The 72,089-nt window shown below is 31.2% G+C and overlaps 4 protein-coding genes across 4 annotated transcripts in view; 3 read left to right on the top strand and 1 right to left on the bottom strand.

Moving 5' to 3' along the window:
• LOC122507611 overlaps positions 1 to 2,160 on the top strand; it is a 2,670-nt gene extending 510 nt beyond the window's left edge. Inside the window, exon 2 of the mRNA XM_043620414.1 lies at positions 1 to 2,160. This exon is cut by the window's left edge and continues 74 nt beyond it. Coding sequence (XP_043476349.1) covers positions 1 to 2,160 — 2,160 coding nt within the window.
• Positions 2,161 to 2,494: 334 nt separating this feature from the next.
• Positions 2,495 to 3,466, top strand: LOC122507610. Its single transcript, XM_043620413.1, has one exon. The coding sequence runs from the start codon at positions 2,495 to 2,497 to the stop codon at positions 3,464 to 3,466; it is 972 nt and encodes a 323-aa protein (XP_043476348.1).
• A 10,829-nt stretch (positions 3,467 to 14,295) lies between these two features.
• Positions 14,296 to 16,344, top strand: LOC122507609. The gene has a single exon (XM_043620412.1). The coding sequence runs from the start codon at positions 14,296 to 14,298 to the stop codon at positions 16,342 to 16,344; it is 2,049 nt and encodes a 682-aa protein (XP_043476347.1).
• A 44,329-nt stretch (positions 16,345 to 60,673) lies between these two features.
• LOC122507608 lies at positions 60,674 to 63,329 on the bottom strand. Its single transcript, XM_043620411.1, has 5 exons — positions 62,777 to 63,329; positions 62,532 to 62,684; positions 61,911 to 62,075; positions 61,670 to 61,826; positions 60,674 to 61,440 (listed from the first exon to the last, which is right to left on the bottom strand). The coding sequence occupies exons 1-5, from the start codon at positions 63,218 to 63,220 to the stop codon at positions 60,674 to 60,676; spliced, it is 1,686 nt and encodes a 561-aa protein (XP_043476346.1). The 5' UTR covers positions 63,221 to 63,329.
• Positions 63,330 to 72,089: the final 8,760 nt, after the last annotated feature.

Raw genomic sequence — 72,089 nt, 5'->3', positions numbered from 1 at the left:
TCTGGTAAATTGAGTATCAAGGGACATTCTGCTGTTTTACAAAACACGACACTAGGTTGGATATTAGCAGGTAGAATTTTCGACGTCAAACAAAGACACAATACAAATTCACAAGCGTCAATTTGCAACTTTTTACACAATACAAGTTTACCTCTCTTGTGGGAGCTTGATCAAGTTCAACCCACCTGTACGCGTTCCAAAGAAGAAGAAGAGTGCGAGACACATTACAAAGAAAACACATTTCGCGATGATTCGGGTTCTTACGTAGTTAAATTACCCTTTAATGAGAAGGTAAAAATGTTAGGCGAATCAAAAAGGATGGCCTTTCAAAGATTCTATTCACTTGAGAAAAGATTTGAAAGGGATCCATTGACTAAAAAATCATACTTAGAATGTGTGAACAATTATTTAGATGAGGGACACATGAAAGAAGTAACTGATAAGGCATCTTTAGATAGTGGATACTACCTTCCTCACCACGCAGTCAAAAAAGAAGGTAGTCTTACGACTGAAACTCGAGTAGTATTTGACGGTTCCACCAAAACTGATACAGACCTCTCTTTAAATGACTGTCTTAAAGTCGGTCCCACAATTCAAAATGATATTTTTTCAATATTCACGAGATTCCGTTCTCACCCAGTCGCATTGACAGCTGACATCAAACAAATGTACAGACAAGTAAAAGTACACCCTTCCGATAGTATATATCAAAGAATTTTATGGAGAAACAATCCTAATGAGCCAATTAAAATCTATGAATTAAATAGGGTAACCTTTGGCACAGCATGCGCACCTTTTCTTGCAACTCGCACTCTGCTACAATTAGCAGAAGACGAGAGGGAGTCGTTTCCAGTAGCTTCACACACTCTTAAAAGGGACTTTTATGTTGATGATCTTGTCACTGGTGCTGAATCATATGAAAAAGCACTTTCACTCAGAAATAATTTAATGGAACTGTTAAAAAAGGGCGGTTTTAATCTTAGAAAATGGGGCTCAAACGATAGTAGATTAACACGTGACTTTCCGGGCAATCCAACAATCACACACATGTCATTAGATCCATCAGACACTATAAAAACATTAGGCGTTTATTGGGATTCAAAAACTGACTCAATTACGTACACAGTTAATATTCCTAAGGTCAATGAGAAAATAACAAAACGTTCAATTTTGTCACAAGTAGCAAAATTATTTGATCCCTTAGGATTATTAGGTCCGATTATAGTTAAAGCTAAAATTTTGATACAACTCCTGTGGAAAGCAAAACTTGAATGGGATGAACCCGTTCCTCACAAGTTACAAACTTCTTGGTTAGAATATAAAAATGAATTAGAACTCATCAATGATGTACGATTCGAGAGATTTATTGTTATTCCAAATGCAAAAGAAACACAAATCCATGGTTTTTGTGACGCAAGCACAAAGGCATATGGAGCTTGTGTGTACTTGCGCTCAACAGACGATCAGGGAAATATTCAATGCTCTCTTATAGCTGCAAAATCTCGCGTTGCGCCTTTAAAATGCGTAACATTGCCAAAATTAGAATTGTGTTCAGCTTTAGTATTGACAAAGTTGTATACATCAATCGCTCAATCGATTCCAATGTCCTTTAATAAAATATTTTTTTGGTCAGACTCGACCATTGCTCTTAATTGGATCAAGACACAGCCATACAATTTACCCACATTCGAAGCAAACAGAGTAGCAGAAATTCAAAAGGTCACTCCAGACCAATGGTTTCATGTTCCGACTGAATGCAATCCAGCAGATCTCATATCCAGAGGTCAAGGTCCAAGGGAGTTTGTACAAACAACCATTTGGCGAAATGGTCCAGTTTGGCTCTCTCAACCTCCCGAAAAATGGCCAAAATCAAGATGCATGGTTTCAGACCAAGCAAAAAAGGTGGTCACAGAACCTGTCACAACACTGACCTTGACTAACTTTGTTGAGGATCAAAGTTATGACCACTGTATAAACATCTACTCTAAACACAGTAATTTAAAGTCGTTAAAGAGAATCTTTGCTTATTGTCTCAGATTCATTCACAACATAAAGATAAAAAATGCTTCACAAAAGGTTAAGGGTCCTTTATCAATTCAAGAACTTGATGAAGCATTGTTAGGTTTAATCAAATTAACACAAGTTTTCGGCAGAAATTAAAACTCTCTCTCAGGGTAAATCACTCGATAACAAGAGTAAATTATTAAGCTTAAACCCATTCCTCGATAACGGACTAATTAGGGTGGGGGGTAGGCTTGAACTAGCAGATATACCATACAAAAAGAAACATCCGATTGTTTTACCGCGGAATAATTTTTTAACAAAACTCATCATTCGCGAAGAGCATGTTAACAAAAAACATGCCGGAGTTCAAGCAACCTTGTATGGCGTTAGAGAATCCTTTTGGCCTATTGACGGTCGCAATGTTACGCGACATGTATTACATCAATGCGTTAAATGTTTTCGAGCGAAACCCCGCGGAGTTGACCACATTATGGGCAATTTACCTGAAAAGCGCTTAAGTTTTGAACGATCCTTTCTCAATGTAGGTGTCGATTACTGTGGGCCTTTTTATGTAAAACAAAGGCGTCACAGAAATCGAGGCAAAGATAAGGTTCACATTGCAGTTTTTATTTGCTTCGCTACAAAAGCTGTTCACTTTGAAGTCGTTAGCGATGAAACTACAGATGCCTTTCTTGGCTGCTTGAAACGTTTTTTCTCACGCAGAGGAAAAGCAAAAACAATTCACTCTGACAATGGTCGAAATTTTGTTGGTGCTAATAATGAATTGAATAGACTTTATGAATTTGTAGAAACTGAAATTAAAAGCGATGCAGTACGACAATTCTTATTGGAAAACAAGGTTAAGTGGTTTTTTAATCCTCCCAGTTCACCTCACTTTGGCGGTTTGTGGGAGGCCTCAGTAAAATCTTTGAAATATCATTTAACTCGAACAATAGAGAACACACTGCTTACTTATGAGCAGTTAGAAACATGTGTTGTTGAAATAGAAGCAATTTTAAACTCTCGTCCTCTTACACCTATGTCCTCTGACCCAAATGATATACTTCCCTTGACTCCCGGTCATTTCTTAATTGGTGATTCTTTGACGAGCTTTCCTCAAAGGGATCATGAAGGAATCAACATCAATCGTCTGTCAGATTGGCAAAGGGTGGAGCAACTTCGACAACATTTCTGGTCCAGATGGTACAAGGAGTACCTAAATGAGATGCTATCTCGCAACAAATGGAAGGGGATGTCTAAGCAAGACAAAATCAAAATTGGTACAATGGTAATACTTTCAGAATCCAATGTACCTCCTATGTGCTGGAAATTGGGTCGCATCACGCAAATATTTCCTGGAAAGGATGGAGTTATTCGTGTAGTGTCAGTGCGCACCAAGTTCGGCGAATATACGCGCAGTGTCCACAAAGTGTATCCACTTCCAATCTACGAGCAAGAATGAATTGCAAAATAATGCATATCGAACTATATTGATTATATCAGTGAAAGACTATGAACTCTTTTTAATTTTGTATTCAAAATAAAATCACTCTTATTTTTTCTTATTGAACTCAATCGTTCAAAGTCGGCAGGATGTTACGTCGTAACAATTATTATATTTTTGTCAATTGTCTTTAATGAAGTATTTTGACAAGCGTCTAGTTGGGTTTTTCCGAGTAGTAAACTATGCTTGTTTATTTAGGACTATAATGGTTTAACAAATCGATGAAAAGATGTTTTTTGGAAATTCCTTAAATTGCTGTATGACGGTTGCAGGATTAAAATAACCATTCTCGACCTTATTTTATGGTTATAGCTTAAGGAATCATTACTGCTGTGTCCTTCTATAAAATTACCCTAATAAACTGTTTTCCCAAAAGGACTCTCTGTACCCCAAAAAAGGGTGTGTCAATGTTTCTCACCTCATCTGGAAGGAACCAATCACCTTAGGTTTAACTCCCACTATTTTTTGTAACAACCCCCAAAACTGAAAATTGCAATGTAAGGAAATTTGTTATTCAGACACAAATCCACCGCGAACACGAAAAGTTGTACTTGAAGTTTCGCAGCAGTTAAAATTACTTTATCTTTTTCACTTGACTCTTTCTTTCGAAGTGTATTGAATTGATTATTAAATATATATGTTAATGTAAAATGAGTTCCTTGTGTTTCATTTTTAAATGCAAACCCGATATTTATTTTAATTGATTCTTTACAAATTATTTATGTTCCCGCTAAACAACTGTGATTCACCCCATTCCCACTTTACGTCCTTCTTTGACAATTCCGATAGAGGTTTAGCTAATTTAGCGTAGTCCTTGATAAAACGGCGATAATATCCGGATAGCCCTAAGAAGCTTCTAATGTCTTTTTGCGTCTTAGGTTTAGGGAAATTTTTAATGGCTTCGATTTTGTTGGGGTTAGGTTTGACGCCATTCCCGCTAATAATGTGCCCAAGGTATGCCACTTCCGTTTTTAAAAACTCCCACTTGTCGGGTTGAAGTTTTAGATTTGCTTCCCGAAGCTTAGTGAAAGCCTCCGGGCTCTTACATCATGCTCTTCAAGTGTGTCCGAATAAATAATAATGTCGTCTAAATAGACAAATGCCTCAGTATCGAGCATGCTACTTAGTACACTATTAAGTAATCGTTGAAAAGTGGGAGGAGCGTTCTTTATGCCCATGGGCATCCTGTAATACTCATAGTGACCGTTTCTCGAAGAGAATGCCGTTTTGTGTCGGTCATTGGGGTGTGTCTCAACTTGGTGAAACCCGCTTGCTAAATCAAATACGGTAAAGAACCTGGCTTTTCCCAAGCGATCGAAAATTCCACTAATATTTGGCAGTGGAAATGCGTCTCTAATTACCTTCTCATTTAGGGCCCTATAATCGATTACAACCCTCAACTTCTTTTCTCCTGAAGCGTCGAGTTTTTTCGGCACAATTAGGAGTGGAGAATTATAATCGGAATTAGAGTGTCCTATTATCCCACTATCGAATTGCTTTAGGAGCTGCGCATCTATTTGATCCAAGGCCTCATTAGGGGACCTATATTGTTTTTTTCGGATCACTTGGTCGTCGATGGTCGGAATTCTATGCTGTACCAAGTGTGTACAGGTGAGCATTTCTCCATTAGGATGGAATATGTCAGAAAAGTCTTCCGCCCATCAATTTACCATTTCTTTACACTCCGGAGTCAAATGAGAGGTATGTAGGGACTCTTTGACTTTACGGACCCTATCAAAAATTCCCATGTCCGTATTCTTCTGCAATTTCTCGGAATCGAAATCAGAAAATTCTTCTCTGGGGAATTTACAAAAGTCAAATGGAATGAGCTTCTGTGGTTCTAATCGTAAGTCAATGTCATCCTCAGTAGTGTTAATGGCCATCGCATAACATACACCATCTTTACTCGAAACTAGGACTTCTCCCAAATAAACACCTTCTGAGGCCTGCACGCGCGGGAGATAGCCTTCTTTCAACTCCGGGTTAAGCACATCAATCGCTATTGGTTTTCTGGTTCGAGCTTTAATTCTTAGTATTCTTGAGAATGGTTTGATTTGAGGTCTCAACTTTTCTCTAGCTTCCAGTGATTCGCGGTCAACAAAGCTACTTTTTACAACTTGAAATTCGATCGGAACATTGAGGACTGTAACCTCGACAGTTCCCAATGTTTGGACCGAATGATTGGTAATACCCGTAATCTCAGTGCACTTGCTTCGATCAAGTGTGAGCTCGGGTTTCAAAATATTGGCTTTAATTAAATTCGTGTCAGAGCCGGGGTCAACTAGGAAGTTCATCTTTGTTTCTTTAAACTCAGGTGCATCTAATTGAACTACTCGGGAGTCCCCTCCCCTGGACTTTGCTCTACGGATCCAACTTGGTCCGCGGAAAAGTGGACGGACCTCTGACGCTGGGGAGTTGGACTCGGGGCCGCGTCGGAGCGTCAAGTCTGTTGGAAGTTTAAATCCGGTTTTTGGAAACTCGGATTTACTTGTGGGCCTGGCGAGGCTGAGCGAGGTGGGGTAGTACTCGGTCTATAGCCTTGTGTCGGTGCCCTGTATTGTTGGTACTGTTGTTGGGGCTGTACCGGCGTGTAAGGTGCAGCATACGTCGGGGGCTGCTGATACGGCATGGGCTGGATAGGTGGCGCAGAAGCCATTGGTTGAGCAAGCGGCGGCATCATCGATTTATAAAATGCTGCCAATTGCTCCGGAGTGAATTGCGTTACCCCGCTGGGTTAGCTTCGGCTAGGTCTAGGGCCTCTATTCTCACTATCACTATCACTTTTTCTTTTTTCTATTGACACTTGCCCTTCCACCTGACGACTGTACGGGCTAAGGGATCGAGCTCTATCGTCTGCTCGAGTAATGTCGTAGAAGGACGACCTAACTCTTTCATTATAGTTACGGCGTTCTTCCGCGTAAAGGGCATGTTCAAAAGCCTCATCAAGGTTTCTGGGATTGCGCGTGTCAACAATCGTGGACATTTCATCGGGCAGACCCCTAACAAAAGCACGGAATGCGTTCTCCACTACAGGTTGCATGATTATTTCGCTTTCGGATATTTCATGTCCGCGTTCGTTGACACCAACTTCGTTTCGAACAGCTTCGAAGTAAGTTTTATTGTACTTAAATTCTAACGCGTGTCTTGCACCGCTTATGTGTCCTCTTAATCTGTCATTTATGGTCTCAAAACGCCGGCCACGAACACTGTCTCGCGCTGAACCTCGTAGCTTGCTCAAAACGGCTTTGAGGAAACCAGGTTCCGAAACTTCAGGTATGAACGCGGCTCTGTTCTCTATTTCTTGTAAGAAGTCTTTGAGAGGGGGTTGGCGGCCATCGAACAAAGGAATGTTGTTGGAATTCGTTTGTACTGACATTTGCTCAATTACCGAGACAACATTGTTGGTGTGATCTAAATGTGGAGGGTGGAGTCCTACGTTTGGCAATTCTCCTTGTACATCTGTTTCGTTTCTCTAAGCGCTTAACCCTACACCGCAAGGAAAGATGGTGTACGAATAATTGTTGATAGTAGATCTCCAAATTTTCTAATTGCTCATTTAGTTCGGACCACTGATTTGGGGAGAAACCGGGCGCTACCAAAGCTAAACGAGGAAACATGAGACTGTTTCGTAGTCTCTATGCTACGGATTCTTAATTTATTTTTCGGTACTACTGAAACTATCCAGGCGGATCCAGATTTCCTCTATGGCTCTCCTTATTTTGACTACTTCTATGGGGATAACTCCCGGGGCGGAGGAATCTCGTCTTTAAAAACGGGATGTTGGAGCTCAAGCTTAGGGACTACGTCAGGGATTGATTTCTGGTCATACATTAGAGATCTTAGTCCAAAATCATAATGTCACTGTCATAATCTACAGTCGTGTCAGAATCGTATAGCTGTTCTAGGTGTTCGTTACTAGGTCCCGGTCGAATGTGGTTTTCCTGAGCATACGCTGTCTGTCTGAGTGCTAGGGATTCTTCAATATCAACGTCTATAACCTCATGCACAATTGGAATTACAGCAGGAGCAGGTAGGATAACATCCAGAATTATTCTAGGGGTGGGTTTAACTGAACACACTGGTCGGATTTTGATTATCGGGTGTGTGAGCTTATAAAAAATTTCAGAACCTGGTTTAATTCCCGATTTTTGGGAGTGCTTAAATCCGGCTTTCTTGCCTCTCTTTGGTTTCGATGGACCAGAAGACATTTTTATTTTGACATATTGAAAGAATTCAAAACAAAACAAAATTATCTGTACAAGGGAAGAAAATTTTGAAAAAGTAAGGTTTACAACCGCAGCCGAGGGGCTTTCCAAAACGGAAATCTTCCGGAAATCTTCCGGAAATTTATTTTTTTTTTACGGAAATCATCCGGAAATCTTCCGGAAATTTATTTTTTTTTTACGGAAATCTTCCGGAAATCTTCCGGAAATTTATTTTTTTTTTACGGAAATCATCCGGAAATCTTCCGGAATATTATTTTTGTTTAGAAATTATTCGGAAATTTTCCGGAAATTTATTTTTTTTTACGGAAATCTTCCGGAAAATTTCCGGAAATTTATTTTTTTGTACGGAAATCTTCCGGAAATCTTCCTGAAAATTTCCGGAAATTTATTTTTTTTGTACGGAAATCTTCCGGAAAACTTCCGGAAAACTTCCGGAAATTTATTTTTTTTTACGGAAATCTTCCGGAAAATTTCCGGAAATTTATTTTTTTTTTACGGAAATCTTCCGGAAATCTTCCGGAAAATTTCCGGAAATTTATTTTTTTTGTACGGAAATCTTCCGGAAAACTTCCGGAAATTTATTTTTTTTTACGGAAATCATCCGGAAATCTTCCGGAAAATTTCCGGAAATTTATTTTTTTTGTACGGAAATCTTCCGGAAAATTTCCGGAAATTTATTTTTTTTTTACGGAAATCTTCCGGAAAATTTCCGGAAATTAATTTTTTTTGTACGGAAATCTTCCGGAAGTTTTCCGGAAAACTTCCGGAAATTTTCCGGAAATTTTTTTTTGTTCAGAAATTATTCGGAAATTTTCCGGAAAGGACCCCGCACCAAATACATGGGAAAAAAGATCCCGGTGAAATTTTGTTATACTTTGCAATTTTGTAGTTTATGACCTCCTGATTAAGAAATGTAAATGCCAAAACTCAAAATAATGGACAGTTTTTTTGTTATACAACATTAAAGACATAAAAGGTACTGTACAAACTACAGCTTAAAAAGGGTAAAGCGCAAACATAGAAAATGAAAAACAAAATGAAATAAATATTCTGCAGCTCTCAAAAGCAAAGAACATTTATTTAAAAGCGTTTAAAGTTCATGTATGGTAAATATTACTGCAACCAACAACCATAAAACAACCATTGTTGATAAAAAGTCATGCACAATCATTTTTATTACATTAAAAGTCTTTCATATTCTTTTAAACATTTATACGCCTAGGAAGAGAATTTGTATGAGTTAAAAAATATTATTTTTACTACCAACAACCATACAACAACCATTGTTCATTAAAAGTCACACAAAATCATTTAAACTAACTGAAAAGACTCTTATTTTTTTCAAATATTGTACGCCTATAATGTGCAGTCGAATGTGTTAAAGCAATATTATAGTTGCTACAAACAACCATACAACAACCATTGTTGAATCAATGTCACTCAGAATTGATTAAAGTACGTAAAAAAGTCTACCTCATTTTTGGTTAACACTGGCAGGCCTAGATTCTGTAGCCGTATGTGTTAAAAAAATATTATAGTTGCTACCATACAACAACCATTCTTGATTCAAAGCCGCACACGATCATTATCTTTTTATGTGTTGAGAAAAAGTGCAACATATTTAAAAATTAAATATTCTCGACATTTTTAAATTGAAAACCGAATAAGAAATCAGCATTTTAGAAATAGGAGGAGTTTAATTTTTTTTATTGGCTAAAAGTCTTTATTTTTTTAGGGGTTGAGACTAAATGTTATATTTTTAAAAATGAAATACTCTCGCCATTTTTATATTAAAAAACGAATAAGAAAACAGCATTTTAGAAAAAGGAGGAGTTTAATATATTTTTATAGTACAAAAGTCTTTATTTTTTTAGAGGTTGAGACTAATTGTTGCATTTTTAAAAATTAAATATTCTCGCCATTTTTAAATTGAAAAACGAATAAGAAATCAGCATTTTAGAAAAAGGAGGAGTTTAATATTTTTTTATTGGCTAAAAGTCTTTATTATTTTAGGGGTTGAGACTAAATGTTATATTTTTAAAAATGAAATACTCTTGCCATTTTTAAATTGAAATACGAATAAGAAATCAGCATTTTAGAAAAAGGAGGAGTTTAATATTTTTTTATTGGCTAAAAGTCTTTATTTTTTTGGAGGTTGAGACTAAATGTTACATTTTTAAAAATGAAATACTCTCGCCATTTTTATATTGAAAAACAAATAAGAAAACAGCATTTTAGAAAAAGGAGGAGTTTAATATTTTTTTATTGGCTAAAAGTCATTATTTTTTTAGAGGTTGAGACTAAATGTTACATTTTTAAAAATGAAATACTCTCGCCATTTTTATATTGAAAAACGAATAAGAAAACAGCATTTTAGAAAAAGGAGGAGTTTAATATTTTTTTATTAGCTAAAAGTCATTATTTTTTTAGAGGTTGAGACTAAATGTTACATTTTTAAAAATGAAATACTCTCGCCATTTTTATATTGAAAAACGAATAAGAAAACAGCATTTTAGAAAAAGGAGGAGTTTAATATTTTTTTATTGGCTAAAAGTCTTTATTTTTTTAGAGGTTGAGACTAAATGTTATATTTTTAAAAATGAAATACTCTCGCCATTTTTATATTAAAAAACGAAAAAAAAACAGCATTTTAGAAAAAGGAGGAGTTTAATATTTTTTTATTGGCTAAAAGTCATTATTTTTTTAGAGGTTGAGACTAAATGTTACATTTTTAAAAATGAAATACTCTCGCAATTTTTATATTGAAAAACGAATAAGAAAACAGCATTTTAGAAAAAGGAGGAGTTTAATATTTTTTTATTGGCTAAAAGTCATTATTTTTTTAGAGGTTGAGACTAAATGTTACATTTTTAAAAATGAAATACTCTCGCCATTTTTATATTGAAATACGAATAAGAAATCAGCATTTTAGAAAAAGGAGGAGTTTAATATTTTTTTATTGGCTAAAAGTCATTATTTTTTTAGAGGTTGAGACTAAATGTTACATTTTTAAAAATGAAATACTCTCGCCATTTTTATATTGAAAAACGAATAAGAAAACAGCATTTTAGAAAAAGGAGGAGTTTAATATTTTTTTATTGGCTAAAAGTCTTTATTTTTTTAGAGGTTGAGACTAAATGTTATATTTTTAAAAATGAAATACTCTCGCCATTTTTATATTAAAAAACGAATAAGAAAACAGCATTTTAGAAAAAGGAGGAGTTTAATATATTTTTATTGTACAAAAGTCTTTATTTTTTTAGAGGTTGAGACTAATTGTTGCATTTTTAAAAATTAAATATTCTCGCCATTTTTAAATTGAAAAACGAATAAGAAATCAGCATTTTAGAAAAAGGAGGAGTTTAATATTTTTTTATTGGCTAAAAGTCTTTATTATTTTAGGGGTTGAGACTAAATGTTATATTTTTAAAAATGAAATACTCTTGCCATTTTTAAATTGAAATACGAATAAGAAATCAGCATTTTAGAAAAAGGAGGAGTTTAATTTTTTTTTATTGGCTAAAAGTCTTTATTTTTTTAGAGGTTGAGACTAAATGTTACATTTTTAAAAATGAAATACTCTCGCCATTTTTATATTGAAAAACAAATAAGAAAACAGCATTTTAGAAAAAGGAGGAGTTTAATATTTTTTTATTGGCTAAAAGTCATTATTTTTTTAGAGGTTGAGACTAAATGTTACATTTTTAAAAATGAAATACTCTCGCCATTTTTATATTGAAAAACGAATAAGAAAACAGCATTTTAGAAAAAGGAGGAGTTTAATATTTTTTTATTGGCTAAAAGTCTTTATTTTTTTAGAGGTTGAGACTAAATGTTATATTTTTAAAAATGAAATACTCTCGCCATTTTTATATTAAAAAACGAAAAAAAAACAGCATTTTAGAAAAAGGAGGAGTTTAATATTTTTTTATTGGCTAAAAGTCATTATTTTTTTAGAGGTTGAGACTAAATGTTACATTTTTAAAAATGAAATACTCTCGCAATTTTTATATTGAAAAACGAATAAGAAAACAGCATTTTAGAAAAAGGAGGAGTTTAATATTTTTTTATTGGCTAAAAGTCATTATTTTTTTAGAGGTTGAGACTAAATGTTACATTTTTAAAAATGAAATACTCTTGCCATTTTTAAATTGAAATACGAATAAGAAATCAGCATTTTAGAAAAAGGAGGAGTTTAATTTTTTTTTATTGGCTAAAAGTCTTTATTTTTTTAGAGGTTGAGACTAAATGTTACATTTTTAAAAATGAAATACTCTCGCCATTTTTATATTGAAAAACAAATAAGAAAACAGCATTTTAGAAAAAGGAGGAGTTTAATATTTTTTTATTGGCTAAAAGTCATTATTTTTTTAGAGGTTGAGACTAAATGTTACATTTTTAAAAATGAAATACTCTCGCCATTTTTATATTGAAAAACGAATAAGAAAACAGCATTTTAGAAAAAGGAGGAGTTTAATATTTTTTTATTGGCTAAAAGTCTTTATTTTTTTAGAGGTTGAGACTAAATGTTACATTTTTAAAAATGAAATACTCTCGCCATTTTTATATTGAAAAACGAATAAGAAAACAGCATTTTAGAAAAAGGAGGAGTTTAATATTTTTTTATTGGCTAAAAGTCTTTATTTTTTTAGAGGTTGAGACTAAATGTTACATTTTTAAAAATGAAATACTCTCGCCATTTTTATATTGAAAAACAAATAAGAAAACAGCATTTTAGAAAAAGGAGGAGTTGGACTTTGATCTTTTTAAAGTTTTTATTCTTTTAAGATAATAAAACTGAATGTTATATTTTTGAATAATTAAATATTCTAGAAATGGTTTAAAAAGAAAAAAGAAGTACAATTTTTTTTATAGGTAGAAAGAGTTTGAAGTTTTTTTAAATCTCTAAAAATACTTAAGTGTAATAGCAAAAAAGAAAATAAAGACTTTTGGCAAATGCAAAATAGATTTAAACTCCTCTTATTTTAAAGATGATATTTTCTTATTCGTTTTTTAATTGAAAAATGTCGAGAATAGTTAATTTTTATAAATATAACACTTTTAATCTGTATTTTTTATGCTTTTTTTTATTTTTTAGTGTTTGTGACTTATTAGAAATATTTAAAATTGTTTTTTTGAACGTATTTCATTTAGTCATTAATATTAACATGTTTACTGCTTTTTTAAACTAGATTTGTCACCAACTCTTTATTCGACATTTTGGATTTTAATGACAGTTACTTGCTACGATTATTCTTATTTTATTATTTCGTGTCACATTACTGTAAAAGCACTGACCTAAAATTATTCTGTATTATTAAAAACGTGTCCTGTTGTCAGGAATGTCACAGAATTTGAATGAAGACATTGCTTTTCATTATTGTTTGCACCTCTTAAACGAGCTTTCCTAACTCATTCTTGGCCTTCAGGACCATAAAGATAATATAAACCTGTTTTTGCCTGTTTTCTTTTAATGCGTAGATCACCAAAATACAGCCTTTGTTTTGATGCTTTCCCTCTCCTTCACTGCTGCTGCTTCTTACGGTGACTCATCCCCACTCACGCTACTGTCTACATTTTCCCCACTCTATTTGAGAGCTCGTCGGGAGCGAATATTTCCAACCCTCATTTACACCCGATTTTACTAACAGAGAAAAGAATTACATTTTTAGAAGAAAAATAGAATTACATTCTATTTTCACTCTAACGATATTATACTATCATACTAAAAAGGGCTATTCCTACATGTATTATCTCCAGGCATTTATTGTTGTCGCTAATTGAGATAAAAATAAATAGTTTTGTTTTAATTATTTTTTTCATGCTTTCAATCTACAGATTGACCTGTTAGTGTATTTCATGTTTTAGAAAAATAGCTATTATGATCAATCATCGCATTATTTTTTAGGATTTATTTGGTTTTTTACGATTTACATTTTTTTGGATTTTTGTTTTTGTCATTAGTTTTATTTTGTGTTTGTTTTAGAAATAAGTTATTAATTTTTTTTTCGTATTTTTCTTTTCGTCATACGTTTTTTTGTATTATTAGTATTATTTTGTGTTTTTTTAGAAATAATTTATTAGTCTTTATTTCGTATTTTATTTATTTTATTTATTTAGTCATAAGTTTTTTTGTAGTGTTAGTTTTATTTTCTGTTTTTTCTAGACATAAGTTATTAATCTTTTTTTCGTATTTTTGTTTTAAGTCATAAGTTTTTTTGTAGTATTAGTTTTATTTTCTTTCATTTCATGTTAATATTAAATCATGAAAAAAGAAACCATCTTTTATTCCTGGCATTGATTGATGACGTATGAAATCGTTTTTTTTTATTTTTTAAAACTTTCATAAGAATGAATTTTTTAATGTGTTAAGTATTTTTTTAAAATCGCTCTTTTATCGATCATTTTATTACTTATTGAGTTTTTAGTATTAGTTTTTATTTTTTAAGATTATATTCTATTTAACATTGATATTACAGCATTAATTAATTCATTCATTCATTCATTTTTGATTAAAAAAGCATTTTTTTGTCAGTAATTGCGACGTTTGATTATATAAAAATGGCTTTTGCGAATAGATTGTCGTGTTACATTTGTAACAGAGCATATGCTCCAAACCTTATGGCCCGAATTGATGGAGATGTTAATGATGAAAAAAGGTTAATAGCTATTGCTAGACGCGAAGAACTAAACAGACCAGCTTTAGTCGTAACAGATCGTACAAGATTGTGTATCAATTGCAATCAGTCTGTCACAAATGAAATAAGAGAATTAGAACAAAATCCATCATGTTTGAGGCTTAATGTTTTGACCCAAACGGCAAATGGGAGTTGCTTAATATGCAACGGAGTTGTTAATATTCACAGACTTAGTCTTAAATGTAGAATAAATGTCTTTCTTTCCCAGAACATTTACATACCAGCCAACGTTAAATCTTGCGATCACCATTTAAACAATTTAGGATTACTTTTGCAGCCTTTGTTACAAGGTTTACGGTTTGTTAACAGGCCTTATAGAATAAATAGACAAGATTTTCAACCATTTTTTGAGGGAGTACGCAATGCTGCAGTAGAACGAGTAAGTTTCATTGATATTGACTCTATGTCAGATGAGGATTTTAGAGCATGTTTTCCAGTTTCGAAAGATCATTTCGAAGAATTGTACAATTTTCGCGTACCTGTACCTCGTGAAAATGGCCACAGATATGTCACAAGAAAGGACCTTTTAGCATTCTTATGCAAGATGAGACAAGGACTACCTGATAAGTTTTTGAAAGTAATGTTCAATTACCCAAGCAGACAATCCGTAAGCCTGGCAATTGCAACTGTCAGACAGTCCTTAATGCTGCAATTTGTTCCTCAAAACATTGGTTTCCATGCTATAACACCGAATCAATATATCGAAGAACATGTAACCGAATTCGCAAATGAATTGTACAATCCAGATCCAAACAATCCGAAAGTAATATCTGTAATAGATGGAACTTATGTCTATTGTGAAAAAAGCAGCAACTTTCGAACTTTAAGGCAGACGTTTTGTCTGCATAAAGGCTCTTATTTAGTTAAACCTGACATGATTGTAGCACCTAATGGCTACATATTGACAATTCAAGGTCCGTATTTCTCAGATGGCAGAAATAATGATGCTGCCATATTAAGAAATGAATTTAATATTGACGGAGAAAGCATGAGAGAATGGTTCCCACGTGGTTTCATCATGATTGTTGATCGAGGCTACAGAGATGTAACTCCATTATTGACGGAACTAGGAATTGACTGGCGAATGCCACCATACATACCCCAAGGACAAAATCAGTTGTCAACAGAAGAAGCGAACGAGTCTCGCCTAATAACGAAAAATAGGTGGGTTGTTGAGAGTGTCAATGGACATATGAAGACAGTTTTTAAATTCTTGGCTCAAAAAATAAGTATCACTCATTTACATAACCTTCAACATTTTTTACTTATTTGTGGCGCTATTCTAAACAGATACTATCAGCGATTAGAAATGGAAGGAGCAAATGCACAGTTGGCAAGGCAAATGCTACAAAAATCAAGAGAGCCAAACATTGTTCAAGCTTACGTGGAGCTTGAGGAACTGCACAGGAGAAATGCAAGAAGATGGATCCTTTTGAATGATAACGAAGTTCCAGATTTTCCACGAATTACACTGGAATATTTAAAAGGTGTAACCTTTGGAGAATATCAAATAGAATTGTCTCCAGCATACATACAAGACAAACTCCAAAGAGAAAATGATCAAACCTTCCAGTTAGAAATTCCACGTAACCAAGACATTGTTCCTGGATTGATTAGAGTAAGAATTCTTTCCAGATTCAGAAATGCAGGAAAGCATCAGTTGTGGATGAAATATAAAACACCGGTCCGAAGAAATGAGGCTGAACCAATTGAAGGGTATTATTGCACTTGCAGATCAGGTGCACGCACCTTAGGAACATGTGCACATATAACAAGTGTCTTGTGGTACCTAGGATACGCTAGACACGAACAAAATATTAGATACCCTTCAATTGCGCTTCTTAACATCATATTAGATGCTGCTAATAGGCCAATCCCAGAAGACCTTAACCAAATGCAGCAAGATGATTAATACTTATTTAATAAGTAAAAGTAAACAAAAAATATTATACAATGATGATAAGAATATAATCTTAAAAATATAATCTTTTTTTAACACATGTAAGTACATGATCTGGGAGTATAATTGTCTGAAAAAATTAAAAAAATGTAAAAAAACATACCAAAAAAATTCGCACAAAACTAATACCTTCTCATATGATAAGAAAGTAATCAAAATAAAAAAAGAAATAATTAAAAAAATAAGGAAGACTTTTTAGGTACTTTAAATGATTGTATGTGACTTTGAAACAACAGTAGTTGCTGAATGGTTGTTGATAGTAACTGTATTTTTTTATCACATTCAGCTAAAAAATCTAAGGCTGTCTGTGTTAAAAGAAAATAAGAAAGCCTCTTTATGTACTTAAAATGATTGTGAGTGACTTTCATTCAACAATGGTTGATGTATGGTTGTTGATAGCAACTATAATATTCTTTTAACACATCGGATTACACAATCTGGGCAAATAATAGTTAGAAGAAGATAAGGGATTATTTTTAGGTACTTTCAATAAATGTGTGCGACTTTGATTCAACCATAATCGTTTTATGGTTGTTGGTAGCAACTACAATATTGTTTTAACACATCCCACCACACAATCTGGCCATATAATTGTTGGAGAAAAATGTCGGAGGCTTCTAAGTTACTTTAGTCAATTCTGCGTGACATTAATTCAACAATGGTTGTTGTATGGTTGTTTGTAGCAACTATAATATTGTTTTAACACATTAGACTGCACAATACAGGCGTATAATATTTAAAAAAAATTAAAAATAACAGTCTTTATAGTTACTTTAAATGGTTGTGTGTGACTTTAAATGAACAATTGTTGTTGTATGGTTGTTGGTAGTGAAAATAATATTTTTTAACTCATACGAATTCTCTTCCTAGGCGTTTAAGTGTTTAAAAAAATAAGAAAGACTTTTAATGTAATAAAAATAATTGTGCACGACTTTGAATTAACAATGGTTGTTGTATGGTTGTTGGTTGCATCTATAATATCTTTTTAATACATACGAATATACAATCTGGGCGTATAAGTTTAAAAATAAGAGTCTTTATATATTTTCTAATCGATTAAAATGATTGTGTGTGACTTGCATTAACAATGGTTGCTGTATGGTTGTTTGTAGCAACTATAATATTTTTTTAACACTTTCTACTATACAATCTAGGCGTATAATTGTTGCAGGAATATCAAAAAATCTTTCTACTTTTCTAAAATAAAAGCGTGTGACTTTTTATCAACAATGGTTGTTTTATGGTTGTTGGTTGCAGTAATATTTACCATACATGAACTTTAAACGCTTTTAAATAAATGTTCTTTGCTTTTGAGAGCTGCAGAATATTTATTTCATTCTGTTTTTCATTTTCTATGTTTGCGCTTTACCCTTTTTAAGCTGTAGTTTGTACAGTACCTTTTATGTCTTTAATGTTGTATAACAAAAAAACTGTCCATTATTTTGAGTTTTGGCATTTACATTTCTTAATCAGGAGGTCATAAACTACAAAATTGCAAAGTATAACAAAATTTCACCGGGATCTTTTTTCCCATGTATTTGGTGCGGGGTCCTTTATTTTTTTTGTACGGAAATCTTCCGGAAAATTTCCAAATATTTATTTTTTTTGTACGGAAATCTTCCGGAAAATTTCCAGAAATTTATTTTTTTTACGGAAATCTTCCGGAAAACTTCCGGAAATTTATTTTTTTTTACGGAAATCATCCGGAAATCTTCCGGAAATCTTCCGGAAATTTATTTTTTTTTTACGGAAATCTTCCGGAAAACTTCCGGAAATTTATTTTTTTTTTACGGAAATCTTCCGGAAAACTTCCGGAAATTTATTTTTTTTTACGGAAATCATCCGGAAATCTTCCGGAAATCTTCCGGAAAATTTCCGGAAATTTATTTTTTTTGTACGGAAATCTTCCGGAAAATTTCCGGAAAACTTCTGGAAATTTATTTTTTTTGTACGGAAATCTTCCGGAAAATTTCCGGAAATTTATTTTTTTTTTACGGAAATCTTCCGGAAAATTTCCGGAAAACTTCTGGAAATTTATTTTTTTTGTACGGAAATCTTCCGGAAAATTTCCGGAAATTTATTTTTTTTTTACGGAAATCTTCCGGAAAATTTCCGGAAGATTTCCGTAAAAAAAAAATAAATTTCCGGAAGGTTTCCGGAAGTTTTCCGGAAGATTTCCGTACAAAAAAAATAAATTTCCGGAAGATTTCCGGATGATTTCCGTAAAAAAAAAATAAATTTCCGGAAGTTTTCCGGAAGATTTCCGTACAAAAAAAATAAATTTCCGGAAGATTTCCGTAAAAAAAAATAAATTTCCGGAAGTTTTCCGGAAGATTTCCGTAAAAAAAAAATAAATTTCCGGAAATTTTCCGGAAGATTTCCGTAAAAAAAAAATAAATTTCCGGAAGTTTTCCGGAAGATTTCCGTACAAAAAAAATAAATTTACGGAAATTTTCCGGAAGATTTCCGTAAAAAAAAAATAAATTTCCGGAAGTTTTCCGGAAGATTTCCGTACAAAAAAAATAAATTTACGGAAATTTTCCGGAAATTTATTTTTTTTTTACGGAAATCTTCCGGAAAATTTCCGGAAATTTATTTTTTTTGTACGGAAATCTTCCGGAAAATTTCCGGAAAACTTCTGGAAATTTATTTTTTTTGTACGGAAATCTTCCGGAAAATTTCCGGAAATTTATTTTTTTTTTACGGAAATCTTCCGGAAAATTTCCGGAAAACTTCTGGAAATTTATTTTTTTTGTACGGAAATCTTCCGGAAAATTTCCGGAAATTTATTTTTTTTTTACGGAAATCTTCCGGAAAATTTCCGGAAGATTTCCGTAAAAAAAAAATAAATTTCCGGAAGTTTTCCGGAAGTTTTCCGGAAGATTTCCGTACAAAAAAAATAAATTTCCGGAAGATTTCCGGATGATTTCCGTAAAAAAAAAATAAATTTCCGGAAGTTTTCCGGAAGATTTCCGTACAAAAAAAATAAATTTCCGGAAGATTTCCGTAAAAAAAAAATAAATTTCCGGAAGTTTTCCGGAAGATTTCCGGAAGATTTCCGGATGATTTCCGGAAGATTTCCGTAAAAAAATAATAAATTTCCGGAAGTTTTCCGGAAGTTTTCCGGAAGATTTCCGTACAAAAAAAATAAATTTCCGGAAGATTTCCGGATGATTTCCGTAAAAAAAAAATAAATTTCCGGAAATTTTCCGGAAGATTTCCGGAAGATTTCCGTACAAAAAAATAAATTTCCGGAAGATTTCCGTAAAAAAAAAATAAATTTCCGGAAATTTTCCGGAAGATTTCCGTACAAAAAAAATAAATTTCCGGAAATTTTCCGGAAGTTTTCCGGAAGTTTTCCGGAAGATTTCCGTACAAAAAAAATAAATTTACGGAAATTTTCCGGAAGATTTCCGGAAGATTTCCGTACAAAAAAAATAAATTTCCGGAAGATTTCCGGATGATTTCCGTAAAAAAATAATAAATTTCCGGAAGTTTTCCGGAAGATTTCCGTACAAAAAAAATAAATTTCCGGAAGATTTCCGGATGATTTCCGTAAAAAAAAAATAAATTTCCGGAAGTTTTCCGGAAGATTTCCGTACAAAAAAAATAAATTTACGGAAATTTTCCGGAAGATTTCCGGAAGATTTCCGTAAAAAAAAAATAAATTTCCGGAAATTTTCCGGAAGATTTCCGTAAAAAAAAAATAAATTTCCGGAAATTTTCCGGAAGATTTCCGTACAAAAAAAATAAATTTCCGGAAATTTTCCGGAAGTTTTCCGGAAGATTTCCGTAAAAAAAAAATAAATTTCCGGAAGTTTTCCGGAAGATTTCCGTAAAAAAAAAATAAATTTCCGGAAGTTTTCCGGAAGTTTTCCGGAAGATTTCCGTACAAAAAAAATAAATTTCCGGAAGATTTCCGGATGATTTCCGTAAAAAAAAAATAAATTTCCGGAAGTTTTCCGGAAGTTTTCCGGAAGATTTCCGTACAAAAAAAATAAATTTCCGGAAGATTTCCGTAAAAAAAAAATAAATTTCCGGAAGTTTTCCGGAAGATTTCCGTAAAAAAAAAATAAATTTCCGGAAGTTTTCCGGAAGATTTCCGTAAAAAAAAAATAAATTTCCGGAAGTTTTCCGGAAGATTTCCGTACAAAAAAAATAAATTTACGGAAATTTTCCGGAAGTTTTCCGGAAGATTTCCGTAAAAAAAAAATAAATTTCCGGAAGTATTCCGGAAGTTTTCCGGAAGATTTCCGTACAAAAAAAATAAATTTCCGGAAGATTTCCGGATGATTTCCGTACAAAAAAAATAAATTTACGGAAATTTTCCGGAAGATTTCCGGAAGATTTCCGTACAAAAAAATAAATTTCCGGAAGATTTCCGGAAGATTTCCGTAAAAAAAAAATAAATTTCCGGAAGTTTTCCGGAAGATTTCCGTACAAAAAAAATAAATTTCCGGAAGATTTCCGGATGATTTCCGTAAAAAAAAAATAAATTTCCGGAAAATTTCCGAATAATTTCTGAAAAAAAAAAAATTTCCGGAAAATTTCCGGAAGTTTTCCGGAAAACTTCCGGAAGCCTCTTCCGGAAAGTTTCCGGAAGTTTTCCGGAAAACTTCCGGAAACCCTTTCAGCTGGGTGACAATAAAGAGAATTAATTTTTTTTTACAAAAAAAAATTCAATGCCACTGAAAATAGTATAATGAAATTTTAACACTTTGAAAGAGGAACAAAATATAAATTATTTAAAATTTTCCTGAAAATTAAGAAAAGAAAATTCTTCTCTTGTCAGTAGAAATTCAGAATAACCTTAAATGAGGTTCTGGAGCCCCCACTAATTAAAATAGGGTCGTCACATACTACTCACTACAAGTTAAGTAATGAAAATACAAGAAACATCTTAAAAAAGATATTTTCTTGTAATTTCTTTAAAAACTTAAACTGACACTAAAAAGATTCTTCCTTCATTAACACAATGCACAGGGCAAAAATTATAAATTTGAAAATATTTTGAATTGAATAAGATAAAATTCTCACAAGCAAGCGTACTTGCGCGTGAAAAGATGTATTAACCGTCAACAAGAAAGAAACCAAAAAATTTTTTTTTTTTGAAAATTAAGAAAAAAATTTTGTTTTTCAAAAAAAAATTTTTTTTTTTGAAAAATTCAAAATGGGGCCAGGCAAACACGTAAGAAAGATCCCACCGCTGCCACCATCAGCTTGTTACGAACCGAAAAATAATTATTTATTAAATTATTAAAATCCGAAGAAAAATCCAGAAGTCAAAAATTTGGAATATAAAAATTTACTTGTTGAGCAATGAAAAGAAATTCTACCGCGCGCCTGCGGAGGTTTGTTGGAGGAAACTAAGCTGCCAGGGTCGGATAACCCTATTTTTATTGTATGGGATCGTTTTTCTCTTTTAAAAGAGTTTACCAAGCAACCCTTTTCGATTTTAATTTAATAAAAATTTAAATAGTTAAAGGAAAATTATTAGGCAATAAAAGACATAAAAGAATTTTAATTTTATTAAAATTTAAATAATTAAAGGAAAATTATTAGGCAATAAGAGACAGTAAAATTTTTAGTAAGAGATTACAATTTATTTTTAAAAATTTTAGGTAGGAGAAGTTACAAGAATTATAAGAAAGATAATTAAGAAAATTAAAACGATACAAAATTTTTACTCACTCACTCTTTCCTTCAAATAATTCTCTTATTTCCTACCATCAGAACTTGATTGTTCGGCGGGCGAAGATACCTTTGATTGTTTTTTTTACTTTACTCTTGCCAGGCTTCTCAAATTTGGGCGGCCTAAGCACTACACACACGCACAAAACAGTTCACAATTTGAGGGACAAAGAAAATATAAAATAGGCAAGCACTTACGCACTGAATTTAATATTTTAATTTTACTTAAATTTTTAGTCTGTGATCTTTTAAAAAAATAAAAAAAATTTATTATCTTTAATTACACAGCCACACAAAAAAAAGTTCTGATCTGGGGGTCTCACTATGTAGACTTTATGTTTTTTGGGTCGCTGAATCCGAATCCGAGGTCCATTTAACCTCATCAGATCAGGACTTTGACATAACCTTAAAAAACCAATATGGCGGACACATTTTTGAAAAGTTCATTGGATTCGCTTGAAATTCGTTACTCGGGGGTTTTTGGGGTCGCTGATTACGAATTTGAAGTCTGATTTCAAAAATTCAAAATGGCGGATCCACTATGGCGGACACGTTTTTGAAAAATTCATCGGATTCGCTTGAAATTCGTTACTCTGGGGTTTTTGGGGTCGCTGATTATGAATTTGAAGTCAGATTTCAAAAATTCAAAATGGCGGATCCAATATGTCTGTGTCAGCCATATTGGATCAGCCATTTTGAATTTTGAAAAACCGACATCAGATTCGTAATCAGCGACCCCAAAAACCCCAGAGTAACGAATTTCAAGCGAATCCGATGAATTTTTCAAAAACGTGTCCGCCATAGTGGATCCGCCATTTTGAATTTTTGAAATCAGACTTTAAATTCCTAATCAGCGACCCCAAAAATCCCCGAGTAACGAATTTCAGGCAAATCCGATAAACTTTTCAAAAATGTGTCCGCCATATTGGTTTTTTGAGGTTATGTCAAAATCATGATCTGATGGGGTTAAATGGACCTCGGATTCGGATTCAGCGACCCAAAAACCATAAAGTCTACATAGTGAGACCCCCAGATCAAAACTTTTTTTTGGTGTGGCTGTGTTATTAACTTAAAAAAAAAATGATTGACGAAAATAATTAAATTTGGTCGGACTTCACTAAGTGAAGTTTTTCCTTTTTATTTATTTTCGTCTGTCCTAAATTTGGACACTATCTCGTAGTGGTCCGTCAAATTAGGGGCTGATTAACAGACGGGCACGTCCCGGCGTTTCGCAATCCGTTGATGCCTCCACGAGGAGCTTACTAAGAGAGCGAAAGTTGTACTACTAATTTTGAAAACGTTAATTGCTCCTGTAGTCCTTGCTACTAAATCTGGGCGAAGATTTGGGATTAAAAGAGGTGGTTGTGAGAGTAGAAGTAGGGTTGGAACTTAAGGCCCATTGGTCAATAAGATTTTTGCTGACTTGCGAATCTCACGCTTAGCGTGAGAACGGAAAGCTGTCAAGAAAAATCTGATACTTTTCTGGAACTATTATTTTCAAATAATTCCAAAAAGAAAAAAAATTTTTAAATTAAAAAAAAATTGTTTATTATTGTTTATTTATTTTTTTGTTTATTATTTTTTTATTATTAAAAAAAATTATCCATAATTATAATTAATAAAAATTATTAATAATTATAAACAAAATTGCACTAAAATTAGTGCTAGTGTTCTAGTTATAATTGTTCAATAACTAAGAAACACCATATAATTTTGAAATGTGTGAAAATTTTTTTTAAAGTTTTCCCTTTAATTTAGTTGAGCTTGAAAAGAAATAATATGTAATTCAAGCCATCGCACGTGCATTTGTTTAGCAGGCGAGAAAAGTGAAATTTGATACTTTTCTGGAATTATTATTTTCAATAATTCCGATTATAAAAAAAATTTAATAATAAATAAAAAAAATTAAAAATTAATAAAAATTGTGAAAAAATTGTTTATTGCTATTATTAATAAAAACCTAATTAAAATTATTTATTAATAAAATTGCACTAATAATTAGTGCTGGTGCTCTGGTTATAATTGTTCAATAATCTCAGAAACACCTCATAATTTTGAATAGGGAAAATAATTTTGAATAAACAATTTCTCTCTATTTTGTTGAGTTTAAAAGGAAATAATATTTAGTTCGAATCATTGCACGTGCGTTTGTTTGGAAGCACATGGGGCCTAGGGGAAGAGGGAAGGATGGAACGAAGGAGAAGAAGCAACGAGTAGAGACCAACGACGTGTGAGTGCCCCGTGCTAGACATAGTATGCCTGTGTGCGTGCCGCTATGCTAGTACTGTCCCAGAGAGTTGTATGTGTGCGTATGCATTGCCGCAGCCACCCAAACATGTATAGGTGCAAGGCAATATACGTACAGGCGAATATTTCTTTTTCATAATTATAATTCTATTTCAAAATTAATAAAAGGTTTCCTTTTTTTAAATGCTATAACAATCATGTATATGTGCATACGTATATAAACATACATGCGTACTCATAACCCGTGCAGGATATTCCGGACATCCCCGGATATCCAATCATTTTAATACTCCGGTAATTACAATTTTGTTATATATAAGTAAATTGTTTTAAGGTAAAAAAAATTTCAATAATATGCAGAATATCCTAGGGCACCTCAGAGTAATTCTCACGATATTAAAACTAAAAACATACAGGATATCCCAGGACATCCACATGTAATTCCTATGACATCCGAATCAAAATACACTGGATATCCCATGATATCCACATGTGATTCATACGATATTAAAACTAAAAACATACAGAATATCCCAGGACATCCACATGTAATTCCCATGACATCCAAATCAAAAATATACGGGATATCTAAGGATATTCCAGGGCAAACCCCAAGATATCCAGACCAAAATTTATAGAATGTCCCAAGACATTCGCAAGCAATCCCCACGATATCCGAATTAAAAACATACAGGATATCCCAGGATATCCACATGTAATTCCTATGACATCCAAAGTAAAAATATACGGGATATCCAAGGATATTCCAGGGTAAATCCCAAGATATCCAGACCAAAAATTTACTGGACATTCCAGGATATCCACATGTGATTCCCATGATATCCGAACTAAAAACATACAGGATATCTTAGGATATCCCAAGGCAATTCTTATAATATCCATATAAAATATTGCTCGTAAGATATAAAAAAATTATAATAATATTATTTTAAGAAGTTCCTGAGAATCATAAACTTTACTTAACTAGTCTTTTATTTCAAGTTATAATAAAGCGCTTAAATAGCCTAACTTCGTTTCCGGTGCGGTGCTGATGTAAGCTTAAGCTTTGTAATATCTCAGGATATCACCTTTCAGCTGAGCATAGGTTTAAAAGAGATGTGGGGAGGGGATTTTAATATTAATTTGAAAAATTAGTTTAAAAAAATATTAAGGAATCAAATATTAATTTTAAATTGAAGTTAGTGTTAGGTTATACCGTAACATTTCAAACCTTCGAAATATTATGTTACATAAATTTCATTTATCGAAATTTTATTTGTCATAATGTTCATTTACTAGAAATATCAAGTGACATAAAACGCATTTACTCGAATTCTCATGATACATAACCTTTAAATCTACGAAATGTCATTTTTCAGAAATTTTAATTTACAGAAATTTTATTTGTCATAATTTTTCCATTTATTCGAATAACTATTTAACATAAAATTTGTTTGTCCGAAATGTTTGTCGAAGGTTTGAAAATTATGTCGAATGGCAATTTGGAGGATTAATAATTATGACAAAAAGTCATTCGGAAAAACAAAGTTTATGTCAAAGAATTTTTCGACATATTAAAAATTATATTAAAAAATAATTCGACTATTTACATAAATATTAGGATAAAGAATAATTCGATAAATTAAAAATTATGTTGAATGGAATTTCGAAAACTGAAAATTATGCGAAATGAAGTTTCGATGATAAGAATTTCGATGTTTTGAAAATTAGGAAATTGAAATTTGGAGAATAATCATGCGCCCCGTTAAAAAGAAGAATGAACCCGCGAAGAAACAGGGTGCGCGCTTCTAGCACGGTATGTCCATTTCGGAAGAGATGCGTGAGGATTGGAAGAGAAGACGAGAGCGATTCCAAGCAAAGGTCATCAAAAATGTCGTGCTGGAGTGCTCTAAGAAAAAAAAGAAGAGTGAAAGTGCAACGATTTGTTGTTTCAAAAATTGTTAAAAATGCTATTTTAATCTTCATATTCGTGGTTGGTTTATTTACCTTTTTGTTTGTTTACATTTCACAACTTTGGCTTGCTCTTAAGTTATTTTCTTAGGTACACAAAAAATTGTACGGTATTGTTTACACGATAGTATAAAACTCCTCGGATAGGTTTTCACTTAGGGGATACATGTATTTCTGGTATTTCGCTTCCCGATAATTAGGGTCATTAAATTTAAATGAATATGGGGCATTCCACGCCAAATCAGAAATTATTTTGCTTTTGCATCTCAAATTTTTTTAAACATTTTTTTCTTTTAGTACTCTTTGAAATGAGCTACCTTGATTTTTTTCAAATTTTTTTAATAAAGCGGTTCAGGAGATACAGATTTTTGAAAAATGACATTTTTTACGTAAATTTTTTTTTAAAAGCTTATAACTAGGTCAAAAATTGATCAAATTGGACGTTTTTATAATGAAAAGTTTTGTTTTCACGCGTAGTTTTTAATAATAGTATATTAAGCAACAAGGGTATAAAGGCAGCCATTTGTTTACGGTGATTTTTGTGGCACGAGCGGAGGTCTTGGGGCGCTTACGGCGCCCTCGACCTCTACTCATGCCACAAAAATCATCGTAAAAAAATTGGGATGCCTTTATTCCCATGTTACTTAGGGTAATGTCACATTGAGTGGACCACCTGAGCTTTTAGGTTAACTGACAGCGGAAACGTGAAATAAATAAAACGAATAGCAGCACCGCACTCAAAAACCGTAAGAAATTATGTTCCGCGATAATCATATACGTTATCGTTTGATGTAACGCATTTTTAAGATTACAAACCATAGAAGATAAGATTTTAGATAAAAAATAATTCTATTTGTCAATGCTTGCTATTATTGCTGGAAATTGTTTGTGCTCCAAAGATTCACATTTTCTATCTTTCTTTTTTTCAACTGTTAATAAGAGAATACTTGTATTTGTGAAGCAAATATTTTCTTAAGAAATTACGACCAAAACACCATTTTATGTCTCATTATGCAGAATTAATAAAAAAATTTAGACCACTGATGAAAGTTTGGTTTTTAAGATTCGAGAGCAAGCACGCATTTTTCAAAAGAGTCATTAGATGTAATCACAATTTTATAAATGCTACAAAATCTTTCAGCATAAAACATAAATTATTTTTAAGTATTCTACAATTAGGATCAGATTTGCAACAGACAGTGAAATTTTTAGGAGAAACTTCGTTTAATAAAAACATTTATTTAATTGACATTTAAAAAGCTGTATCAGACAGGAAATTTCAAAAGGATATCTACAAAAGTTCTGAAGTGAAAATAAAAGGAATTAAATATCACAAAGGAAACATTGTCTTTTTGAATCAAACTGCTTATAAATACAAAGTCAGTGTTTAAAGAATTTGTCTAATTCTCTTTAACAGCACTGAAACTGTAGTTTTCGTTGTTAAAATATTAGAAACTGATTTGATCTGTCAGATCATTAAAATTAGGTAGAGTAATTTTTTATAACTGTTCGAAGTTTGATGATTTATTAGATTTTACACCACATATTGTCTACAAAATTAACGTATAGGTAAACCTAGTTTTTCCGCTATTATTAATTTAAAAGGAACTGATATATATTTTGGTCTTTTTAATATCTATAATATATTTTAAACAGATTTATCCAGTTTAATCGAACGTAAGAAAATAAATAAGAGAATTTCTCCCATGGTATAGAAATTTCGTAGATTACTTCGTATTTGTGAAAAAGGCGAAACACCATTTAAATAAGATAGAAGGGATATGATCGCAGTTATTGCTTCTTATGCAATTAATGACTTGCAAGACACAAAGAGGAAAATAGCTCAGAAATTGACAGAAGAAGTAATAAAAAAATATCCGACTACTTTTCAGGACAGAGTTGGTTCTGCAGTAGTGGGAATTGGCGTAAAAACGCTTTTTACGCAAATTTACAATAAAATAAATTTTGAAAAGCCATCTTTGACCAAAAACCGAATATTTATGTCATGACGAAATCCATCATTAAGGAGGTTGTTTACAGGCATGCAGACCTTCTGAAAAAATATTTAATTGACATTAACCCCTTGGCAGTCGATGACGTGTATGTACACCGCATGGTGCAGGTGGGCTCAAACTGTCGATGACGTGTATAGACGCAAGCAGATTTTTGGCTACAAAAACACACAGATTTGTCCACAAATTGATACTCAGGGGTTTTCGGGGTCGCTGATTACGAATCCGATATTAGATTTTAAAACTTCAAAATGGCGGATCAAAGCAAAAAGTTTTAAGTGAATCCGATGAATTTTAGAAAATTTCGTCCGCTATATTGGATCCGCCATTTTGAATTTTTAAAATCTGATATCGGATTCGTAATTAGCGATCCCGAAAACCCCTGAGTAACAATTTTCAAGTAAATTAAGTTGGTTTTTTAATTTTCATGTCCGCCATATTGGATCCGCCATTTTGAATTTTCAAAATCTGATATCGGATTCGTAATCAGCGATCCCGAAAACCCCTGAGTAACAAGTTTCAAGTAAATTCAGTTGGTTTTTTAATTTTCATGTCCGCCATATTAGATCCGCCATTTTGAATTTTCAAAATCTGATATCAGATTCGTAATCAGCGACTTCAAATACAATAGTATGCTCGTTTGCGTAAATTTTCGTTTTCTAAAAAGTTGTCGACATTTTGAGCCCACTTATGAGATTTTGGTCTTGACTGCGAAGGGGTTAAAGAATTTTTTAATATTATTGTTATTCGTATCTTCTGGAAGAAAAAATGTCAATTTTCAAGAAAAAAATTTGAAACTTACAAAAATTGTTTATTTAGTCATTTTGCATATGATCAAAGTTTTCTTCATATTAAAAGGTTAAACTTTTTCAAAACTGATTCGATTTAAGTCAGTGATGGCTTATTTTCTTCAGAAAATTATTCTCTATAACTTGACCGCTCATATTTAAAAACAAATACACCGTTTTTAAAATATGCTTATTTGTTTAAAAAAAAGTGATTTAATTTTTAAAAAAAATTTTAAACAAATAAACATATTTTCAAAACGGTGTATTTGTTTATAAATCTGAACGGTCAAGTTATAGAGAACCATTTTCTGAAGAAAATAAGCCATCATAGACTTAAATCGAATCAGTTTTGAAAAAGTTTAACCTTTTAATATGAAGAAAACTTTAATCATATGCAAAATGATTAAATAAACAATTTTTGCAAGTTACAAATTTTTTTCTTGAAATTTGATATTTTTTCTTCCAGAAGATATGAATAACAATAATATTAAAAAATTCTTTAATGTCAATTCAATATTTTTTCTGAAGGTCTGCATACCTGTACACAACCTCCTTAAGAAATCAAATTAAAAATTGTGTCAACTTATCCAACATTGCGACAAGAAATCAGTAATCTAAACCAAAAGAATTCAATAAAATCTATTACCTCTGAGTGACCTTTTCTGCAAAAAAGTGAACACTTATTTGTTCATATGAACACTCCACTTGGATAAGAAAAATCGTTTATAAATTTCCAAAGCAGATTGGAAGACTATATTTTCATATACCACAGTGGGCCAGGATTGTCGATTTTTGGCCAAAAATCATTATTTTAAAAAAACAAGATATTAACGAATAACAAGTATGCTACCTACAGTTTTTTGGGTCGCTGATTACGAGTCTGATGTCAGACTTTAAAAATTATAAATGGCGGATCCAAAATGGCGGACATACAATTTTTAAAATTAATCCATTTTTATGAAACTTTGTATCTAGGGGTTTTTTAGGTCGCTGATTACGAATCTGATGTAAGAATTTAAGTGGATTTTAGATTGGGTGAGATTCGCCTACAATTTTTTGCTTGGGAGTTTTTAAGTTTGGTGATTACAAAACTAGTGTCTATATAATTCAGAAAATAAAAAAAAATTTCTGTTATTAACCTACAAAAATTAAACGTACTGTAGTTTCCAGGATCTACCACGAGGAGGTTATAGGTAAAGATCCCGTTTTGTATTTTTTTAGATTTTAAAATTTTTTTAAGTTTGTTTGGTTTTTTTTACATCTGATGTTTACTTATAGGTATATAGTTTATCGCGTGGGTATATCAGGTGCACATGTAGTTCTATTGGAGAATCTGCTTTTATTTCCATGGATCAGGTAAACACTCTATTTCATATCTAAATCTGATTTCAGAAAAACAGTGCTCATTTTTACATTTTTAAAATCTGACAACAGATTCGTAATCAGCAACCCGAAAAACCTCTACATACCTATGTTTCATTGAAATTGATTAATTTAAAATTTTTTATGACCGCCATTTTGATATTTTGAAATCTGATATCAGATTCGTAATCAGCGACCCAAAAAACTATGGAGTTATTATAACAGAGTGCGCAAGTGACCAAAATGTTTCTTAGGCGCATAGATGGAGATAGCCATACGAAAAGTAGACCCCTTTTCTTTCTTTCTTTAATAACCGCATGCGCGATAGTGAAATAGCTGATGCATCGAAACAACTGTTGCTTGCTTGCTGGCAATTATATTTTTTTTTATTTACGTGACAAATAAATAATTTAAAAACATTTTTAGCAGGAAAAATGGTATTTTATGTTAAGTTTACCTGCTTTCAATTTATACTCATCGAAATAAGCAGCTCAAAATTAAAAATTCCAATTACTATAATATTATCGATACGACATCCAAACTAGAATCAAAAGTTGCGTCTTAACTTCAAATAACAGCCAAATAGCTTTTTTCAACATGACTTTTAATCCCACACTACCCTATTTATTGTAAAATATTTATTTTACATTTAATTTTATTATATTTAAAACGATTTTTCATGCTTTTGCTTCCTCATAAAGGAAGCCTTATAGTGATGTCGATTTCCGAATTTTTTTGAGTCAATTATTTTTACAAATTTTCAAGTGTAGTATATATAATTCGTCGAGAGGAACAAATGTCCGGATGTATGTGTGTATGTATGTGTGTGTATGTATGTGTGTGTGTGTGTGTATGTCACCGATTCTTGTGGACAAATTTTCTCTTACACGTCTTGATGGATTTTGATAAAATTTTGTAGGTGTATTACGGTCATGAATACCAAAAATCAGACAGAAGGATTTTCAAAAATATCTAAAAAAAAAATTTTTTTCAACAATTTTTTAATTTTTGAAAAAATTAATTTTTGGATTTTTTGAAATAACTTTTTTCTATATTAAAATTTTTATTAATTGTTGTCAAAATTGCATTCCTGACATAAAAACGAATCGATTCATGTATATAAAGTATATATTTTATCAAAATTTATAGAATTAATAAATATTTTAATTTTTCACAAAAAATTGAAATTTTGTATTTTTTGACATTTTATCATAACACTTTAAAATAATTATTCTAAAATAAAAAATTAAACAATTGGTATATATTATATTGAGGAAGCTTAATGATCATGAAATGAACAACTTGTTTATTCTTTTATTATTTATTTAACTTTTATTCTTGCACATGCGCCATTAAACAAGGTAAGATATGGGGTCTACTTTCATGCTTTTGTCTCTTTCTATACGCCTAAGAATTCCTCTCAAAGGTAAAAGGTATAACTCGCGCACTCTATTCTAATAACTCTATGCAAAAAAACCCATAGATACCTATGTTTAATTAAAATTTATTGATTTTAAAATTTTTATGTCCGCCATATTGGATCCGCCATTTTGAATTTTTGAAATTTGACATCAGATTCGTAATCAGCGACACAAAAAACCGTTAATTACCACTGTTCATCATAATTGATTAATTTTGAAAATTGTCTTTATTGTTACGTCCTATGGACTAAACATAATTATTTTAAATTCAATTTATTAAATAAATGAATATTTAATAAATGGAATTATGTGTGTGATTTGAACCTAAGCTCTCGCTTAATAGTTCGGGACACTTTTGAGTTTTATTTTGTTTTGATTTGAAATTTTAGGATTTTTGGATTTTAATTTATAAGGAATGAATCCAGATCATCGAACACAGAAAAGTAAGATGACAGGGTTCGATAACATAGGTAACAATTTCAGGAGTCAAAAAAATAGTTTTAAAAAAAGGTATTAAAATTTATAGTTCTCAGTCATAGAACCTGGATTTGGGAATTAGGACAAGTTTTGAGAAAAGTTAAGAAAAGAAAGATGAATTTAATAAGAATATTTTGAATTTGTACTCACTTTTTATTTATAATTTATGAATAGAATCGTTGTCTTCAAAAACGTGAAATAATTTGGAATTTTCGTAATATCGATTATTAATAATCGATTAATCGATTTAAATGTATCGATGTATCGATATATCGATTTATGATTTCGATATATTTGTGAAATTATTTGAATTTGATAATAAAATTGGCACTTGTGTTAAAACACTTATAACTTTTTAAATAGACTTGAACTTGGAAGTTTTAAGATTGAATTTTAGTATTTTGAAAATTGAGACTGAACACTGTATGAATGTTTAAAGGGACGTACCCTAGGTCAGTGTCTTTCTAAAATAGTAGGGATATTATTTCACGTTTTTGGATTTTTACAGAATATTGTTATAAACTAATTAATAATAATTTTTTGTTAATGTTTTTAAATCGATTATCGGAAGAGTAGTAAATGAAACACTTGTATCACTTGTGCAACGTTTCGGTGTCTTGGTTTGACACCATCATCAGGCCACTAGTCATTTTTTAAAAAAAAGTTTAAAAAATTGTTAAAACAAATAATTCGTTACATTTGTAACTCGTCTTAAAATTCGTCAATGAAAATAAGATATCGTTAAGACTGAACACTGCCATTTCTTGCGAGTGACAAAACAAGACTCGCAAGAAATGGCAGTGTTCAGTCTTAACGATATCTTATTTTCATTGACGAATTTTAAGACGAGTTACAAATGTAACGAATTATTTGTTTTAACAATTTTTTAAACTTTTTTTTAAAAAATGACTAGTGGCCTGATGATGGTGTCAAACCAAGACACCGAAACGTTGCACAAGTGATACAAGTGTTTCATTTACTACTCTTCCGATAATCGATTTAAAAACATTAACAAATTACAACAACGGAAGAAAATAAACGATTATTACTAATAATAATTTTTTTTTCGCTTAAGGACTTTTGGGAAATCTGCATACAGATACCTTGGACTCCGCATTCCAAGGTTATGTGGGGTTGGTATAATAAAAAAAAGAAAAGGAAAGATAAAATAAGTAAAATAATAAAATTTAATAAACTGGCGACCTACTGCCAGCCCCGACCCACTACAACCCGTAACCCTTCTTTTGGAGCCCTTTATCCACCCTCGGAACTGTCGCAAGACTTTAGCCTTCGAGGGTGGCGCTCCGACTCTGTCGCTCATGCGACTTTGTTCTCTCTCTGCGGTTCTTCTGCGTCAATAGTTAAAATTAAAAACCATTCCAATGTCAAAGAATAAAGGAACAAATGTTAAAAAGTATTAAAAAGATTAAAAGGTTAAAAGATAAAATTGTAAACGGACATAAAAACAAAAATTAATCTATTAAAAATAAAATGTAAAAAGGACAGTATAAAAACTACAAAAAATAATCAAAGTAAATAAAATAAACAATTAAAAACTATTCGCTCCTTTTAACACTTCTCATTTACTTTTAGTCCTTGCAAGAGTCTTCTTCGCTTCCTCAAGGGCCGACCTGAAGACTCCGCATCCTCCGCAGCCTGCAATATGGGTGGTTGACACCTTATTGCCAAACCAATAATATTTTGGACCAAGATCCAAAACAAACAGATTGAACAATAATGAAGAAAGTGATGCCCCCTGGGGAACACTACATCGCAAAACATTCCAGTCCGAAGTTTCACCATTGTCATTAATAACTCTTTGCAATCTAGCATCAAGATATGATTCGAACCATGCGCAGACCGATTTAGACATATTGAAAGAGCGGAGTTTATGTAATAGTAATTTATGAATAACTGATGGAAAGGCTTTTGCAAAATCGAAAAATACAATTATTGTAATATTTTTAGAATCTATTGCGAATTTGATTTTCAATATCAAATTTATTACAATTTCAATAATTTTCAATTATTATAATAATTGAAATTTGTACATTCTTCAAAGAATACTGACAGTCATTTTTTTTCTTTTTAAGATATAATAACGTTTAATAATCTGTCATCGAATTATCATAATAAATAATATTTTCGATTTCTTGTTTCTTATACAAATATGCTGCTCCGAGTATTGTTCTTTTTCTAAGTTAAAATTTATATTTTCTATTATGTTACATATACTTTTTATTGTTTTTTTTATTCATGTAGTTTATATTTATTTTATATGCCAAGACTATATTACAAATTTAATTTTAAATAGATTTTTATCGTTGCTCATGTTTGATTTAATCAAACTTATGTGTCGTTTTAATTGTAGGAAAATATTGTTGTTCATAATGGTTATTGGAGCGACTTTATTCTGGTTACTTAAAATACAACATACATTGAAAATCGAGAATCTTGATATCTACTCTGGTTGTTACATTAACATAGTTAATTTAATATTGCTATAGAGGTACTAAGTATTTGTCATGTTAATGCTCAATCGCTCCCTGCTCATTTTATTGAATTTAACAATTTTTTACAGCATCTTTATATGATATTATTGCTGTTTCGGAGACCTGGTTTAATTCTAATTTACCTTCTAATTTTTTTCATATGCATAATTATATACTTTTTCGAAATGATAGAATTAGGTGCAGAGGTGAAGGAGTCTGTTTATACATTCGCAATAGTCTACAGTGTTCCATGGTGAGTGCGAGCTGTGAGAGGCCATACCCTACTGCTGAGGTTTTGTTTATTAAAGTCCAAACAAAATATGATAATGCTTTGATTGGTGTAGTATATAAACCACCTGGAATATCTTTCGGAAACGATTTGGAAAACCAAATTTTTTCTCTTACACATACTTTTAATAATGTAGTAATTATGGGTGACTTTAATTGCAATCTAAATATATCATCACCAATAACTAATTTTTTAACGGCAATGGTTCACATGGCAGGTTTGTGTGTGGTACCTCATGGTTCGACTCATCATGTAAACAGTTTTAGTACAAAAATTGATTTGATTCTTGTAAATGATCTTGATAATGTACTTTCGTTTAATCAACATCCGGTATCGTTTTTGTCTAATCATGACCTGATAAATATTACCCTTAAATTCGAGAGAGACTCAATTGAAATTAATAGACAGTGTACTTTAATAAGAAATTTAAATAATATTCCTCATGATGATTTTTTATTGCATTTGTCTACTTATGATTGGGTCAGTATTTTTAATGAAACCGATGTAAAAACCAAAAAAAAATTTTGGTTCTGACCTGCAGGTCTTACTATGTGTACCTTATGTTTTTGGGATCGCTGAATTCGAATCTGAGGTCCATTTAACCCCATTAGATCAGGGTGTTGACACAACCCCAAAAAACCAATATGGCGAACACCTATTAGAAAATTTTATCGGATACGCTTGAAACTCGTTTTCGGAGGTTTTCGGTGCCGCTGATTACGAATTTGAAGTCAGTTTTTAAAAATTTAAAATGGTGGATCCAATATGGCAGACACTTATTTGAAAAATTTATCGGATTTGCTTAAAACTCGTTACTCGGGGGTTTTCGGTGTCGCTGATTACGAATTTGAAGTCAGTTTTTAAAAATTCAAAATGGCGGACACTTTTTTGTTAAATTAATCGGATTCGATAAAAACTCGCTACTCTGGGGTTTTCGGTGTCGCTGATTACGAATTTGAAGTCAGTTTTTAAAAATTCAAAATGATTGTGAAAAGAATTTTAGGTATCAGTCAAAATTACTTTAACGATTTGTCTTAAACCCACTCCTGATAGAGGTATACTTTACTCGATCGAATTCTGCTCCAAGAAGGCTTCAGTGCACACTAAAGAAAAATATCAATAATAAATCTTATTTCGGTTCTCTGTTTGAGAAAAGTACATTTTGCTTAAGTTTAATTCGACGTATTGACAATTCGACGAATAGACATTTCGACGTTTTGAGCATTCGACGAACTGACAATTCGATGTTCTGAGCATTCGATGATTTGACAATTCGAATAAAAGAACAATATGTCACATAAAGATAAGGTAGAAATAGATTTATGTTAAACAATTAATATAACAATTGAAAATTAGGTAGAATAAAGTTTCGGCAAAACGAGAATTATGTTAAATAATCTTTCTGATAAATAAACATTCGGCTAAATGCTACTTCAAGATAGGTGGATTTCTGTTAAATAAACATTTAAACAAATAGGATATAGTTTTATGACAATTCTGTAAAAAGTAAATACTGGTAAATAATTATTCGAGACAATGGTAATTATAACGAATGACATTTAGATTAAATGAAATTTATAACTCATTACATTTAGAGCAATTGATATTTAGGTTAAAAAGCATTTCGAATAAAAAAACAAATTTTAATTAATGATTTTAAAAAATAGGAATTATAACATTTGAAATATCGGAAAATCGAAAATTAGTCCAAACAATTAATTGGACAAATGAAAATAACGTCAAATGTTTCTTTGGGCTAACGAAATCTCTATGAAATAATAATCTCTAAAATAAAAATTAGAGCTAATGAATCATCGGGAAAATGAAAATTAGATTAAATAATAATTATAATAAATATAGCTTATGGCAACTGGTGATTCGGCGAAGTGAATTTCGGTTACTTGTGTCAAATGGGATTTGTGGAAGATTGATGCGTCCCTTCAAGACCCAAAAGGAAATAATTCAAAAGCTAATGAAATCGACAAAACAACGGTTTCTACAATAACCGAGAAATTTCCTCATTCGAAGCAATCCAAAATGGTAAATATTTTTAAAAATACTTTTATTATACATTCATATTAATTATTTATGAGTTACCGTTATTCAGGGTGGCCGCAAAATTTTGTTTTCAAAATTCCCTGACTAACGAATTTTTGAATGATTTAATACGAAGATTATTATAATTAATTCTGCATTGCGAATTGAAAACTTTATAATGCTTTTAAGTGAAAATTTTATTTACAAAGAAAAACATAAGATAATTGAAAATTGTTAGTTACAAAAATTTTAATGTCTTTAAAAATTTTCGAATACTACAACTAAATTTTATTTGCAGGCAATGGCACTGTTAAAAGATGAATTAATGACAACTGAATATGAAGCACCAAGGCTTGTTTTATATGTGGATGATCTAGATCTAGCTGCGGCTTTCGTTGTTGCTGATGGCTGCGTCGAAGTTGAGGTAGATGGACCAACAATTGAAAAAAGCATTTTATGTGTTTTGGGTTGTACCATGCATGTCATATTGGATACCCACCTACGTACAAGAATGTACTCAATTTATTTGATGAGATACTTTTTGAAATTAAAAATTGGAGCCCTTAAAAATTCTTGCAAAAATTCATTAATTTTCAATAAAATTTCACGAAATAATTTAATTTATTTTTTAAATTCGTCATAAAATTTTTCAAAAGAATTCAATTATTTTCTAAATTTTTAATAAATCCTATCAAACAATTTAATTAGCGTAGTGCAATGACGAGAGGTGTATTGTTCTGCCTTCATGCAGGTTCCACACTTGATGTCCGTCACGACTCGCGTACCCCCTCTTCAATACTAACTTCTCCTACATAAGGAGGGGAAAGCATTTGGTAGATGAGGAAGAGGGGGCACGCGCGTCATGTCGGCTTTCCGTTTGGGAACCTGCATCAGTATTCCATTTCGTTTCACCCCCATTGTTTGAAGGATCTTAGTCTCCAGTCCTCTTCACATCACATTTCTGGTTCGCAGCGTTTTAATTTTTATACATTAATTTAATTATTAATTTTTTATCTTATATTTTATTATTTTTAAATAGAAAACTTGTTAATTTAAAAATAATTTAATGTAAAATGTCAAATTTGACTATCAAATCTTGCTGTCTATCGTCGCTTGGTAGTAGTGATGGTGACATTTTCATTTTTTTAAGATTCCTGATATTTGTTCCTTATTCCTTTTTTTCTGTGGTCTTTTCTTTAACGGACTGATACTTATCAAGCAATTTTTAAAACAATTTTTAACAATTTTTAAATTTTTTTTTTATTTAGTGCAAGTGGTCGTGAGCAGCATTTTGGTAAAGTAAAATTTCCTATTAATGTTTGGTTAGGTATTGATGGTATGCAGGTTTGTGCTGGTTTTTGTAAATTTGGTTTGGCAGGTGTTTTTGTTTCTTGATTTTTAACTTTCGACTTTTTTCAGTGTTACCTTCCTTTCTTTGTTTTTTTGGCGCAATTACTAAAACAGTTTTAGTTGTTGATGAGCTGGAAAATATTGGTTTTAGTTTAGATAAATTTGGTTTAGAAGTTTTTTCCTTTGGTTGAATTTGTGTTTTTGTTTCTTGAGTTTTAACTTTCAGTTTTTTACAGAGTTACATTCTTTTGTTTGCTTTCTCGATGCTATTTTTGAAAAATTTTCAGCTGTTGAGCTGTCAGATGTAGTTGAAACAGTCTCTATTGTAGTTGAGCTGGCAAAAGTAATTTCTGTTGTTGAAACAGTTTTAGCTGTCGTTTAGCTGTCAGAAGTAGATGCTATTGTCGAAACAGTTTCAGCTGTAGTTGAGCTGATAGAAGTAGATGATGTAATGATATGTTTTTATATTGCTCCGGAATTCGCTCGCCGGATGGAGTCCGGGTACCTTACTTTAATTAATTAGAACAATATGTGGCGTAAAGCGCCATCTTTATTTATCAAAACAGTAATTTGCTAGTAGGGAATTGACTTGGAATAAATTTGGAAGGGTAAAATCATTAATGAGGCCAAATTTAAACCTTCGAAAGTAAGTATATTGTAACAAAATATTCAAAGTTAATAACAATAGTAAAATATAAAACTATGTAAAATAGGTGTAAAAGTAAGAAAACAAAACAAGGTAATACAATGGAATACTGAAATTATTAAAATGAATACTGGAAAATCTACTTTAAATTTACAATAAAATGAAGAAAATTAGCCAACATAATAATAAATGAATTTGAAGATTTATAACAAAGAGAATGCTAGAACACTCGCTCGCTCTACTCTGCCACAGGGTTATTGTCCTCTGGATGTCTGTGAAAAGAATAAAATAATAATTGATAAAATTAACCCTTGCCTGCCTTCCGGGGCGTAATTAAAACACATTTGCGAAACCGTTCTAGAATAAGTTCCCGTAAATCCCGACACCGACGATTACCTTGGCGCGCACTTCTAGGAATTAACCAAAGAACCTCGAGGGGTTAATTCATAAATTTAGGCAGGTTACCGAAACTCTTGCCGACGCAAGAATTACGACAATGTGAAACTAGTAGGCGCAATTTCTACTCCTGAGAGCACCCGGGATAAGAATTTGCGCCCTTGACTTCACCATAGGTGAATAGAAGAGCACCTCGGTTCACCAGGGGTGGAAAGCAAGGTAACATCGACAGGTATGCTCGGACACCTTCCACGAGAGCTCCCCTGGTCGGCTGCCAAACATTGCTAGAGAGAATGTTCGTTCGACCTAAGAGAACCTGGGTAGAACGTACAGACTCTGGAAAGCATTATACTTCACAGAAGAGCACCTCTGTATAAGCCTAATGCCCCTCAGGTGAGATCGTACCTGTTGGACTCGAAGAGCACCTCGAGCCGCGTCGGTAGACGATCTGACTAGAAAGTCCCGTGCAACGAGGTATCTCGTTGCTGTGACAAAAAAAAAATTTTAATTAGAAATTTGAATTTACTGTAGATACTAAGAACTATTACATTAACAAACAGTAGTTAATTAATTACATTAAGGTTTTAAATTACTAAATTAAAGACAGTATTTACTGAAACATTATTTAAACAAACGATTGTTGTTATTTACCAACTTTTTACAGAATGCATACAGAAAGTTGCAGTTTTCCCTAATTTTGCAATTTACTAAACTCTATATGATTACAAATAAAGAATAAAAATTGTAATCACATAAGGTTTAGTAAATTGCAAAATTATGAAAAAACTGCGACTTTCTACGTGCATTCTGTAAACACCCGAGAAATTTTTAGTAGTCTCGTACATACTTTTATAATTGAAGGAAAAGAAATATATTATACTTTTATAATTGTTATAAATTAATACCGGTCACTGTGTGTGAAAAAGAGAGTGACTAGTTCAAAGGAGGGGAAACAATGTTAAAAGAGGGTAAGTCCATGCCTAAGAAATCAAAGTTTTCCTTATTTCTTTGATTTTGTTGAAACTTCAAAATTTTGGAAGTGGAATACATGCCAGTAAAAAGCCCAAAATTTATTTCGAAATTTTTTTAAAAATTTGGATTTACGAGGTTTTAAAATTTTGTAAATGATAAATCTCAAAGGAAAATGAATAAAATTTAATGAAATTTTCAGGAAATGTTTATTATTTACAGACAATTTAAGAAAATAGTATATAAAATATTTTTTTTATAAAAGTATATTAGAATTTTAAAAATAATTTTTAAATAAACAATTTATTGAAAAGTGCCATTTTTTTGCTTTTAATAACAATGATTCGATTCCCACTTATTTCACGAGTAACTTCCAAAAAAATTGATGGAGGGTCTCAAACTTGAGGAGATATTAAATTTTTTGTCCTTGTGCGCAACCGTTAAAAGCGCATTTTCAATTTATACTCTACATACAAACTAATGTTCAAAATTACCTATAATTCGTAAATTTTAACCGAATTCAATTTTTCTTTTTGGAAAATGCCAGGCAGTAAATTTGTAAGAATACGGTGCATTTTTTAAATTTCTATTTATTTAAATAAATTATTATTATTGTTAATTACTAACTTTTTACATATTGTACCTAAAAAAGGTGCATTTATTTCTAATTTTGCAATTCACCAGACCTCACATAAATACCGATGCAGATTTAAAAGATAATTATTATTATTTAAGCAAGATTTAAACAAATAATTATTGTTTATTAAATAGTATACTAGAAAGATGTAGTTTTTTCTAATCATGCAAATTTACCAAACTTTTTTGAAATGCCGATTTACATTAAAAATAAAATTATAATTTATACAAAACCAACTTTGGTTTTAACCAAGTAAAAAGTAAAACTAATAATACTATAAATAATAAATAAGATTATTATATAATTAAAGATATAAATAACTTTAATCTCTGATCAAATCAGTTCTTATAAACAATTATTTTAAACAGATGAGTTAAGTTTTGTGAATAGGTGGGTTAGTTCTAACACACTTATCCTATTGTTAGTAGGTATGTGATATCATTATTTACTTCGTCAAAAATATTTCATAAAATTTATTAAATTTATGTTCAGAAAAATGTTTATAATAATAATTGTTTCAAAGAACTATGTTTTTTAAGCTTTTATTCAAAAGCTATACTAATAAACTTCTGATTGTAGAAAGAAAAAAAATCTCACAAAAAAAGCAAACTTGGTTGAAAAATGGTTTAAATAATTGTTAATAACAATTAAATTTGCTATTAATTGTGTTATTTTGCTTTCCAAAATTTAATTTCACTTAATTTTGTAAACTCAATAAAGTGTTTTTGTTTTTAATGTCTCCGAAAGTATTTAAATTTCAAAATCTTTCAATATAGGCAATTGGATTTTAATTTATATTTATAATTGTATTAATATTAACAATTATAAAATCGTTTTCACACTTTTTATTTGCATATGTTCTGTGACAAATTCTCAAAGTTTCATAGAAGTCGAAGAACTAGGAAACAACTTTAATTTTTTTTGGCATGGACCTACCCAGATTAAAATTAAAAGTACAATTATTATTTAAACAATTTTTAAACAAATTATAATTCTTATTTTTGTTTAAATTATAATTTTACGCTTTTAACGGTTGTGCGCAAGGACAAAAAATTCAATATCTCCTAAACTTTCAGACCCTCTATCAATTTTTTTTTGAAAATACTCGCGAAATAAGTGGGAATCGAATCATTGTTATTAAAAGCAAAGAAATGTCAGTTTATTTTCGTACAAAGGTCCCGAGTATGGGCCTTGAGTTACCTCCGGACGACAAACCCAGAAGGTCAGAAGACCTTAAGATGCCCGCACGAAGCTGTACGATGACTTAAACCTAGGATGGCTCTCGAAGAGGAGTAAAATTGTTCTTGCGTTAAAAGGGTTGCCCTGAAAAGGGCAGATTGTCTTGAACCAATCTTAGAAGTTCCCCTGAAAAGGGCAAATTGGATGATGACCGTCTCGCAGAGCTTGGCTGGCGGTGTCCACAAGAGTCGACGAGAGCCATGGACGAATGCGCGGAACGGTGGGAAAAGTGAGAGCGAAAGGCAGTAGATGATTTTTAATATATTATATTTTTGAAACATGTAGTAAAAAACAGACAGCTCACTATCTGTCGAAGTAAAATTGACAAATCGAGCATATTAGAACACAACTTTTTTTCTGGAATTAAAATTAAGGCTATTCCTTTGGAGATCTGTTCAAAGAACACTTCCAAGTCATTCGCACCCCAAGAGATCCATGGAGCTCAATAATTGGCGGAGTCAGACTCTCCAAACCTGTACAATTTGTACAGTGTGCCACACTGTACTAATTATAAAGGTTTGCAGAGTATGACTCCGACAGGTAAGGAGCTGTATGGATATCCCATGTCGATTCTTACGTGGGATCTGCGATTTTATACAAGGTTTTGTATAAGAACCCACGTAAGATCTTATGTAGGATCCCATGTGGGTACTTTTAATAAAGCAATGAAGACGGTAACTGTTTTGAATAACTAAGTAAGTAAGTGCAAAGTAAATTATGTGTAAAATTTTACTTACATTGGTTGAGATGCCACCCTAAAAAACAGTTGATAGAACAGTTCCGCTATTGACTGTTGTGCAGCGCTACTTGACGTTTTAACTCACAGCTCAATAAAAATTGGGCGGCTGCTTGATAGATAGTTCGTCAGCTCTATCAAAAAGGAGAGTTACTCTCTCAAAACTATAGTGAGCTGTGCGTTTCTTTTCAACGCAGAACTTCAGCGCATTGCGGGCGAACAGTTCTGCCAACAGTTTTTCAGTGCATGTGATCGGTGAAACGGTAATTCATCAGTAAAACCTCATTTTTTTCATCATTAATAGATGCTGAGCAAGATTTTCCCATGGATACGTAGAATGCATTGCATTCTTGTCGAATCAGACTTTTTATTACATACATAATGGCATTCTGGGGAAATTTTTGTTCCATAAGTAATGTGACCACTGTATTTACCTGATTTTTGGTATCATTGGATTCGTAAAAATGTGTATTTAACCGATTTTAAAAAAATGTAGTCATTTTCATTAATTATTGCAAAAATAGTTAGTTTAAAAATGAGAAAAATCGTAAAAATGCAAGAGAAAAAGATACATAAAGTATTTTGCGTTTAGATACATTTCTTGTAGGAATTGTATATTTCACTGGAATTCAAATAAAGGAAAAGAATGCAAAGTTACTTTCGACATAGGACATTATCTTGATGTAAGCTTTCCTTGAGCATACCTACGTTATTTGTGAAGTTTGTTAGTAAACTCATCGTAAGCTTTCAGCAATTAGGTACTATATGTCCGCCCAATTGTATAACTTTAAACTGTGCGCAACCTAAGTTCTAGATTAAAAAAGTTTTTCTTGATTTTCTCAATTCTACCAAGAATGGACGTATGTATCATTTTATTCTGCACAGCAGAGTGGTCGTTGTTAACAAATTTCTAAATTCGTAAACTTTTTTATCTCTAACCTTTAAGAGATCCATGCGTGGAAGCCAAAACTGTTGACAAGTGAAAGAGACGATAAGCCTCTCTCACTTCATCTGTCGTAGCGAACGGTTTCAATTTCATTTTGGCCAATGATTATTCAAACATTCTTATAATAGATTCTAATTGACAAATAGTCATTTCAATGGAGAGTCTTTTGACCGACTGCAACTCGTGTTCCTTAAATTCTTTTCGCAATAGTACGTACTTATTAATTACTGAATCACCCGGGGCTTTGATCAACAATTTGGGTCAATCTTTGATTTGATCTCTATTTTTGGTATCAATTTGTTGCTTTTTGATACTTTTAATTTAACAGTGACGATAAAGGCAAGTTAAAAAAATCCGTCTTATGTAGGTTAGATGAAACAATCCAAATAATAAAAGCAAGTTAAAAAAGTACGACCAATAAAGGAAAGATAAAATAATCCGATTAATAAAATCACGTTTTAATAATCCGACTAATAAAGGCAAGTTAAAATAATCCGACCAATAAAGGCAAGATGAAATAATCCGACTAATAAAATCACGTTAAAATAAACAGACCAATAAAGGCAAGTTAAAATAATCCAACTAATAAAAACATGTTAAAATAGTCTGACCAATAAAGACAAGATAAAAAAATCCGACCAATAAAAGCAATATTTTTCGAAAAAATCATGTTTATTTCTTTATTTTTCTATTGCACATGATCGAAATCAATTTAAATTAGTCTAGTACGACCACCGGACAATTAATAAAGCATAATACAATTTATTTAAATTGTTGCAAACAATGTTAATTAACAAATAGATTACTTCGGACCTTCTTCATAAAAAAAATTGATTTTTTTGCAGATAAGTATAAATTTATGTCTAATTTAGTAAAAAATTATTTTACAGTTAAAAATTATCATTAATATTAACAATTATATAAACAATAATTAACTTCCTTTTGTATTTGTAAACATTTTCGTCATTTTTTAAACTTAAAATATTTATATCATATGTACATTCTTTCAAAAACTTAAAAAAAAATTATTAGCTTAAAAAATTACATTTGTTATAAACAAGTTTTTCATTTTTAAACAAATAAGTAGCTTTTTCAAGAGAAATGGTCGAGGCTTTGGGTCGGTTTATTGGCGTTGCCACTTCTCGCATAATAATTTAATATGTATGGATATTAGGGCAGAATTTTATACATAGGATATACTCGTTTATTTATATGCTCTAGGTTTCAGGTTTTCTTTGTTAATTTTTGTTTTTGATTTTCTTTATTTTTTGGTTTCTTTCTGTTTTTGGTAATTTTGATAATTCTGTTTGATAATTTTGATAATTTTGTGTGAAAAGAAAATAGGAAAGGATGGGGAAGGAAGAGGGAGAAGTAAGAAAGAAAATCTCTTTTTTCCTCTCTTTTTGTTCGCTACAATTTTTGTTGATTTTTTTTCTTTTTCAGCAATTGTGTATCTCTATTTTGCAATTTGCCAATCTTCCCCCTGGGTGAACTGAGTAGCCTGGGGCTCACGTTGGCGCTTTAATGCGGAATTGAATACACTTTGCTTTTTATAAATTCTTTTTTTTTGTTTTTTGTGTTGGTTTGTTCCCCCATTCATTTTGTATATTTTTGTTTGTTTTTTTTTGTTTTCATATTTTCTATATTTTTTTGAATTATTTTTGTTCTCAACTGTCGATCCGACATAAATTTGTACTACGACTCTCTATCAACTTTATAGTTTATGGCGATTGAACAAAGCCCTACTAAAATACATATAAAATGTTGTTCACATATAGAAATGGCTGTATGCACTACAAACGGCCACTAACGAGGAAAGAAGAAGAAGAAGAAAAATTCAAAAATCGACTTTGATGGATCTATTAGTAATTTTAAATCAAGAACATCAACATCTGATAAAATTTGTAGTTTCTAGACATTTTTTTAATAGTAAATTGAAAAAAAATCCCACTGTTCATCGCACTGGAGTACGCGAGCGGACGGACACATTTTACTTATTACAATATATCTTTGGCAAATTGTTTCGGCCCATTTTCAGACTTATATCTTCTTTTAAGGGAAATCCCAAGCTTTCATTTAAGATTATTAAAAAGAAAATAAAAACTGCCAAACTTGCACAAAATTGCAAAAAACTATTTATTTTAAAAAATTTTTGCAAAAAAAATTTTTTTTTATTAAATAAATAAAATATTTTAAAAGTACACAAAAAAACCTTTCTAAAACACTACTTACTTTTTTTAATCGAATAATTTAAGTAGAAACTACAAATGTTTAAAAAATGCATGTTCGAGTTTAAGCTAAAATTTCAACCCCCACCCTTTTGATAGGGGTGGGGGGTTGAACCTGTAAATTAGTGTAGTAACTTGTAGCTACTAGGGTAACATATTTCCAAAGTATAAAGGAAATCCAAGATTTTTGTTTTATTTTTGGGGCAGTTCAGGAATAATGCCTCATAGGCAAGATGTAATAATCCAACCGATAAAGGCAAGTTAAAAAAATCCGTCTTATGTAGGTTATATGAAACAATCCAAATAATAAAAGCAAGTTAAAAAAGTCCGATCAATAAAGAAAAGATAAAATAATCCGATTAACCCCTTGGCAGTCGATGATGTGTATATGTCGTAGGCAACTAGAAGAATCCGGCATTAAGCTTAATTCCTAGGCAATAAGCTTACTGCCGGCAATTAGACGAATACACGACAAAATCGTTCAGATTTGTCTATTTGCCTAGGCAGTAAGCTTAATGCCCGGCAGTAAGCTTATTGCCCGATGAAGATTCGGCAATTAGACGAATCACATTAGAATCCATTTGCAGTGCACAAACGTCCTATAAAAAATTAATTAAAAACAATAATAATGATAATAATATTCCTTGACTCATATAAATAATTCTCGACTAAAATAAATATTGCTTGAGTCAAATAAACATTTCTTAACTGAAATAAATCATTCTGGTCATAATTAAATATTTCTTGGGTAAAAAAAATATTTCTTGAGTCTAATAAACATTTCTTGGATCAATTAAATAATTCTGGACAGAATTAAATATTTTTTGAGTAAAAAAAATATCTCCTGAGTCAAATAAATAATTTATATTTTCCTAAGAAATATTTTTTTTTCATCCAAGAATTATTTCTTTTTGAGTCAAAAAATATTTATTAGACTCAAGAAATATTTCTCAATGATAACAAATATTTATAAGAGTCAAGAAGCATTTATTTGAGTCAAGAAATATTTATTTAAATCAAACAATCTCTATTTGACTCAATAAATATTTATTTCACTGAAGGAATATTTTAGTCAAAAATTGTTTGATAGACTTGAACAAAATTTATTTTAGTCGAGAAATATTTTTCTTTATGCAAAAGTAAAAAAAATTATTTATTTGACTCAGGAGATATTTTTTTTACTCAAGAAATATTTAATTCTGTCCAGAATTATTTAATTGATCCAAGAAATGTTTATTAGACTCAAGAAATATTTTTTTTACCCAAGAAATATTTAATTCTGTCCAGAATGATTTATTATTATTATTATTGTTTTTAATTAATTTTTTATAGGACGTTTGTGCACTGCAAATGGATTCTAATGTGATTCGTCTAATTGCCGAATCTTCACCGGGCAATAAGCTTACTGCCGGGCATTAAGCTTACTGCCTAGGCAAATAGACAAATCTGAACGATTTCGTCGTGTATTCGTCTAATTGCCGGCAGTAAGCTTATTGCCTAGGAATTAAGCTTAATGCCGGATTCTTTTAGTTGCCTACGACATATACACGTCATGGTGCAGGTGGGCTCCAACTGTCGATGACGTGTATAGACGCAAGCAAATTTTTGGCTACAAAAACACATAGATTTGTCCACTTTATACTCGGGGGTTTTCGGGGTCGCTGATTACGAATCCGTTTTCATATTTCAAAAATTCAAAATGGCGGATCCAATATGGCGGACGACATTTTTACAAACTCGTCCGATTCATTTAAAACTTGTTACTTGGTTGTTTTCGGGGTCGCTGATTACGAATCTAGCATAAGATTTTTAAAATACAATGTAGAGTTTCGAATATGGCTGGCGCTATTTTAAAAAATTTATCAGATTTACTTAAAAGTTGTTACTTGGGATTTATTGATGTCGTAGATTAAAAATGTAATATCGGTTTTGAGAATGGCTGATCCAATATAAAAACAAACAAAAATATGTAAAAAGAAAATAAATAAGGAAGTGTAAAATTCGACCGCATACCTCCACGTGGTAAACTCTGGGGTCCGGTCGTAAGTAACGTAGTATACTTAACAGCTGACAGCAGGGGAAATTTTTGTATTTATTATCATTTTAAAAGTTTTTCGTAATCAGCGAAAACCCACTAGTAACAAGTTTCAAATGAATCCTAAAAATCTTAGAAAATTTCATTCGCCATATTAGATCCGCTATTTTGAATTTGTAAAATCTGAAATCGGATTCGTAATCAGAGACCCCGAAAACCCCCGAGTAAAAAGTTTTAAGTGAATCCGATGAATTTTAGAAAATTTCGTCCGCTATATTGGATCCGCCATTTTGAATTTTTAAAATCTAAAATCGGTTTCGTAATCAGCGATTCTGAAAATCCCCGAGTAAAAAGTTTCAAGTGAATCTGATGAATTTTAGAAAATGTTGTCCGCCATATTATAACCACCATTTTGAATTTTCAAAATCTGATATCGAATTCGTAATCAGCGACCCAAAAACCCTGAGTAACAAGTTTCAAGTGAATTCAGATGATTTTTAATTTTCATGTCCACCATATTGGATCCGTTATTTTGAATTTTCAAAATCTGATATCGGATTCGTAATCAGCGACTTCAAATACAATAGTATGCTCGTTTGCCCAAATTTTAGTTTTCTAACAAGTTGTCGACATTTTGAGCCCACTTATGAGATTTTGGCCTTGACTGCGAAGGGGTTAATAAAATCACGTTATAATAATCCGACTAATAAAGGCAAGTTAAAATAATCCGACCAATAAAGGCAAGAGGTAATAACCTGACCAATAAAGGCAAGATGAAATAATCCGACTAATAAAAGTAAGTTAAAATAATCCGACCAATAAAGGCAAGATAACAAAATCCGACCAATAAAGGCAAGTTAAAATAACCCAACTAATAAAAACAAGTTAAAATAGTCCGACAAATAAAGGCAAGATGAAATAATCCGACTAATAAAATCACGTTAAAATAAACCGACCAATAAAAGCAAATTAAAATAGTCCGACCAATAAAGGCAATAGCTGTTAAAGTATGTGACGTGGATTCTAAATATCCCCGTCATAATAATAATTACGGGGTTCGCCGAAAGCTTATTTCCTTTTTTTATATATAAAATAAGAAATCGAGGATTAACGAAATGAAAGATTTTTTCTTGAACGTTTATTAAAAATTAATTAACCAAGCTCGGACTCAAAATTCACATTTTGTAAGAAATTAATTTTGAATCATTATTGTAAATATCTTCCCTACCAATTGATTGGTAGGAACAACAATTTTTATTGTATGAATTTATATTTTCTTGTTGGAAGGAGAAGAGCCACACTTCTGGAAAATATAATTATTGTACTTAAATTAAAAAATACTAAAGAAACCACGACCAAAATCCAGTCGATCAAAATGTATTGTCGAAAACGAACTGCTGAACACCAGGCCCAAGGAAAGTATTGAAAGCGATACTGATGCTGCCATCTTCATGCCACAGGGCGTACCATAGTGGACATGAACGAGTCTCGGTGCACGAGGCCGGCGCGTCACGAAGGTTGGGTCAGTTCGAGCTTGGTGACCAAGACGCGAAGCGTGTGTTCCTCTTGGAGAAGTTTTCTAATTGTATAAAAAGAGAATAAAATGGAATACCTGGCGATGATTGCCAAGTTAAAAGGTCAGTGATCATCCTCACTATGTCTGGCTGACGTCTCCTGGATTACCAGGTTTACCAGGAAGCCGGAAAATCGACTGGTTTCACCGGTTATTGTAACGACGCCAGAAGTGCGGGTTCTCTCTCTTTCTGTTTGTGAATAGTTTTACTTAACAAATTAAAAATATAATAAGTCAAATCAAATTTTGTATTTAAATTAATTTGTTTTCGAGTCAGTGCCTTTTCTCTTTCCTTACCACGAAAATTCACGGCCTTGAGATATTTGTCAAGTAAAGTTTGGCGCGTTAAATTGTGAGCTCGGAAAACGAGCTAGTCCGGGAGTGCTCATAGTTTAAATTACGGCTGCGGAGGTCCCGGTAGAATTCCTACCTGGCGCTGGAGAGGCTCTCCTAAACGGATCACCGTTAGCAGTATATAAGTTCAGAGCGTGGAACTTATATACTCATTTTCAAAGAACTATCATCGTCGCCATTTTTGTAACGCTTTTCCCGGTGGAATTTTCCACTTGCCTCATGTCGAGAAAACGTGTTACAAGTAGTAACAAGAAATATTTAATGCATTTTCAATGTCAGTTCTTTATATAATTTTTGTGTTCAACACCTCTAAAAACTTAAAAAAAGATAAAAGAAAAACTAAAAAAAACTAAAAACTAAAACTAAAACTAAAAAAACTAACTAAAACTAAACTTTTTTTATTCTTTTATCTTTTATTTTCAATTCTTTGAAAAGGGTCTTTTCTATTTTGGAAAATATTCCTTTATATTGTGTCCAAAATTTTGAAATTTTTGCAATCTGACATGAAATTCGTAATTAGCGACCCAAAAAAGCCCCGAGTACCAAGTTTTAAGTGAATCCGATAACTTTTTACAAAACTCGTCCTTCATATTGGATCCGCCATTTTGAATTTTTTAAATCTGACATTAAATTCGTAATTAGCGACCCCAAAAACCCCCGTGTATTGAGTTTTTTAAGTAAATCCGATGATTTTTTAAAAACACTCGCCCGACATATTAGATTCGCCATATTGGATTCACCATATTTAATTTTTTTAGTTTAACATGTGATTCGTATTTAGAAGCCAAAAATCTTAAAGGAACTATTTCGACTTCTTTTTTAACCTTATTATTCGAGTATAAATGTTAAATCGCTATTTTTCCATTATTTGACATGGTCAACTTTGACCCTCTATATTTCCTAAACGGGGCATATGCTCACCTTGAAATTTTGCAGGGTTATTTGGTTATCATATATGACCATTTGGTGTAAAAAAAGTTTTAATATTCGAGGTACGAAGAACGTGCATTTTTTGCATGGGGCTTTCCGAGGCTATTTTATATCCGGGTTCAACCTTATCACATAGGTAACGATATAACTGAACTTCCACATACTTCGTCATAACTTCGTTCTCCAGGGAGAACATCTAAAGGAAATTATTGTATTTTTATAATTTGATAAACAAAAAAGAATTTTTTTGGTTCACGGAATGAAACCGATTTACAATTGGAGTTTTTATGTAGTTCCCTAAAAATAATATTTTAATTTAGAAAATAAAAACTATAGACAATAAAAGTAGGAGGCGTTTCACATCAGAAATGTCATGATTTGCAAAGGGTAGGTCGGTTTTAAAAAATTCAAAATTGTAGAAGATACGCCATTTTGAATTTTGATTGTAATCTCATAAATTTTTAATAGAAAAAAATGAAAACTTTAAAATAAAAATACAGTTTTCAAAAAAGATTTAATTTTTGTATAAAAAATCAACACCTGTCGGAGTCAGTCTATGCACACCTGTATAATGTGTACAGTGTGGCCTAGTGCAATCTTGGAACTCTGACTTATAGACCAATTGTTGAATTCAAGTTTCATAAAAATCGGTCTACCCTTTGCAAATTGTGATATTTCGGTCGTGAAACGCCTCACAGTAAAAAATGTGTCGAAAAAATTCTTAATATGTGGACGTCCACATGAAAAAGGCCCATATTGTCGATTCCAGTTTTCGAGATAATCGCAATTTAGTAATTTTGGAGCAAAATCTTAATTTTTTTTTATTTTTTATTATCAATCTACATGTTTTGACAAGTCGAATGCGGTTTTCATTAATTTATTGAAAATTTAACTGTTTGATTTCATTAGTTTTTTAGAAAAATGAAAAGGGCCCATTTTGTCGGTCATTTGCAAAAGTAATCCGAATTTTAAAAATGGAGGTGTGGAAAAATTTAAAACCTCTTGATTTTTCATCTCTAAGGTGTTCTGGACTGTAAACAATTCTTATCTGAATAACTTCCGAGAGGAACCAGAGATATTAATGTTAGAATCTTTTTTTGTAATTTTTGAAATGAAAATTTGGATATTGCGTCAATTTTTTCATAATAGAGACTGTCAAAAAATTTTTAATAAGTGTAATATCTATTTTTTTTCTTCAAATGACACAATAAAATTGTACTTAATCATTAATCTTGTAAAAAATGGTTTTTTAATAGAAAAATTCTTTTTTTTAGAAAAGGGCCCATATTGTCGGTTTTTCTGATTTTCAAAATTAAGAGGGGGGGATGGTTTTTTAAAATTTAAAACCTATTGGTTTTTAATCTTTTAGGTACCCTAGACTGTAAACAATTCTTATCTGAATAACTTCCCAGAAGAACCAGAGATATTGATGTTGGAGTCTTTTTTTCGTAATTGTCGAAATGAAAATTTGGATATTGCGTCATTTTTTTCATAATAGAGACTGTCAAAAATTTTTTAATAAGTTTAATATATATTCTTTTTTTTCAAATTACACCATAAAATTGTACCTAATCATTAATCTTGTAAAAAATGGTATTTTAATAGAAAAATTATCCTTTTTAGAAAAGGGCCCATATTGTCGATTTTTAGTACTTAAGTACGAAATTTTTGAAAATTAAGAGGGGGGATGGTTTAAAAATTTAAAACCTGTTGGTTTTTTATCTTCAAGGTGCTCTGAACTGGAAACAATTCTTATCTGAATAACTTCCAAGAAGAGCCAGAGATACAACAATTAGTTGATATCGCAATCTTTAATTCCGTTTTTCTCGAATTGAGGTTTGTGGCGTTCTAAACTTTGAAATCTCGTAACTCAGCGAATTTTTAACCAAAAAAGTTCTGAGACCACTCAAAATTTTCCAATTTTTGCGAGGAATACGCCCATATAGATAACTCCAATTGTGCCAAAATGGGCCCTTTTCATGTGGACGTCCACATATTCTTTCATCGAAATTTCTTTAAAGAGATTTTAATAGGAGTGCCTAGAAATAAAAATAATACTTACAAGAAGTGCTGTTTTTCCAAAAATAAATTTCTTTGGTTAAATTTAACACAAAAATCTTTTGAAATTTTACAAAGAGAACATTCACATGTAACTTTCGATAATCTCACTTGAGGTGCCTTCGCCTGAATAACTACACCCCTAATCTTCACAAATTTCGAAACTGTATCGGCCTAAAAATATTTTATTCTGCTGTTACGAAAGGGTTAAGCCATTTTTTATTTAAAACCATTTTTATTTAACAAAATTTTTATTTAACACATTTTTGAGAAAACCGAATTTTCATTTTAGCGAATCTTCATTTATCAGGCTTTATTTTTATGAATCGTTATTTGAATACCCTACCTTACAAAATTCAACCTTCCAAACACATAACATTTTTGAATATTTCATTCTACGCCTTTCATAAAAATTTATATATACGCTCCTGGTGCTGCTCGACAGTTCCCTTCTGCCCTTCCGCCTACCTCACCTACAAACTTTGTCAACAAGAACGCATTGACTGAGGACGCATCGATCAGAATTCCAATATACAGATAATTTTATAAAATATTTGCCAAAATTGAATTGTATGGATATTAAAAATCATATTACGAATTATCAAATTTTTTTTTAAAATAGGCTACAACGATTTTAATTAAGTATGATTACCGTTAAATCTCCGAATGATATAGAATTTCTTTCCGATCTCAATAAAACTTGAATTGAGTTCTTCTGCATTCACTTTGAGTTCATTGACAACTATTTTCTCTGCTTCCTCAAATAATTCCAAATATTTATCAGGACTCTTACAGAATTTATCATGGAGCAATTTATTGTAACCCGCCAAATAAATCTTCAAAGTCAATATCGATCCAACTGTTTAGATTTATATTTCTAAATTTTTTTCAACAATTCAGGAATCGGATAAGTATTCAGCATAAAAAATACGCAAGTGTAGTCAATACAGATAATGATTTCAACGCTTTTGTGTTGTCAGTACAATGAAAACCATTTTTCGTCAGTCAAATTCCAACTTTGCGTAATTTTTTTATAGGTTAAAACATTTTCTAGGAGCTTCTCCGTATTCTTCCCACAATCTATAGAATCTCAGCTTTCATGTACAATTTTTTTTATTAAATTATATCAACTTTGTCAAGAGTTCTACGATTTAATCACAAAAATCAACAGTTTTCCACACTGTGGGACGTTCATACAAAATTACCATAGGAAGTCTCCATACTAAAAACGATTGATTTTTCTCTCCGTGTGTTATTGGTATTTTTTAGAGCTTTTGATGATGAGGGTGTAGAGGAAGGAGGATCAAGGAGTTCAATTTCTACCAGGTCGGCAATTTTATTTTTGATTGTTTTGGAAAATCCTGGTTTTTTGTTCTTAATGTTGAATTTCTAATATTTTTAGATCTGCCTCGTGATGGCAGGAGCGAAGCAGGGAGCAACCTTGGAGAGGAAGGCTGCTTAGAGCTGCTGAATTTGTGGTGAGGGGAAGAAGCCATGATGAAACACTAAAGTAAACAAGCAAGAGAAAGAAAAAAATTGTACCCGAAAATGGTCTCAGATGTCGATTTTACAAAATTAAGTTTTACGAAGCATAACAATTTAAGTTAAAGTGTGAGTTTAACGAATACAGCTCGTAACCTGAAAGAAATAAGGAGTTGCGTATATAGAATAAAATGTAGCCAAAATATTATTCTTTCAAACTCTTCTTAGTTTTCGTTTTTATTGCCTGTGGATTCGGAGCTGCAGTCCGAAATTTTAAAAATAAGTGGTTTTCGACACTCTATCTTAGGGAGCGTTCACAAATGATGTCACGCTTTTGGGGGTAGGAGGTCACGTCATGCTAAACGTGACACAATGTATTTTTCTCATGTGAAATTACAAAAATTGCGTGACAGGGGGTAGGGGGGTTTAAAATCTCAAAAAATTGCGTGACATCATTTGTGAACGCTCCCTTAGAGTAAAAATTTGTTCAAATGAAACAAAATAACAGACGAAAAATTAACGTCAAAATTAAAAGATTAAATTTTATATACATTAATAATGTGTTACGCCAAGTAAATTATATACATAAATATGTCGCTAAAGAAACGAAAATTATAATTTTTAAAACAACGTTTTATCATAAACACAAGAAGTTTAATTTTTTTATTATTTGTGCGTGATGTCATTTCACATATTTTTTTCTTTCTGAAAATTCGCACTGGATTTTTATTGAATAATTGTTATTTATAAATGTTTAAGTCACAGCTTAAAATTTTCGTACAGGATCCTCAAAGTAACCCTAACGGATCCTGAGCAGTTCCTGTACAGGATCCGCTAGGAATGCTTGACTCTTGTACGGGATCCCAACCGGATCCCGTACAGGATATTGGGACAAGATTCCTGCGTAGAAACCTGAATAAGAACCTGTGTGGAAAACTTGATTATTGGGGTCCCTCGCCAGTTCCTGTGTGAACCTTAATATCAGATTTTTCACAAAAATTTTCCCTCGTATGAACCTGCATGGGATCCTGCACAGGAAAGTTTATATTTCCATCCCTACGAGGGAAAATTTTTATCAAAAATCTGATGTTAAGGTTCCTACACAGGAACCGGCGAGAGGCCCCAATAATCAAGTTTCCCACACGGGTTCTTATGTAGGTTCCTACGCAGGAACCTTGTCCCAATATCCTGTACGGGATTCGGTCGGGATCCTTTGAGGATCCTGTACGGGAATTTTAAGCAGGAATCTTTCTCAAGGGTGATTTGTGACTAAATAAACTAAACACTTTAAAACAATAAATTCAATTAACTTAGGTTTGATAAATCGAGCCATAAAATTGGCGGCGATCTCTTGAGCCTTTGTGTATACGTAAAATTGAAAGTTGAAACCCATTCGCAAATTAGCATCATGACTATTAATTATATTATTATTCCTTTCTATAATTATAACGTTTTATTATTAATTAATATTATTGTTATTGTACATGTGACCCGCTTTTATTTTCTCTATTTATCAAATTTAAAACTGGAATTTATTAATATTATCTTATTATTATAAATATTATGTTAAGTAAAGCATTATAAATATTTAGATATTGAGAACAAATGAAGCGTTTTGTGCAGAAACAGCATAAGTCCATAATTCGAAATTGTTGAGGAATCAATAAAAACTGTTTTTCTCGTAAATGTTAAGATTTTTTTAAATTCGGCTTTTTGCATTATATTCTACTAACCTATAAGTTAAAAAATCCAATATGATTAATTAATTATCTACTTAATGTAAAAAATTAAAAAATAAATTAACATTTGGACTTATGCTGTTTCTGCACAAAATGAAATGAAAAACACAGAAAATTTATTAAATCCAGTGAAATATCAAAGTTTTATGAAATATTTAATAACATTTATATAAAATATTAAATTTGGATAATTTCTAGTAACATTTTATACATAATAAAATTGTTTTAAGAATAAATTTAACCAATTTTCAATATTTTCTAATTTTAAAATAATTCAGTCACCACTGTCACTTTTTGCTTCCCATGAGTGTTTTTATTTATAATATAAACTGTTTAATATAAATTATTAAAATACGTCAAGAATATCACAAATAAATATAAAACTTATCATGGACTTGTGCTGTTTCTGCACAAAATGATATTTTAATTATTTTTTTAAGGGTTTTGATTTTAGTCACTTATGTAATATTTTACCAGATTGAAAAGCTTCATTTAAAGATAAATTTTCAATAAAAAAGTGATTTTCGAAAAAAATTGACTTATGCGGTTTCTGCACAAAACGCTTCAAATATTTAAACTAAACGATTATTTTATTTAGATAAAAGAAACATTTCCTTTGAGACAAATCTTATTTGAAGTAAAAAAATATTTTATGAGTAAATAAACCTTGTTTTTAAAAAAGGAAATATTTGATTGAAAAGCAAATTATTTGATTTTAATACAAAAAAGTTTTAGGTTAAATTTGATATTTTGTTTTAAATTTTAACGTGAGGAAAAAATTTTCAGTGAAATGATAAAAGTTATCTAAATTATCTGATGCGGATGGGTTTCATACATATAAGTCGAATTATTTACTAAATTCAGGAGCTGGATCAAGGAACTCGTTCTACTTGCAGTTGCCGCACATTCGTTAATATCAGTCATAGAGGAATGACTGCTTTGGATGGGAATTTCTAGAAACAAAGTTGTTAAGATATAAATTTTTTGCTATTTAGCTAATTAAAGTTAATAATTTTTTAAAATTTGTATTAAATTGAAGCTTAAAATCTTACTTTAATGATATTTCGTTAAAAAAATAGTTATTAGCTTCCGCTGTAAAATATAAATGTAACTTTAATCTTGCAGGCGAGCAGTTAAAAATAATTCTTCAAACAAAATGTCATTAAAGTGAGATTGAGAGTTTAATTTTTTGAATTTATAAAAAAATTACGAACTCTAATTTGCTAAATAGGAATGATTAATATCTTAGCAACTTTGCTACTAGAAATCCCCATCCTGGTCCGCTCAGTACCCAAACAGCATGTGATATAACCTTAAAATGAAGGCGATATTACATTAGATCATGAAGTAGTATAAGGAAACCGAACGATGTACATTGAAAGTGGGCCGACACATTTCTGTACCTGCTTAGTTGTTGGAAAATACCGAAAGGAACACTAACGCTACGCACGGGAAAATTCTGAAACTAACTGTCATTTTTCTTTCGTCTGCTACATTGCTGCGTTGCAGTGTTGATTTGTAAACAAAAACATATATAAACATAACAAAATGAATAATAATTTATAAGACCTGATAAATTATTTAAATGTGGGATTATGTGAAATCATTCATGTGTTAAATGCAATATGTTAAGTGAGAAGGAAAGATGAAAAAAGTGTGAGAAAGTATTTATTTTTACATAATATTCGTAAATAAAAAAATTCCCAAAAATAGGCAAAATATAATTATTTATAAATAGATTTAAATTATAAATTTATATTTTTTAAAATGAAGTTAATTTATAGTATTTTTTCTTATCATATGAAATGTATATTTATCAGTAATTTTTTTAGGTTAGGACCATGTTCAGACACTCATCCAAAGAAATGGAAAACTTGAAGAAATTATTTAATTATAATTTCTTACAAGAAAATATGCAAGAGGCATATTTACCAAATAATAGATGGTGTTACACAAAAGGTGATAAAGACTATATGGTTTTTGCCAAAGTTGAAGAAGATGCTTCAGTAACAAAAAAAGTCTTTGTATTTGCTGACTCCTCTATGAAAGTAATTATAGATGAAATAATCTCACCATTCTCAAAATTTCTACATATTCAAGATATTGATGAGTTCAGTAATCTTTTAAAAATGGTAGACAGTATTTAAGAAAAAAAGTATGTTAAAGATATAATTTTTATATCAATTAGTTTTAAATTATAAATTCCAATTTTTAACATTTTAATTCTTTCATAATGTATTACAGTTTACATTAAGTTTCATTAATTTGACAGATAATTATTTGTTTTATTTGTTACGTCAAAACGAGAAACCTTTTTAAATATACCTAACGTTCCTCGTTTTAAATTGGTTTCATAAATGAATCCAATTTGGAATGAGGATAAGTCAATGAGCCTACTAAATGTGAGAGAATAATTTATTTAAAAACCAACAAGAAAGAAAAGAGTTGACAAAATTACAATGAGTACAAAAATTATGAATCTTACTTAAAGAATAACGATTACTGGTGGTGTGATGATAATCTGTTGTCCGATCTCAATGGTGATGAGCGGTAGACGAAAAGGGGCCTTTTGTTTGTTGTCCTTAGTGGTTGGGTATTAGACCTCTTGTTTACACTAATGAGATAGTGTATTGTATTGTTAAAATATCTGCTTCCTTCCAGACGGTTGTCGCCTCTTGAGCAAATTTCGATGGTTCGAAATTTGGAATGTGTTGTTTCAATATTAGGTCTTCGTTGATAGTTGAGATTATTTCCAATTTAATATTTTTGGAAATTGTTTAAAATTTATACTTTGCAAATTTATTATAAGAGGTTGTTTAAAGTTCACTTCTTATTTAATACTTGGGGAAATAGTTCACTTTTAATAATGTACGTTCAAAATAATACTTGGGGTTATACGTTTCACTTTCAAAGATGTACTTTTAATTCACTTGTAAACTATGCGATGTTTACTTGTAGACAATTTGATAATGACTGAGCGATGTGTACAGGTTGATTCCCAAAAAATTACTCTCTAGTCTCTTGTTCTGAACGATGTGTTCAGGTTGATTTCTAAATAGTTACTCTCTGATACTAAGCGATGTGTTCAAGTTGATTTCTAAAAAACTACTCTCTAGTCTCTTGTTCTGAACGATGTGTTCAGGTTGATTTCTAAATAGTTACTCTCTGATATCTGCAGAATTTGTATCCCTTTTATATAAAACTGTCTTCATTAATGTAATGCTTTGAAATCATTCAAGTGTGAATTTTAAGTGGGGGTCTCGGCGACGGCAATGCTGCTGCAATTCGGGGCGACTGTTGACTCTTCTACACGTGTCGATTTTGGGTAGATTTTAAGTGGGGGTGTCGGGCGACGGCAATGCTGCTGCAATTCGGGGCGACTGTTGACTCTTCTACACGTGTCGATTTTGGGTAGATTTTAAGTGGGGGTGTCGGCGACTGCAATGCTTGTTTGTTTTCCTGCCTGTGGCGAAGATTTTTTGAAGGTCGTTTAACTGATGCACTATCGTTATTCTTTTTACATGATTTAAAATATTACTCATCTTTCTTGAATTCATTATACTTGCAAATTGTTTAGATACATATGAGATATATAAAATATGCTAATTACAATGCAATAATATGAAATACATAGAATAATAATACAACGTATAAGTAAAATACAATATCAAAAAAATAGGAAATACATTCTTAAGTATCGAAGTTAAATTAGGTATATTAACAAGAAGTTACGAACGTAACATATTGTACAACAAAATAATTGAAAAAGTGTATCATGATTTAACGTATGTATAATACGTACATATGTATGATCCATTCCTAGACATTTTTAAAAATTGAAACAAACAAATAATTAATACAATCCTAGTGGTTTTGTATACGATGTGGACTACCTTCAAACTTTGCCATTAAATTTTTAAATTTAAATATTTTATGAACTGTAAAGTAATGTCAAATTATTATTTAAAATTATTTCATAATTTTTTAAAAATATTTATTAATATTCTATTATTAAACCATTCATTTTTAAGTACTGTAATAAAAATAATTTAAAGCATATTATAAATTTGTACATGATCATTTTATAAAGACTTTATAAACTACACAAAAATAAAAATTTTAACAATAAATACATATAAGATTACATAAAAGTGTTTCTCCGTTGTATCAATTATTTCATTTTTTCTTATAAACTCGTTTTTTCTTCAGAGCAATTTTTGTTGGATCTTCGCAGCAATCCATTTCTTTACTTGTAGACTTTAAAATTTTCTTTTTAGTGACAGCTACAAGTTTAGCAGATTTTCGTTTTTCTTTTATTTGTTTTCGTTCTTCACTGTCGTTTATGTTTTTTTTTTTACACACAAGCAGCATGCGCGTTGTTAAGTAAAAGTTTAAGATTCGTCTCGTTAAACCATCTTTATGTTCTTCGCATCCTACGAAGGGTATGGGAGATAAATCATAGAGTTTTTGCGTAACTTGAAAAAAGGTATCACACTGAATATCTTTTTCATTAATGACACTTGAGATTGCCTTTTCAAGCACGCAAATCAAATTATACAAACGTTGGGAAGGATGTTTTAGAAATCCTTTCGTTTTCATTTCAATTAATTTATGGCGTTCTGGAATTGTATTTCCGTCAGCCAAAATTAAACTGGAGGAGCACTCCTTACAAATGAAAGGTTTGTTTTCCGTAAGGAATTTCGTAAATCTTGATCCTTTCCTACTTACATAACCGGAAACGTAAGTTATAGCATAAGTAGATGCTTCAGAATAGCAATAGTCATGCTCTTTTATAACTTTTTCATCCGTATAATCAATGCAAGAGCCTTTATCAATAATTGTATCTAAAATACTTTCCCATTGTTCCTTCCTCTCAATAGAATCTCCAACATCTTCCAAAGAAAGTAAAACTTTGAAAATTTCAGGTCCTTCCACATTACACCCTTTTGGGGGTTTTATTTAAGAATAAGTTGATACTAACTTATACATTTGTATAAATAAGGTTGGATCAGGGTGTTCGTTGGCACCACACGAATCTCTCATTAAAGAAAAGAACCTCTGAAAAAGCATAGAAATATATTTAAATATATAAACATACAATTCTGTAATAAATAAAATATACCTCCAACATATCCTGATTTAAACGAGCTGTCATTAAATACGAAAACTTGCAATGGTCAGTTAAAAAGGTGCAAATCTCCATTGCAGCTTTAAGTGATACTTTTAAACCATAACAACAGTTGCTGCTCATAAATTCATATTGTGCTTTAGGATTCTCATTCGCTTGTTTCAGCCATTCTTCAAGATATTCGACAAACTCCTCAACGGTCTGTATTGTACATTATCATTAATGCATTGAAATAATATTTTCAATAATAAATAATTATTACATCAAATTATTCAATATTTGTACCTTCCAAATTTCATTTTTAGGAGTCATTGCCTCGAAAGCAGTACGACTGTTCATAGATTTAATTAATGATGTTATTCTCTTGCAGAATTTTTTAAATCCCTCACAATCTTCCAAATCTATGTGACGATTTTCGTAAATTTCCAAGGCGTGGTGAATATTAAAGAACTGAAATTAAAAACTTATTAATAATAATAACAACAGTGAACCCAGTAAAACAAACTAATTCAAACAGATTGAAATGAATTAAGATTTTTGGTTGAAAGCGGGATTCATTCAAGCTCTTTGTATATTCGATTGAATTCGATTCAATTTGCCTGAAGTTGTGCAAACGAATTCGCATTCGTAAGAAATGACCAAGGCATGCATTGAATTCGTGCTGACGAATTAAAAAAAATTAAAGGCCCCAAAACTTGTCCATTGAATTAGTAAGAATAGAAGGTTTGGAAGTTCAATACAGTTTGACGAATTCAGGAAAATTGCAACATAGCTCCAATTCGTATTTGTCACAAAGCGGGATTCACTGAAACTCTTTGTGAATTCTTTTTAATTTATTTCAATTAGTTTTTGTTTACTGGGAATATCGTATTGTAAAATTATAAAATGAAAACTCATTTCTGTTACTTGGAATGCTAAAGCCACATTCATTTTTTGGAAATATTTTGGTTCCAAATGATCTAAACGAAGCGTATAATTAACTTTTAAATCGTACGAGAGCTGATTTAAAAGTTCCAATAAAGCATACCAATGCTTTAAACTGATGCAGCCATCTGGAGTCTGTGAATTAACAGAATAATATAAAATTTGGAAAAATATTTACTATATTATATATAATATTTTCCCTACAATAATTTTTTTTTAATACCTACATAGATTATGTCATATTTTGAAAATTTTATTAAAAAGTTTCGAAGTGCTTTTATCAAGTGTGGAAAATCGGATAAAAACCACAGCCTTCTTTCATCACAACAAGGATGACATACACTGACTTCCTCAGCTGTAACTCCAAACATATTCCACATTGACCTGTACCAACTGGCACCATCAGTCACTACAGCGTCAACAAAGAAACCACTTTTCTCTGTGAGTGCAATAGCTTCCAGCAATAATTTATGGAGAACAGTGCCAGATGCACTTCCGACACTTAAAAAGCAGCCCAATGTTTGTACCCATTTCCCTCTAAATGGTTGATACATGAAAACCAAGGCGTGGTCTCCCTTTTTTTTATTATCAGGTGTCCATTTTCCCAAATCTGTAAAGCCTTCGAATTTTAAATTTTCGCGATTAAATGTCAACGACTGCGAAAGTTTCATTTCGTCGACAAGAATTATTCCTAATGAAAAAATTTGTATCAATATTATTAACAAAATGTTTTATAATTATATTTAAAAATACGTAAAGTACTAATCACGTCGACACTCGCTGGGCATGGCAGCTGCTTTCATTTTCATACCCTCAAAAATATAGGACTGAAATCCAAAAGACGTTTTTAAAAGTTTGAGATACCTCGATAACGTATCTACGCATGATATGTCACGCTTCCGAAGATGTTCATAAGTTTTTCTACTTTTAATTCTCAAAAGAATACACTCGTACACCCACTCTGTCGTGTAACGCATGTTTTTTTTGTCTGTGATTTTAGACGCCTGAAAGCATGTTTTTATTGCAATCTGCTGTTCGGAAGGTAGCTGCGAAATAGCTGCATGTAGAATTTCCTCCTTGGTTTCCGAGCACGCTTTTTTAATCACTCGTACATACTCTTTCAAATTTTCAACCTACAATTTATTAGAGATAAGTTAATATGATAAAAAATAATTCAGGGTGTACTATTTTCGTTCAAACAAATTTCCGGCTATGTTTTAATTTTTAGCGCTTTTTCAAAAATTTCTATTACATATTTTATGAATAATTAAATTGTTTTGACGAGAAAATAATGTTCTTTTAATAATTTGAATTGAAAATTTAAAAAATAATTAAATGAAACAAAGAATTTTTACAATTTTTTAAATTAAGCTTAGTCTTAGTCTTAGTTGTTAATTATACCTTTCTTTTGAGTCTTAGACATTTGCGACCACTATTTTTGTGTAGTTTATTTAATTTTTGTTGGGTCTCTTTTAATTTATTCGGTTCTCCTTTCTTCCTATTCAATTTCCTCCTTAATTTTGCACAGGATTTACAGTATGTTATTTGTCGACCTTTTTTCTTTAAATCCTTCTTTGTTACATATCCTTCACAAGCATCAGATCTACAACAGAAATTTTAAAACAGCATTTCATTCGAGATTGTAATTTTTAAAAATAGAAACTTTTAGTAAAATGAAATTTATGATTTTACATACCTTTCAGAATTATCGCCACCACATGGGAGAAACTCATCCACTTGTTTAAGAAGTGCAACCAAGTCTTTAATAGTTTTTACCTCTTGAAGTCCTAAATTTAATTCGATTTTTCCTATGAACACCTAAAAAAGTTATTATTGAATTTAGATAATCGTACATGAAATAATACAAAAAACGTATTCCACATTTTTGTTATTCGAGAAAATTTAAAATTTATTACTTTTACTTTCAAATCTGGATATAATATTACGCGTTTGGTAGAAAATAAAATACTGTCATTCCAGTTTAACCATGCAATAAAATTTTCAGAACAAAAAAATGTCCATTTCTGTGATGGCAATTGAACCTGTAAATCCTTCTTACGAAGTTTTTCAAAAATTAGTTTTCCTTGAAACTGGTCAGATTGAAAATTTTCCTTTTCAACTTGATGGTTGTGAACAAAAACAGAAGGAATTGCTCCTTTTTTTAAAGTTATTCTTCCTTTAGGAATTTCATGTAAAACTCCTTTAATATTCTGGAAAAAACTTCTTTCTATTTCTACTTCTTTAAAATGCAGTTCACACAGTACATGATTTTTCTTAAAAATATTTATTTTTTTTTGTAGGAATGATTTTTCTCCACTCTTCGATTACATCTTCCTGTCCACATGATAAAAAAAAATATTTCAAAGAAAGATAATTTTAAAACTTAACGTTAATTAAATATTTAATTTTTAAAACAATAAATGTAACGTACTTTTGCAGAGAAAAAAGAAATATTTATTCCTTTGAAGATTAGATCGGACGATACACACTGATCCACAATGCAGGTCGAAGGCATATTTGACGATAAAAACACACATATAAATATCACAAAAATATTTACATTATTAAAAAAAAGAGAAACACACAAAAACACTTTTGACACAACACGTGGAGTAAAATGGAGTAAAAACATAATCAAATAAGATAGGTTATGTTATATGCTTTTCCTAGTTAATAATTTTCCCACATGCGGCGCTTCTGTTCCTTTCGGTATTTTCCAGCAACTAAGCGGGTACCAAAATCTGGCCCAGTTTCAATACGGAATTTACATGGTCGTTCGGTCTCCTTATACTACTTCATGCATTAGATATTCGGATTATTCCAATGGAATGTATCATGGTAATATCGAAGGAATATTCCAGGATGATGTTGAGGGAATGTTCCCAGGTTATTGCCTGGGAATATTCCAAAATTTCATACTTTGAAAATATTTGACATTTTTTCTTTTTATCTTCTTTTTTTTATTAAACATACGATTTATTGGTATTTTCAACATATTTAACCCTTAAAGTACACACTGAGTCATTGTTTACTGTTAAATATTTTTTAACAAATTAATTTTATATCAACAAAACTATATTTTTTATATTCCTCAGAACATTTCCTATCGATTAAAAAAATTCGACTGAATTTTATCAATTTGAGACAACGATATAAAGTTTCAAAGTATTGCAAGGTACAAATCGCCCATGTGTGTATATCGAACGTAAGTTTTTCAAATGTGTACTTTAAGGATTAATATTACCAAGGAACATTCCCTCAACATCATTCAGGAATATTAATTCGATATTATCGTGGAACATCCCCTCAATGTTATCTTGGAATATTCCTTTGAAGCGGACATTTTAATATTACTTCAAGATCCCTGGAACATTCCACTGGAATATTCTGAATAGCTAATGTAATATTGTCTTTATGTTAAGGTTATAGTACTTGCTGCTTGGTAAACTGCAATCAATCTGTTCGAATTATCAAGTAGTAGAATGGTAAAGTTGTCGAATGTTCAAAACGTCGAATCGTCATCTGTTCGAATTGCCCAGTAGTAGAATGGTAAAGTAGTCGAATGGACAAAAAGTCGAAATGCCATCTGTTCGAATTATCAAATAGTTGAATGGTAAAGTTGTCGAATGTTCAAAACATCGAATCGTCATTTAGTCGAATGCTAAATACATCGAATCTTCATTTAATCGAATGCTAAAAACATCGAATTCTCAATTCGTCGAATGTTCAAAACGTCGAATTATCAATTCATCGAATGTTAAAAATATCGAATCGTCAACATGTCGAATGCTAAAAACATCGAATTATCAATTTGTCGAATGCTCAAAAAATCAAGTCAAAAATTTCAAGTCGCTATTTCTTCGCTATTAAGAACAAAAAATATAGAGAACAATTTTTTTTATTTAGTTTAATATATGTGTAATAATATGTAAAAATTACTACAAGTACCATACCCTAAAAAATAAGAATTTTTAAAAAACGCTTTTACAGGAATTTAGAACTAATGTAGTGCTTATCTAGTACCATATATAAAAATTTTGAGCTGTTAAACTTCTTAAGAAAACGTATGGTACTACAGGCTTGACGTATATAGCTTTAAGTTCCTTACACTAAAAGGTAAGAATTTTTAAAAATCTCTTTCACCGGAATTGAGAATTAATTTAGTGCTCTAACATAGTATTAAGAAGAATTTTCCAAAAACTATCCTCAACCTCAAAAACTACCTGGGGTAAGTGCGTCAATTGCTGCGGATGCTTCAATTGCTGCGCGTTTGTGAAATGTATAATTATTTATAATTTAACAAAGTAATTATGTTTAAAATTGTTTTGGAAAAATTATTTTGATCAATACGTGATACAATGATCTATAAAGATACACATTAAAAATATAATTAGTTTAATTTATTTGGTTTATACACCCGTCTTAAGCTTATCTAGCTATACAAGTGTGTTTACATTTTCTCTTACATAATATTTCTTATATACATTTTCCTAATACTAAGTTTTGCGCCTACAGAACGTCTTGAAAATTAGGAGTACTCGCATTAGCCTGGACCACCTGTCTAATGGGTTTTCTCGCCAGTGGAGAGGGAAACTGTAGAAAACCTCTCCTGAGTACAACCGGTTTATCGACAGTCGAGTTCTAATGGTGTGTACCGGACAATAATCGACGGTGCACATCATTATACCTCGACGTCAAACCTCCCGCTCAGATTGTCTTACGTGCCGGAAAATTACCAAGCCAAATGGGCGCGAACCAAGGGTACTATACCCTTGGTCCTTAAACGACCGCCAAGCGAGGCATCTATCCGACTAAGCTAATCTGTCGGTTATAATTAGTTTAATTAATTAACTTTCAATTCTGCTTACCGCAGAAATTGAAACATGATTGTAAAATGCATGTACTTCAATTGCTGTGAACAAAATGACATCTAAATGCATGTTTTTAAGGCCGCAGAAACTGACGCGCAGCAATTGACACAGCCCGCAGAATTAGAAGCTTTTGATTTTATTTTTTATATCAAGACAAATTGATTTTTCCAAGTAGAGTACATAATATATTGCATTGCAGATTTAAAGAATTAAATTTCAGAAAAATCCATTTTTTTACTAAATTTTTTTATTCATAAAAATGTTACTATATAATAATAGTTATTTATGATACAAGTGCATAAAATCGTTGATTATACGACTGTGACGTTTGCAGCTCGAGCCGAAGGCAAGTGCTGCAAGTCACACAATTATAATCTGATTTACGCGCAAGTGTCATACAAAATTTTTTGCAACACTAGAACAACTAAACTTGCAGCAATATTGCCAATATTACTGTAAGTTTAATTTTACTTCACTGAAAAACTGTTGGTAGAGCAGTTCCGCTATTGACTGTTGTGCAGCGCTACTTAACTTTAAACTCACAGCTCTATCAAAATTAGGCGAGTTGCTCTCCTAAACTTGAGTACCAATGGCGTTGGCGAGCGGCTGCTTGACAAAAAGGTCAGCAGCTCTATCAAAAAGGAGAGTTGCTCGCCCAAAAAGGAGAGTAACTCGCCCAAAAATAAAGTGAGCTGTGCGTTTCTTTTTAACGCAGCAGTTCACCGCATTGGGCGAACAGCTCTACCAACAGTTTTTCAGTGTAGGGGAACTGAGAATTCAGTTTTCTTTCTTTATTTATTTATTTGAAGAAAACCAAGCCCAACGGTAAAAACCAATAACAGGGCTACAAAATGTAAACTTAAAAATTACAACTTAATAGCAAATTGTCAACAAATCACGACGCTTGTTTTAAATACTTATGTGTAGCCATTACAAACTCATTCAAGGATGTACAAAATAAATCTAAATTTTCATCCTCATTTTTCTTCAAAATAATCAATTGACAACGCTGGCGGAATATAAATGACAATAATAACAATAACAAGATCATCAATGTAAACTTTAACCCCAACTAAATTAATTTTTTTTAATAATAATAGGGGAGAGTCTCCAGTTGTGAGACACCTCCAGTTGTGAGACAGTCAATTTTTTTTAACATGCAATATTAAAAAGCCGATTGGTTTATATAAAAACATTTCTTTTTATATGAGCCAACTTTTTCGTGTACGCCGAAGCGGATATATAAACTGTTTTTGTTAAATACCAACACTGTGTGTGATAATCGACTAAAAAGCGTTTTTTCAATAAATACAAAGTACTTTTTTTCCAAGTTAATTAATTGGAAAAGGTAAATGTAATGCATTTTCTTTTAGTGTTTTCCTTATATTTTGTAATGCAATATTGCATTGTTCCAATCTACGGTTGAAAATAATTTAATTTTCCTTTTTCAAAATAGCGCCAATTTCTGGGTGTGAGACACAGCAAATCACCAGTTGTGAGACGGTGTCAACACCCATCTGGGCAGCATAAAAAATACGAATTTGCAGGCATACTATTTAAATGTTGTTTTGATTTTTTTTCTAGTATTTTTGGGCATGTCAAGTGGAAAAAAGTCAATTGATTCAGAAGAAATGAATTTTAATGCTCTTGTTGAAGCTATTAAATTGTGTTTATTTGATAGTCATATTTTGGCGAATAAATATTATTATTTAGCATATAATAATATATATTATTAATATATTTAATTATTTCTACTAAACATAACGTTTTATGTCAAACTTATTAAATTTTAGCAATTTTTAATGAGTGTCTCACAACTGGAGACATTTTTTTTTTTTTAAAAAGCTATGTGCTCGGAAAATGTATCGTAAAATTTTTTGAGTTCATCGAAACACTATACTTTCTTTTAATAAAAGTTGCGTATTTCTGTTACCTTTCGAACGGTGTATTTTATTAACAATTTCGTTTACCCGTTTACAATTTGCGGGTCAAAAATGAAACCCGTCTCACAACTGGAGACTCTCCCCTAAATTACTAAAGTCAATTGCACTGCAAGAATATTTCGAATTAATTGCAATAAGCACACCTCCGCCAGTTCTATCTTCTCGGTCATTTCTATAAACATTGAATAAATTAACATCAAAAAATTCTGAGGAGAGTAAGTCTTGTTTCAACCATGTTTCTGTAAACGCAATTACATTATAATTATAAATATCAACTGATTTAATTAGATACTTCAATTTTGTATTTATACCTCGAATATTCTGATAATACAATTTTAATTTTTCATTACAGGTTTGAGGGGAGTTGATATTATTGTTGGAATGTTGTCCCTGTAGACTAAACGAAGGTTCTTCTCTCCCTTGGAAATCCGTTCTGCTAATTGTTGTTTAAGTTCCCTGAACTGGCGCTGTTGCATTGGAGTACGATCCTGTGACAGCATGATATTGGGAATCATTGACAATGTTTGAATTTCCTTCCGATTCTTGATAAATGCTTCGAGTACCTCCACAGCCAAAAGTTCAGTTTGAAAAATAATTTTTAAAGGACGTATCAAAACCTGAGATATCGCACCCAAACGAATACAAGTTATATCACCAAAATCAACCTCTTTATAAAACAATCGAATGAAATCTTTAACTTTACTTTTATCTGTGTTTAAATTAGATTCTGCAGTATTTTCGGGAAAATTAAATAATATCAAGTTTCTTGAAACTAAAATAAAAAAATGTGATTGTAAATTGTTGTTTCAAAGCTGTATGTCATTGTTTCACATCAAACAGTCACTAGAATGCGTAAAGTAATCATTTTACGCACTGAAAATCACTTTACACACTGTTTTCAGTGTGTAAAATTCAATTTTACAGGTTAGTGTTGCAAAAAATATTTTTCCTATGGAAAAAGTTTTTGAAAAATATGCCTTTTTATTTGTGTTAGGTAGTTTTTGAGGTTGAGGATAGTTTTTTGAAAAATTCTTCTTAATGATATGTTAGAGCACTAAATTAATTCTCAATTCCTGTGAAAGAGATTTTTAAAAATTCTTACTTTTTAGTGCACCATACGTTTTCTTAAATAGTTTAACTGCTTTAAATTTTTATATATGGTACTAAATTAGCATTAAATTAGTTATAAAAACTTCTGAAAAAGTTTTTTAAATATTCATATTTTTGAGGGTATGGTACTTGTAGCTATACGTCAAGCATATGTAGTACCATACGTTTCCTAAAAAGTTTTACAGCTCTAAATTTTTATATATGGTACTAAATTAACACTAAATTAGTTCTAAATTCCTGTGAAAAAGTTTTTTAAAAATTGTTATTTTTTAGGGTATGGTACTTGTAGCTATACGTCAAGCTTGTAGTACCATACGTTTTCTTAAAAAGTTTAACAGCTCTTAATTTTTATATATGGTACTAAATTAGCACTAAATTAGTTCTAAATTTCTATGCAAAAAATTTTTAAAAAAAATATTTTTTTTCGTTAGGTAGTTTTTGAGATTAAGGGTACAGTACAGTCAATCTGGCATTTTTTTTGGAAAAAAATACTTTACTTAAGATTATTTCATAAATCGTTAGTGGAACATGTGATTAGCTTAAAACCAAAAAGTTGGGACACCCCCCTTGGGGAGGGGGGAGAAACTCAAAATTTCTTTGGATTTGATTTTGTACGAAAACCGTAAGTCGTACTGAAAAATTTCTTAAATAAAAATTGTAGAGAACAAATTTCTCTACATTTTATCTTATTGGGCCCCTACTGTACAACTTAATGCGCGAAAGCTAGAGGACGCCAAAATTGCAAAGAATCAGTTTTTCCCCTTTTTCGTATCAAAAAAACCCTTTTTGCGTTTTGGTGTAAATAGAAAAGTTGTAGAGCTCAAAAAAACCTACAAAATTCATGTACATAATTTTTTTCTTAGTTGCACTCTTTCGGAGGTACAGTCTACTTATGAATTGTTACGGATAGATAATCCATATAACACAAGACCACAAATTTTTTTTTGAAATACCATACCATTGACTGGACCATGTTTTTTATATTTTCTGAGTCGCTGAATTCGAATCCGAACTCAGTTTCCGCCATCACGTCAAATTTCTTCAAAATAGCGGATCCAATATGGCTGTCGAATTTTTAAAAAATTTATCAGATTTACTTAAAACTTGTTACTCGGGCCCAGTAAAAAAAATTCGATACACGACCGAGGAGTTAGTATACGAGCTCGGTAGCTCGTATGAGAAATATGAGAAGTCTCTCATACGAGCCTTTTCAGTAATGAGAAGTGTATAGATGCTTGTATACGAGGTGACTTTTAAAGCATTTTTATTAATGTAACACTATTTTAAAGTAAATGTAGATAATAGAAATGAATTTTCTCATCTAAAACAAAGCTTAATTCATAAGAGAAATGAAGTTTTAAGAAAAAAAGGATAATTTTGTTCAAAAAATTTATTCACACTGAAAAAAGGTTAGAATTTGATAATTCCTTGTTACTCTTACTTACCGACATTAGATATTTCTCGGATGCAGTAAGCACGATTTTGTATTAGCGGTAGAATAAATAAGTTTTTCTTCATTACTAATTAATAATATATTATTATTTATTTATTATATAAATGTTCTTATATAAAATAATTAAATTTAATACAAAATCGTGCTTACCGCATCCGAGAAA

The sequence above is a fragment of the Leptopilina heterotoma genome, unplaced genomic scaffold, assembly GCF_015476425.1.
Source record: "Leptopilina heterotoma isolate Lh14 unplaced genomic scaffold, ASM1547642v1 Lhet_479, whole genome shotgun sequence".
Classification (NCBI taxonomy): Eukaryota; Metazoa; Arthropoda; class Insecta; order Hymenoptera; family Figitidae; genus Leptopilina; species Leptopilina heterotoma.
This window is presented reverse-complemented; position numbering and strand designations above follow the sequence as displayed.

Coding starts and splice junctions, on each gene's coding strand:
- LOC122507610 (XM_043620413.1), top strand. CDS start 2,495: ATGGGCAATTTACCTGAAAAGCGCTTAAGTTTTGAACGATCCTTTCTC.
- LOC122507609 (XM_043620412.1), top strand. CDS start 14,296: ATGGCTTTTGCGAATAGATTGTCGTGTTACATTTGTAACAGAGCATAT.
- LOC122507608 (XM_043620411.1), bottom strand. CDS start 63,220: ATGAAACTTTCGCAGTCGTTGACATTTAATCGCGAAAATTTAAAATTC. Junction 61,827..61,910: donor CTAAAAATGAAATTTGGAAG/GTACAAATATTG, acceptor TGTACAATACAG/ACCGTTGAGGAGTTTGTCGA. Junction 61,441..61,669: donor CACCTTTTTAACTGACCATT/GCAAGTTTTCGT, acceptor AACCCCCAAAAG/GGTGTAATGTGGAAGGACCT.